The following is a 70,298-nucleotide window of genomic DNA, read 5'->3' as shown; positions in this document are numbered from 1 at the left end:
ATACTTTATATATTTTGATATTAAATGACACAAAGTTTGATTCTCTACATTTAGAAAAGGAACAATTATTGAGATTTATCTGGACAACATGGAATATGTGGATATCAGAGGATAACAAACCATATTTGTTTAAAATATAGAATAAATCCTATTAACACATGAAATCTAGAAATTTTGTTTCCCTAAAGGTAACAATAATTAGATACAAGCCATTGACTAGTGATTTCAGTACTTTTGTCTTTTCTAAATGTTACAATATTTTTTCTATGCAAAGTAGTTTCTTGATTATATTTGTTTCGTTTGTCGCTGATTTTACTACGAATCTTGCAATTTTAAGATTTACTGTCTGTTTCATGAATGTTTCAGGGAAAACCTTAGATCTTTGCCTCTATTTTCTGAGCCCGGCAAGCTACCGAGAGTATCGAGCCTGCACAGCAGAGCCTGGCAAGCTACCTGTGGCATATTGGATATGCCAAAAACAGTAAGTCTCACAATGAGAGACGTTACTGGTGCTGCTCAAACAAATCGATGAGTAAGGAATGACAGTGACAATGACAGTGACAAGCTCTGAAACAAGGTGCATAGCAAACGTAAAATGCTGCATATTTCACCGCACAATCTTTCACTGTAAGTGACATTTTAAACACCAGGCTGTATCCACAGCATCATTGATGTGCTGAGTGACAGATCCTCGGAACCCACACAGACCTGATAATGACAGCCCTCCAAATACCTCTAATTAAAAATTTATTTTATTTTATTTATACCTGGGGCCCAGGAGACAGTACAGTATATAGCTGACAGGGCACCTGCCTGGCACACGGCCAGCAGAATCTCCAGCACCCCATAGTCCTCCTCGTCCTCCAGCCCCTGTTCTACCAGGAGTAAGCCCTCAATACTGCCTGGTTTGACCCCTACACACACACACACACACACACACACACACACACACAATTATATCTAGAAGAAGTCATGTAACTTTCTGCAACCCTTCCTCCAAAACTTAAAAAAAAAAACATGTGCATAAAGGGAAAAGAAACCAAAATAAAAGAACAATATTGACCAATACTTTGATGAAATGGAACATTTACTACATCACCGGAAAGACAAAGAATCATTTCAAATACATAGACTTAGGCTCTTTTTTTCTGTTTTGTTTTGTTTTGTGTTCCCCGACAGTGCTCAGGGCTAACTCCCGGCTCTGTGCACCGAGAGGACTTGGCGGTGCTCTGACACCATGTTCCCTGCTGGAGATGGAAGCCAAGTCGGTGAGGTGCAGGCAAATGCCCGCTATACTCTTGCTTCAGTCCCAGAGGTTCTTCTATACAAAAAGATCCTGAACCCAGAGCCAGTGAGTGCTAAGTATCACCAGGTATGGCAGAAATTAAGAGAGAAAGGGAGAAAGACAGTTAGAGGGGAGGGAGGGAGGGAGGGAGAGAGAGAGAGACAGAGAGAGACAGAGAGAGACAGAGAGAAACAGAGGCAGAGAGACAGAGACAAAGAGGGGAGAGAAAGAGGAGGGGAGGGGAGGGGAGGGAAGGGGAGGGGAGGGGAGGGGAGAGGAGGGGAGGGGAGGGGAGGGGAGGGAAGTTTTTCTAAAAGCAACTTGGGTGAATCATAGAAAATGCCCAGTTGATCCTTTTCCACCAGCCAGTTCTTCAAAAACCCTACATCCCAAGGACTCCTCCTGTCACTGAGTGCAGGGCCCCTCTGAAGAAAACAGTGAGCTGTGTGCCCTGGCTTGCCGGGCAGGGTCAGTTCCATCCAGGGGCTCCCTAACTGATTTGGCTTACAGTCCTGTTAGCAAAGGAGTCAGTCCTGCCCCCGGCCACCACATTTTCCTTTTTAAAGTCAGCAAGCAGAAAGCACCCCACAATTGTGCCCGAGGCTACTGCCAGCACCTTGGCGGCCCCAGCCCCTCCTAGTTGGGATGGCATCACCCTTTTGGGGGACACTGAACCCTTGGAAGAGAAAGGTATTTTCTTTCTCTAGAGTAACTGAATTTTGGTCTTGGCTCCCCAAGCGATGCTCAAGACCAGCAGTTGGTTCCGTGCAAAGGACCTCGGGTGTCCTGCTGGCCCAGCATGGTGATACTGGGGCCTGCAGGGCTGCATCTGATTAGCTGCCTGAAAGCCACCCCATCCTCAGTACAGGCCTGGCACGCACCCTAACCCAGGATGAGCTCCCACCCCCAGTCAGTAGCTTACTGTTTAGGGGAAGAATTTCAGGACATTACCGATAACTATCTCAAACATTCTTCTGGTCTAGTAGAAGTTTTCTTTGCCATAGCAGAAATGCTGTAACCCAGACATTCCTCAGTGAAGATATATTGTCCCCATTAAACAGTCCGATTCACAGAGCAAGTTTATTTAAATGAAAGTTTTATGATGGTCTCAGCTTTGCTCTGCTTATTGTTAGCTACCCAAGCCCAAACTGCCAGCCACTTCAAAAGTGAGAAATAAGGATTTAATGAATAAATGGATGAATTTTCTTTTCCAGGATAATAATATTCTCTGAAACTTTCTCCACAGATTATATTCCACCCCCCACCTGTCTCAACCTCTTCCTGCCACCACCAAAGAGACGTTTCATTGTTCCCTTTCTATCCTGCCCAGCTTGAATCGATTAGACACAGTCCTCAGACCTTGATATCTATGTTGTCATTGCATTAATCACCATCATCATCATCATCATCAAAAGCATTGAAACATTTATATCATTTATAAACAGTAAAAATCCGTACGAAGAACATTCTACTGCAGGGTCTCTGTAAAACCTATAGTATGTTTTCATTAAAAGCAGGTTAAATTTTGCTTACAAATTAGGATCCTTTTAGTTTCAAAACTGGAAAGAAAGGAAATCTAAGAAGTGTTATATTTTTTATTTGTTTGCGGGGTGGGGGGGCACACTCAACAGTGCCCAGGGCCTATTTCTGTCTCTGTAGTCACTCCTCATGGGGCTGTGGTGACCATAGGGGGCGCTGGGGATTGTCTCTGAGTTGGCCTTATGCAAGGAAAACACCTTACCCACTGTAATATCACTCCAGCCCTATTAGAAGGGCTGGTTTTTGTTTGTTTGTTTGTTTTGATTTTTCTTTTGGGGTCATACCTTGCGATACCTAGGGATTACTCCTGGTTCTGCACTCAGGAATTACTACTGGTGGTGCTTGGGGGACTATATGGGATGATGGGAATCAACCCAGGTTGGCCACATGCAAGGCAATCGCCAAACACACTGCACTATTATTGCTCAGGCTCAGAAGTGCTATTTTTAAAAATATTACAAACTATTTTAAAATTCAAATATTTTTGCATGACAGTCACTAATGAAAAGTGAAAACCTGAATTTTTATCAGGAGAACAGATGAGGATGGATAGGAACTTGGTTTACAAGTGATCTGTATTGCCTTGGCTGATCTCCAGGTGTGCTGTTTTGTTTTTTTAATGTTGTCAGATGTTTCTTTTCACCAAGACAGGAGAGAGGATGATTGCTTTTCTGTTCCCACCTCCAACTCCACCTCTAAAATAGTTTAGTGTTGTCATGCCTTATAACACTTTTTGCTAATCCTTCCTTCCTTCCTTCCTTCCTTCCTTCCTTCCTTCCTTCCTTCCTTCCTTCCTTCCTTCTTTCCTTCCTTCTTCCTTCTTTTTGGGGGAGGCATAGAAATAGGACCAGGAAAAGTCAACCCTGAGGCTCTTGTGAGTACATGGTCCATCATTTGTCCAGGGAACCACCAGCAGAGATAGATGTGTTCTATTCCACGTCATCTGAGAGGAGCTGCTTTCCTGCCACCATGTCTTCAAACTTGCTACCGTTAAACTTGGGAAAGCCCCTCTTCTTACAGATATACGTGTTCTGGCGACGAGAAACTTTACCTAGTCCCTGCATAGTTCAAATTACCACATTCACCTTGTTCTGCAGAGTGTCGAGGATGGGCATGGTGATTTGACTGATGCGGGCCCTGGATACTGCACCCTGGAGCTTCCCAGGAGCCTAAAATTGCGAAGAGCATGAGTTCAGATATGAATGTCTTAGGAAATGGTTGTGTCCCACATCCCCAAGGCTGCCCATAAAACCAACATGCTGCAAACATTACTAAAATTCTACCTGCAAAGATTCTGTCCTGGAAAAAGAGCAGAGTAGGCTCAACTGGCTGCAGATATTACTACTTACAAAGGAAATAAGTGAAGCCAAAGTTTTATTGAGCAATATAAAGTATTTTATTTAGCATTATTCTAAAGATTATCATGTATAAAATGAATAATATAATTTATATATGTATCTATTTGGCTTCTGGTAGAACATATTTTCTACTGTGTTCAGTTAATTCCATTGCATTCATCATAAATCAGTCATGGATTCATGGTAAGACTGATTTTTAGGTTTTCTTTACATTTTTGTGAGCTGTACCAAAAGAGACAGGTGTTATTAGATAAATTTCATAACATAAAGTCAGTCTTGGGTTTAAGTTCTTCACCAATTATCAGAATGAATCACAATATTTAGGGAATTGATAGAATAGAAAAAAATCTACTTTTATCTTCAATTGATTTTTAACAATGGTGCTCAGACAATTAAACAGGGAAAGAATATTCTTTTCAATTTATAGTGCTGACATAACCAGATATTCACATCAAAAAAAAAAAAAGAGGGCCTGAGAAGATACTATTTAAGGTGCTTGAACCAGCATAACTGATCCTGGTTCAATTCCAGCCACCATATTTGATTCCCCAAATACTGTGAGGAGTCACTCCTGAGAACAGGAGCAGCCCAAGTACCACTGGATATTATTCCCAAATAAAAATAGCACTGCACTGTAGCACTGTCATCCTGTTGTCCATCGATTTGCTCGAGCAGGCACCAGTAATGTCTCCGTTGTGAGACTTGTTGTTACTGCTTTTTGGCGTATCAAATATGCCACGGGTAGCTTGCCAGGCTCTGCCGTGCGAGCAGGATACTCTCAGTAACTTGCCCGGCTCTTCGAGAGGGACGGAGGAATCAAACCCAGATTGGCCGCATGTAAGAGTGTGATGTGATCGATGCCTTCTCGTTTCGGTCAGACCAATGCTGTTGTACTTGATCTTCTGCAATTGCACCATCAGGTGCTCTATGGACACTCCTGATGCGAGCGTACATGCATTGAAAGTACAGACTAATCATTTTAGTTCTTCTTCGTTTTGGCAGACTAGTTTGTCCCTGAGATTTTATCAGCCTCTCCTTGCTCATCCTTCTTAACGCTGCTGTATGGGGGCTCTTTCAGTGTCAGGGGAATGAGGCCCATTGTTGTTACTGTTTTTGGCATATCGAATATGACTCAGGGAGCTTGCCAGGCTCTGCCGTGCAGGTGGGATACTCTTGGTATTGGTAGCTTGCTGGGCTCTCTGAGAGGGAGGGAAGCTTTTAGGATGGCCTCTAATTGCCCTTACAGGAGTCCCCATGGTTTTATGAGGTTCAAGTATGGTGCGGTAATTATGGAAAATGTGTATTAAGTGTCTTATGATGGAAAGCGGCCTGGAGGTGGTGGTGACTGGGTAGTGGAGGTAGTGGAGGTTGGCAAATGAGGTAGTTATCCACTAGCCAGCCACTGCCACACTCCAGGCCGCTTTCCGGACACTCAGGCTGAACATCACACATGAGTGAAGCCCCACAGAACCATATAACGCAGAATTTTGTGACCTTGGTGTCCAGGTTCAACAGGACCCGGAAATAGATATTCTCTGCCTGCTTCCCCTAATCTCTGGTGCCCCAGCGATTATACCTACCCGACCCCACTGTACCAGGACCAGATAAAACAAATATACAAAAATTAAAAAGGTGGATCTCATCTTTACACTGTGCATATTAACAAATTCAAAATAAAAAATAAAATAAATTACAAACTAATAGTCAATGGCCTAACTATACACTTCTTAAAAGAAAAAAAAAGAGTAAATCTTTGTGATCTGAGATTTTAAGGATTAACTCAGCTATGATGTGCTGAGATTAAAGAGAAAAATAAGGGCCAGGGAAATAGTTCAAGGGTTAAAATCCTTGCTTGAACCCCTAAGAGTGAGCCCTGAACACAGAGCTAGAAGTAGTCTGGCATAATACCTGGTGTGTTCCCCCATCAAAAAAAAATTGGACAAAATTGTATTCAATTTTGTCAATATTATTAGTTATTGTGCTTTTTTTTTGAGCCATACCTGGCAGTTCTCACTGATTAGTCCTGGCTCTGCGCTCAGGGATCATGCCTGGCAATGTGGGGTGACCATATGTGGTAGCGGAGATTGAATTAGAGTTAACTATGTTCAAGGCAAATGCCTTCATCACTGTACTATTTCTCTGCGTCCCATAAGCTGTTATGTTTCAAAGAATACCATTCATAAAATGAAAAGATGGGTCAAAGAATCAGAAAATATGTGTGCAAACCATATATCAGGTAAAAAAAGATGTATCTAGGCTTCATGAGAAACTCTATCAAGTCAAAAATAAACAAAAGTAACCAAGCTTACTGTGACAACTACATTTATTAAAAAAAATCCAGATACATGTTTTTCCAAAGAAGATATATGGTATTCAATACACACTTAAAAAGACACTCAGCGGGGCTGGGCATTTGCCTTCCTTGCAGGATGCTAACCTGGGTTCGATTCCCAGCATCCCATATGATCCCCTGAGCACCGCCAGGAGTAATTCCTGAGTGCAGAGCCAGGAGTAACCCCTGTGCATCTCCGGGTGTGACCCAAAAAGAAAAAAAAAGAAAGAAAAAAAGAAGACGCGCCTAGATACATACCTAGCAGTGCTCATGGAAGCTTTATTCATAATAGCTAAAACAGGAAAACAACTAAAGTGCCCATCAAATGATAGATAAGTGAAATTTGATATATCCGTACAATGGAATAGTAATGATACATGATAAGACGTTTGATTACCCTGAAAACATGATGAGAGCTGAGGATGTGGCCTTAGTGGTAGAGCACGTCCCTTGCACATGTGAAGATCTGGGTTTAATCCCTGGCACCATGTGGCCACAGAATGCTGCTAAGTGAGGCCCACAAGCATGGCCACCAAAGCATACATTATGAAGAGTGAAAAGAATCAGTAATTAAAACCACTTTTTGTATGAAATCATTTGCATGAATAAGCATATGTATATCCAGAATAGGCAAATCTATAGAGACAGAAACTAGGTAAGAAGTTGTTTTAGGATTGGTGGTAAATGGAGAGGTAATGCAAATTACGCTTTTGGTTGGGGAGAGGTGTTCTCAGACAGATTGTAATGAGCGTTGCACAGCTGTTAGTAAACTAAGACCCACTGCGTTGCATATTTTAAAAGGCGAACATAACAAATTTATGCAAACAGAGTCTCAATACAGCTATTATTAAAAAAAAAAAACACAACCCTGAGTTTGAGCATGTAATTTGTTAGGTAGGGTATTTGTACTACAGTGAACCAGACTGTTCCTCTTTGGAGCTGTGTCAAGATTGGAGTATTTAGTTTTCATGCAGAGGAAGAATGAGAACCCTGCAGTTTGTGTCTGGATTTAAATCCTGAGATGACCTTTTATTAAGTCAAGGGAACTTAGAAAAATTATTTATTCCATGGCTCAGATTCCTCATTCATAAAATGGGAGTAATAATGCTACTATGTCAAAAAGTTTTTACAAAGACAAAATAAGTTAAATATTTGCATAGTATCTGGTGCAAAATAAGTCACAGAACATACTATATAAGGATCTATTATTATTTTAACATCTACAGAATTCAAACATAACCCTCTGGTGCTCATTGAATTCCAATTCTTTCTACATCCAACTTTGTAAGAGTAAGCATGAAAATAGTAGCCATCTTTTGAATAAAGAAAAATAGATTTCTTGGGGCTGGAGTGATAGCACAGCAGGTAGGGAGTTTGCCTTGCTGGCGGCCAACCCGGGTTCGATTCCCAGCACCCCATATGGTCCCCTGAGCACCACCAGGAGTAATTCCTGAGTGCAGAGCCAGGAGTAACCCCTGTGCATCACTGGTGTGACCCCAAAAAGCAAAAAAAAAAGAAAAAGAAAAATAGATTTCTTAAGGACAGAGTTGGACAGATAATATCAAAACAATTAGAGAAAAATAATAAAACATTTGCATTTGACTCCTCATATTGATACATTTCATTTATAATGTGAGTAAGTGAGATGTTAGCAAATATATTCTAGGAATTGTAATTAGAATCACCTTTTAAGACTTGTAATTAGGAAATTCTCTTACTGCTAACTCAATTGTTGAATTAAAAGAACTGGAAGCATTTTGTAGCAATTCTGACCTAAAATTCATTATAGTGATTCAGTTCTATACCATAGGAAACTGAAAGGACAGAAAGAGTATTTGCCAGAGATAGGAAGTGTAAAATAGCTGAGGGCCACCTTAAGAGTCATGAACCTTAATTACAAAGGATCGTGAGAATAAATTGACCAAGGGTGATGGATGTTTTAGGGTTAGAAAGGTTAGTAGTAATTCAAGATTAATTAGTTCACATGGGGAACATTAGTTGATTAGTGATGTAAGAGTATTCAGCCTTGGCCAAAGAAAAGTTCTGTTGGCGGTAGGAAGGTTCATGTTATAGGTTCATTATATTGACTGGCATATTTTTAAGAATCTGGAAAACTTGAGCCTGAAAAATTTCAATGACCATTTCTGATATTCTAAAGAATATTTGTTTTTCTAATAGAGGAAAATATGTTCTACTTTTAAAAAAATCGGTAGCTTTTGTCTTTGATGTTAGTATCAAGTTTTCAGATCAGACTTGTCATCTTATTATTTATGTATCTTTGAAAAAAATTGACTTATTTTCTAGGCTAAACATGCCATATGTGACATACATGTAACACATCTCAGAGGACAAACAACAAGATAGGTGACTGCCTTTTATTTGTTGTCCAGTGGGATTACTAATCCGTAGGGAATGACTTTAAGGTAATTTTCTAATTGGACCTTAATAAGTACAATTATTTGTTCAATTGTTTATATTCTTGTCTGAAAACCCTGTTGAAAAAACCGATGTGTCACTTCACTTCTCTGTCCCCATCAGAGGAGAAAGGGAGGAGTAAGCCAAGACTTTTAAAGATAAAAGGCAACAATATAGCAAAACAAAGTCTTGGTCTAATATAAGATTGTGGAATTCTAATTATATTTATAATTTATAGTCTAATGGCATAAGATTATATAGTCTTCTAATATAAGATTATAGAAGCAATCTGTAATAATCTAAAGGCAGATTTGAAAGAAATTCGAGATTGATCATCTGTTTCATCAGACACTAGACATAGGGAGAGTTACAGGGTGGGGTCTCCTTGGAAGTTTCACACACCTTTCCTTTGGGATTCCCCCCAATTATTTTTCACTGGTGTTCATGATTTTTTAGAGATTGTGGAAACTTCTAACCATTATGTTTACTTATCACATATTTTATGTAGTCATTTGTTGCTTCTGAATATGAGAGATATATACTTCCTACAGCAGAGAATGGTATAAATAGAAGTAACATTAAGCTGAGAAGCATGTTCATACTGATGAAATGACTTTGTTTCTGGATTTTCTCCACAAACTAAGAATGACTGACGGTAAGGTTAGAGAGGGGGAGAAACAGGTTGATGGGATAGACTGCTGAAATTCATTCCATTACTCAGACACTAAGATTTTTTCCGGAACTTGGTTATTGGTCTTCCATTGCAAAGGTGGGTAGAGTCATACTATCTTCTTATAGGAAATAATGTCTATTGATGTTAGAGTCAAAGAAAAGTTGGCTTGTTTTAGTGTCACTGGGGCTGTTAAAATAAACTTGAACAATGAATAGAGGATCCACTCACTCCTTTCTGCCACTTCTTTCCCAGGTTCAGTGTCACTTGCCTATTAGATGGCTATTTTGGGGCAGGCACACCCAGCGGCACTCAGGACTTACTCCTGGCTCTGTGCTCAGGTATCACTCCTTTAAGTGCTCAGGGGTCCACATGGGATGCTGGGAATTGAACCTGGGTCTGCCACATGTAAGGCAAACACCCTACCTGCTGTACCATCACTCTGGTCCCCCAAAACTCAATAAGCCCATTTATTGAGTTTTGTTTCTATTACTTCAGAAGAAAAGACAGCAAATGAAGAAATCTTTATAGCATGAAAAGGGTTTACTAATGCAAGCCAGATTTTAATATCTAGATTAAAATAGTATTTCATACTGTACCTCACGGTGATTCACTAATAAAATTAAAAAAAATAAAATAGTGTTTCTTAAGGCATTGTCTCTGCAGTGGAGTACCACCTCACCTAGAAACTTCAAAACACAAATTCTCAGGTCCTTGGCCCGAGTTGCTATAACAGAAATCCAGCAATGCGTATTTTCCAAAGCCCTACAGCAGATTCAACCAAACACCACAGAGACAATTCTGTTCCTAATGTTGATGCAGCTAACAAGTGGGCAGCATTTCCTGGACACTAGATAGGCACCATCTTCTGAAAGTGTGCCTTGGGCAGTCACCAGGGCCACAGAAGAGCTTGAATTGAAGCCCTGGCAAGTCTCACTATTCAGGGCACCGGGACTCACAAACTTCACGTAGCAGGCAGAGCTAGTTCCTGACAGCAGGATAGGGCTTTAGCCGGAGGCCCCAACTCACAGAGAATCCAGGGAGATTCCAAAATTTCAAAAATTTCCAGTTTTCAGCAACTTCTCCCCACGAAGAGACATGAGTTTTGGTGTTGCTAAAATAACAAGGGTTCAGGTTCCACTCTGTCTGTCCAGTATCAAATGGTGGGAAAGTTATTTCATTCTTCTGAGCCTCAGTTATCGCATCTTTGGAATGAATATTTCCTGGAACTCACCATGAGGTTCATGTGTGTGTCCTGTAGCAGGTAGTCAATAAAAACTGGTTCCATTGCAATATGTTGCTCTAGGACAGACTGGGCTGGCAAAAGTCATGCTGACTGGCAATCTGGGCTGCTCTCGTTAATTATTTCACAGACAAGCTCTGCTTAGGAGTAAAATCACATTTTCTCATAGAACAGAAGTTCAAGTCTTACATATACAAATGCGGGGTAAGTGGAAAATATATTTAAATAGATGAAAAATAATGTTAACATTTACATTATTGAGAAATAAGATGTGGCACATTTGGGGCTATCAATCAAATATAAGACCATTTTGTGATGATCTCTTTTTGACACCATCACAGGAACCAGGGTGAGGAAGTTAAATAAAAGGCCAATGATCACACTGTTGGCATGATGGCTTCTAACAAGCTGTTGGGCCATGACTGACTTCCTGTGCACTTTTCAAGGTGCAGTTGAGCTCAGAATTGACCCACAGTTCAAAAGAGACTCTGGGGTTCCAGGAAGGGCATAGAGGACTGTTTTGCAGCTCTGAGAGAGTCAGGTACAAGATGTGGATACCCTGAATTGCCCTCACCCACTGGGTCAGGTCCACTGTCTGTGCCTTATGGAGCTTTTGAGGTCCTGGTACCCGGTCCCCATTTTTTTCCAGCAGATTGTCTGCACATTAATAATTTACCTTTGCTACCTTGAAGACTTTCTCAAATATAAAGTCCACTGCAAACAATCATATCCAAACATCTTTGATTTACATCCTTATTTTCAAAATGTGATTTCTAAATTATCAGTATTACTATCTCCATCAAAATGCTATTTAAGAACATTAATTCTACCGTTCCTTGTCTGTGGCCTGCAGGTCTCAAAGTGTAAGAGATTTTTTTCAACAACCTGGAGGCAATTTCTAAAGCAATTGACTGTTTTTCAGATTGCTCAGCTGCAGTTTTGGCCAAAGATCAGAATTCTGTCAGTAAAATAAAATCAAGTAAAATAGAACATTAGAAAAACAAATTACTTACAACTCATTTCTCCTAGGAAATAAGGTTCTCTCAAATTTCTCTTATTGTGGACCTGGTTTACAGATACTCATTTTTAGCAGGTTCAGCTTACCTGTTCATGAAAACTATATGCCATATCTAAGTTGTTAGATAATAATCATGATCATATAGACTATTTTCCAAACTTAGATATCACTCTTTAATGTGAATCATTCTTCTCTTTTGAAAATACATTTTAGCATTTAAAATATTGTGCTCCAGATTCAATTAATCAACATTCAAATGCCTATTTTAAGAGGAATAAATCGACTCTTCTAAAAAGATCACACATGCTATTTTGTGAGGCAAAGTACACGAAGATGAAGTAATGGATATTTAAAAACTAATAAATGTACACTAAGAATTTGCAAAAATAACAATTTTTAGGGAAAATTGGAAAAATGAACAGAACCAGACAGAGCACTTTAAGATTTCTGGGGCTCTATATAACTTTGCTTTTTGACAAAAGCAATTTTGGATTAAAATTGTAAGGGAACGAGTAAGTCAAAGAGGATAATTGACTTCTGTGTACAACCCCAAAAGACCACTTTTGGTTTTTTATCATTGGAATACATTAAAATAGGATCTCTCCTGCACTCATTTGTGGAGTGTAGGGTAGCATCACATGAGGCTGACACCCAAGGGCAATAGATACAAGGGCTGGGGGATTGCCCCATAGCTGGAAGACTGCTTCATGAGCGGAGGGGAGAAGGCAGATGGAATAGAGAAAGGATCACTAAGAAAATGATGGCTGGAGGAACAGTGTTGGGATAGGAGATGCATGCCGAAAGTAGATAATGTACCAAACATGATGACCTCTCAGTGTCTATGTTGCAAGCTATATATGCCCAAAAGTAGAGAGAGAGTATGAAGAATATTGTCTGCCATAGAGGCAGGGGGAGGGTGGGAAAGGCAGGGTATACTAGGGATATTGGTGGTGGGGAATGTGCACTGGTGGAGGGATGGGTGTTTGATCATAGTGAGATTGTAGCCCAAGCATGAAAGCTTCTAACTATCTCACGATGATTCAATAAAATTTAAAAAAAATTTTAAAAAAATAGGGTCTCTCAGGCCTGAGAGATCGTACAGCAGATAGGGCTGTCTTATAGGCGGCTCACCTAGGTTTAATCCCTGGCACCTCACAGATTCATTGAAGCCAGGCAGGAATGATACTGGAGATATAAGTGAGCACGGAGCCTGAAGTAAGCCCTGAGCACAGGATTAAGCCCCACATACCTCAAGATATGGCCCCAAATTAACAGAATAAGAAAACAATGGTCTCATTTCTCTTATGCTATATCATATACCATGAACATTAACAATCTACTTTTCACTTCTAATGTATTGAAAATCTCAGCTATGGGGCTGGAGCAATAGCATAGCGTAGGGCGTTTGCCTTGCACGCGGCCGACTAGGGTTCGATTCCCAGCATCCCATATGGTCCCCTGAGCACCATCAGGTGTAATTCCTGAGTGCATGAGCCAGGAGTAAGCCCTGTGCATCGCTGGGTATGACCCAAAAACAAAACAAACAAACAAAAAAATCTCAGATACATATTTATACATAACAGCCCAAAATGTTCTGATGGTTTTCAGTTGCCCTTCTCCAGTTTTACATGTGAAATCATTTTAAATCTATTTCAACTTTACAACTTGGTGTTCTGTTTTCTGAAATAGTACCTAAAATTCGTAGACAGGCACAGTTTATGCATTAACTTCATGATCTACCATCAGGTTGCTCTTTGCCCATTCTTCTGAAAAGTTTACAACAGTCAGAAGTTGCAACAACAATGTAGGGTGATTTTAGCGATAAAAATTTCATATACCCAAGTTAGCACTGAGGTGGTTCTAAGGGCTGTCATGTCAAAGCTGGAGAACAAGACCTGCATCCCAAGTGAGAGAATCTTTTTTCTGCTGCTTAGTGACTGTGAGAAATGGCTCAGTTAAAAGAGAAATATATTTTAGTGTTGCAGAGCAAAGGTGACTTCCTGTTTTGTTCTAAGGTTTGTTTTCTTCTCTTCTGGAAGAAGGCAGTGTGTCCAGGCATTCTGCAATTCTTTTGCTCCTGATTTCCGTTGAAAGGGTAGGTTGCTGGGCCCTCCAGGTCATTCCGTTTACAATGTGCCCTCAAAGGGAGGGGTGGAGAGTGGGGAGGAGGAAAAGAGGCCGCTCATTAGCGGATGGCGAAGACCAGGAGGCGATCTGTTTCCTATTTTCTCTCTAGATTGTTCCTTTGGATGGAAAGGGGTTTATTGTCATCATCATCATTATCATCCTTTTTATTACCTGACATGGTGTTATTTCCCTACACATTTCTCTCAAGTAAGTTATTTTATCTTAATGAGTAACAACAGGGGGAAAAATTCAAGTACTTCCAGTTAGTTTTAACTTAAGTTTTAAAAGCAAAATTCAACAGCTCTCAATTCTGCAGGGGAAAAAGGAAAGAAAAAAAGGAAAGAAAGAAAGAGAAAGAAGGGAGTAATATGTTTCTAGCTTCTGGTGTCGTGGTAGTAATTATGCAAAACATATATGCATATATATATATTTTATTTTTTCCCCCGCCCCATATATTTTATTTTTTAACGTGCTCTTTTTTTTTTTCTTCACGAAAGGCACACCCAACCGTTCTTTAAAATGCAACTTCAGTTCTCTGAAAACTATGGGTGGATGGAGGCTCCACCGATGCTCCCGATGGTCCGAGTTTTCTGCAACTGGGACAAGAGACATAGATTGCGCAAATCTTTCCCTCGTTAGGTCGGACTTTCTGCAGAGCTGGAGCTTGTGGAGGTGAAGCGGGAACTTGTGTAAGAAAGTACTCAGGGATCAAGACTCGGGTAGGCTCCCGGGGACCGGGCTCTGCGGCGGCGGACAGGGTGGGCGCCCCAAGGAGGTGCTGGGGGCGCTCCGCCGGTGCAGCGCAGAGCGTGGGGGCGGGGAGAGGCGCGTCCAGAATCAGCGCCGGCTCGAGTTACCGCATCCTCGCTGCCTCCCGGGGCGTCTCTGGCCCCGTCGAGGCTCCGCCCGCGTCTCTGGCCGTGGTGGCGGCTGCGGCGGGGCGGCGCAGCTCACGCCCAGCATCTCTTCTCTCCGCTCGCCTTGCTACACTTGCCAACGCTCATTGCCCACTCGTTACCCCTCCTCCCTGCCCGCCTCCTGCCCGGGACTTCGGGAGACTTTCCAGCAGCTTTTAGGACCTTTTTTTGCAACCCGAGGGACGGGACACCCCAGAGCTGCAACCGCGTCCGCTGGATCCAGCTTCGATTCGTGTTTTCCCTCTCGCTTCCTCCGGTTTCCCCCTTCTCGGACCTTCTGCGAAAGTCCCGGGGGTGCTCCGGGAATAAACCGACGCCGCGTCGCGAGGAGGAGACGTCGGGAAAGAGCGGCGGGAGCCGCCGGGGCGGTGGCCGAGCTCCAGCAGGCTCCAGGGACCCGGTGGGGAGAAGCGGACTCGAGGACGCTGTGAGGTCTCCCCGGAGAAGGTCCCCGACCCCCGGGTGCACGTCCAGGGGGAGGAGGAGAGGGCAGAGACGGCGTCGCGGGCCCCGCCGCCCCCAGCGGGTGCAGCCGGGAGCATGGAGCGCGCTCGCCTCGGAACCCCCGCGGGTCCCGCGGCGTTTATGCAGCGTAGCCGCCCCTGGGGGCCACCGTGGCTGCCGGCCGGGCCGCTGATGCTGGCCGCGCTGTGCCTGCTCTGCGCGCCGGCCGCCCGCGCCGCCGCCTGCGAGCCGGTGCGCATCCCGCTGTGCAGGTCCCTGCCCTGGAACATGACCAAGATGCCCAACCACCTGCACCACAGCACGCAGGCCAACGCCATCCTGGCCATGGAGCAGTTCGAGGGCCTGCTGGGCACCCACTGCAGCCCCGACCTGCTCTTCTTCCTCTGCGCCATGTACGCGCCCATCTGCACCATCGACTTCCAGCACGAGCCCATCAAGCCCTGCAAGTCGGTGTGCGAGCGCGCGCGGCAGGGCTGCGAGCCCGTCCTCGTCAAGTACCGCCACGCGTGGCCCGAGAGCCTGGCGTGCGAGGAGCTGCCGGTGTACGACCGCGGCGTGTGCATCTCTCCCGAAGCCATTGTCACCGCCGACGGAGCGGGTAAGTCCCGCCCGGCCCGGCTTCTGCGCGGCCCTCCCGCCCCTCACGTCCTGGCGGCCGGGGGTGCCCTCCCCTCTCGGGTTCTTCCCCGCCCCTGCCTTGTCTTCCTTAGCTGCCTTGATCGCTCCTCTCTAAAGCAATGATCTTTTTTCACCTCGCCTCGTCTGGCGGCCACGGTGCTGCGGTCTGCAGCAGTAGGTGTGATATGCTTTTCTGCAACACATGACAGATGGATCACACCTCTGTCAGCATTGCACCTTCACTTCTGCACTTTCTCTCTTCATTTGTTGGAGCTTTCTTGCACGCGCAGGCATCATTTGCTCTCCCCTTAGCTTCTTGTCAAGTCTGCGTGGAAAAAGTAGGAAACGGAGGCCCCAGTTTTATGCCACCGGCTCAGAATGCCAAGATAATTTCAGTAACCTTACTCGGATCCGCAGATGTTAGTGGTGTGTGTTTGCTCAAAATCCAATTTGAGCAATTACCTTCACCTTAAATTTTCCCCGCCTTTCAGTGAGATAAATTGTTCTTCCTGTCCAGACTGAAACAGCTGTGAAACATTGCTATGCACTGCTAATTAGCTTCTGTGACTCGCTCCAGCCCCAGCCACAGAGCTGGCAGAATGAAATTGCTGGGTTCTTTTCACGTTCCCACATGACTTCAAGTCATTTTGCAAATGACATATGGACAAAGGGAGCTATATTTAAGGCATGGCATCATCATCCACTCATGTAATGTTACTTTAAATTTCATCCCTTATCCCACTCTCCTATACGGTATGATTTATCTTCCATAACCTTTCTTTGTTGTGTGTCTCAATCACACATTCATTTCAGTCTTTTCCTACCATAAAACTTTATTGCAGGAGTCAATGGCAAGTTGTTGCCTTATTGGTTTTGGGGTTAATTATTGCAGTCGTTACTCTGAAAGCCAGCTAAACTTAGTTCATTATGGTCTATTTAATTCTAAGTCAATATCATTCCCACCAATGAACCCCAAACTTGAATTTCACCCTTCATATGTACTAACAAGAAAACCTAGTCTTTTTCTCATGGCCCACTCTCATTCTTCCTCAGGTCAACTCTGTACTTAGATGTATGGATTTAATTACCTTCATCTCTATTCATTTCTTGGGCATGAACTTTTTTCTTCCCGTGCCTCTCAGTTTGCTCAGCAGAATTGAGGTTCTGAGTGCATTTCTAATATGGTTCTTGGTTGCCAGGGAGCTGATTTGGAAAAATGACTTTCTGTGTCCATGGACTTCTCACCATAGTGAGGAGGGGTTAAGTACAAATAGCTGCAGTTTCAAAAACAGACAGGAAGATTTCAAGAATTTTTTAAAATTATCACCTTAATTCATTTATCATTCTTGGATTATGTCTTGTCTAATTGACTTTAATGAAAATCAAGGACTAGTTGTAAAAGGTAGTAAGCAGTAAATAGATTGCTCTTTGGGACTGGGGAGGGGGGGAGGGATGTTGGGTTTACTGGTGGTGGAGAATGGGCACTGGTGAACGGATGGGTTATCAAACTTTGTAAGGGAGAAACATGAGCACAAAAATGTATAAATCTGTAACTGTACCCTCACGTTGACTCACTAATTAAAAATAAACTATTAATTAAAAAAAAAAGATTGCTCTTTGGGCTGTACGAGCACTCAGGAGCCTTGGACATGAGACAGGCTCTTCTGACTCAGAGGAGCTCATTCAGCTGCTACCCTCCTTTGCCAGGTACTTAGAATCCATTAAAATGTTGCCACTAACAGGTCAAGGGCTAGGAATGAGTTGCCCATAGTCCTTTCAGCAAAGCATTCCTCTCTTTCTAAGAGAAGACTTTCTCTAAAACCTCTCTGGGATGGGCCTCAAATGAGTGGGGTTTGGCAAGGTGAAGGACTCTCAAAGCCACAGTCAATGTGGATGGGAGGCAGTTTCCCTAAGTGTCCCAGAGTTACCTATAATTGTGGACCAACTGTAGAAAAATTGCCTCATTGATGCAACTTAAATAGGATCTGCATGGAATCAATTTGTCAGTCTTGGGGACCTGACTTCTGAACTGTTCAAAATACCATATCGGCCTTGCTGAAGGCATTTTGCTAGAAAAATAAGTTGGGCAAAGTTTCCATTGAAAACCACTTTAAGAGATCGACTCCCTTCTCCATTCTACCAGAACCTTCAGTGTGAATCAGAGTGTGGGAGCAGGAGTGGAATGAAGGGAGAATGAGCCTAGCAGATGGAAGTGGGTGATTCGAGCCTGAAAGGTTCCCTGCCCTCCGGGCCAGCTTGCTGAAAATTACTTTCTCTATGGTGGGTCAAACTGTTAGGCGCCTGGAATGGCTAGTTTAATTTGTGATGAGATGTGATAGTTCATGAAGCAGCGTTCTCAGTCCTCTTCCTGTAGGTAGAAAAGAGTCTTCTCTCTGTGACAAGACTATCTACTCGATTCTAAAAATGAAGTCTCTAAATAAAATACAACCACTTTCACATTCCTTCATGGCCAAGTGTATTTTCAAATCCTACTATTTACAGAGATCTACACCCTCATAGTATAATTCCACAAACTCCACATAACTCCACAATCGTAGAGCATTTTACAAAGTCTGTTTTGATTGTTTTTTCTTTGGGAGCCACACCAGCGGTGCTAAGGGATTACTCCTGGAGCTGCACTCAGGAATCACTCCTGGCAGTGCTCAGTGGACCATATGGGGGCTGGGGATCAAACCCCAGTTGACCATGTGCAAGTCAAACACCCTGCCCGCTGTACTATCGCTCCAGCCCCAAAGCAATCTTTGGAGTATTGATTCAGAATACTAGAGGCAAACATCAGCTTACTTACTCAGCTAGTTCAGACATTTAACTAAGACTTTAATGTGTATGGTAAGTAAACAGCATGGATTTGGTGTTGTAAACACCAGTTATTGAATCTTGACTGGGAGTCATGTTAACTGTTATTTATAGGGAAATTATCTACCTTTCCGATCAGAGTTTTCTGATCTGCAGCATTGGGACAATACAGTAACCTTAATCCCATGGGCATGGTGCAAATGAAGTGAAACAGCATAGATAGTTCCTGGGTTATAGTTAGCCCTACTGCTACTGCTATTTTACTATCACCATTGTTATATCCGATAGCTATTTTCTTTGTTTTTTTTTTTAAATGGTAATTGGTCACTGTGGCCACAGCTTAGAACTCTCATCACTTCAGCACCGGGAGATAAGTTTTACTCCAAGGGCTAACTAGGAAAGCAGATGCTATTTCTTCTAAATATATCAAGCTAATCTTTCATTTTATGCAAAATGACCTGGACACCAGGTTCAAGAACAAATCACTTTGAGAGCAACAGGAGGAAAGTCTGATGGCTGTCTGTTAGTTATAAACAGTTCATCTTAGAAATGGAGAAGTGAATACTTTCAGAAAATGTACGCTATGATATTTAACAGCTGTTTATACAGCACTCATGGCTGGCCCTGCCAAGGGCTTTATAATCATTCCTCAGTCAGCGCTGGTTTCGCGGTCGTGTTCACTTGTCGCTCCAGCTTTGGCTCAGTGCATTTCTCCAGGCCCCTTCTCGCCTGGCAGAGCTGTCCTAACTTTCACATGCACGAATTGCTATTTAATCATTTCTCCACTCTCTGAGGAACAGGCAGTCTTTTCTTCAGCCCTGCTCTACAAATATTTGAGGGGCCAGCTACCAAGAAGGAAGAATTATTTAGTATGATATGAAAAGGGAAATGGAAAGGAGAAATGGAAATTTTAGATTATGACTACAGAGAAAATATAATTCTAAGAATTCTTCATCATGTGAAACATTAGAGATTCCCTGGAAGGGTAAGAGAAAAAAAGTTTTACACTGTATGTATTCAATTTTATTTATATCTAACCCAATTATCAGTGGTAATGAAATGTTTGCAGTCCGCCAATATTTTTCTTTGAAAATTTTATTTGAGACCCATGATTTAAAATACGATGCTGGGGGCTGGAGTGATAGCACAGCAGGTAGGGCGTTTGCCTTGCACGCGGCCAACCCGGGTTCGAATCCCAGCATCCCATATGGTCCCCTGAGCACCGCCAGGGGTGATTCCTGAGTGCATGAGCCAGGAGTGACCCCTGTGCATCGCCGGGTGTGACCCAAAAAGCAAAAAAAAAAAAAATACGATGCTGTTTCACAGTGGTAGAGTATCATGCTTTCCCCAGAGTACCCAGTTCCCTCTACCACTGTCCTAGTTTCTGCCCCCACAACATTATCTTTCCCCACTTTTCTCCCCTGTGGTAGCTTCCTATCAAAAACCAGATCTGTTTCTGTTAACTTGGACATTTGTTATTCACCTACTATGCTTCTTTATATCCCACATATGAGAGAGATCATTCTGTGTCATTCCTCTCCTGATTGACTTCACTCAGCATGATACCCTACAGATTCATCCATGTACAAGCAATTTTTTGATTTGGTTTTGTTTTTGAGCCACTCTCAGCAGTGCTCAGGTTTTACTCTTGGCTCTGCACTCAGTGACCAAACCTGATGGACTTGGGGACTGTATTTGGTGTAAGGGACAGAATGCTGATTGGCCATGTGCAAGGCAAGTGCCATATCCACTGTATTATCACTTCAGCCCAAGGTTTTTCGTAAATGGAACATAGGAGACTTCATGTAATTTCTATTTTTATGACAACTTATTGGCACGTGTCATTACCATTTTCTGGGATTATAGTACCATAATGAGTAAAGATAACTTCTAATTATTACAATGTGAATTAATTTCAACTGTCTTTAGTAGTCCCTAGATGGTAAACTTATTTTCTTCCCAGTTAACAGATTATGAGAATGTTTTTGTTTTAAAATTGAGGTATGATTGACATGTAGCATTTTGTCAGTTTCAGATATACAGCATACTAATTTGATATTTATATTGTGAAAGGTTCACAATAAGTATAATCACGTCTGTCACCATACAGATATAAGACATTTTATTTTTTTGAATTATTATGGTCCTTTTATTATGTTTTTAGAGCATATCAAGCTATTCATGATTGGGTTGCAGTCATAGAACATTTCAGCAGCCATCCCTCCACCAGTATAATTTTCCAGCACCAATATCCCCAATTTCCTTCCCACTCTTCCAAGTTGCCCCCACCCCAGCATTCCTCTATGGAAATCACCTCTCTTCTCTTCTATCTCTCTCTCTGTCTCTCTCTTTCTCACTCTCATTTTAGGCTAATGGTTTGCAAACAGATGCTGAAAAGTTATCATGAATATCCCTTTACCTAATTTCAACACTTGGTTCTTGTCCAGAGTGATAATGTCCCTGTTGTCATACTGGATCTTCCTCTGTCTTAATTGCCTCCACCTCACACACTTATGGTAATTTACAGCCATTGACTGGTTCTTCTGGCCCCTGTTTTCCTTGGCCTTGGATAATAGTCTCACACTATTTTTTTAAATCCCACAGATGAATGCAGTCATTCTATATCTGTCCCTATCCTTCTGACTTATCTCACTCAGTATGATACTCCCATGTCCATTCATTTATAGGCAAATTTCATTACTTCATTTTTCCTAACAGCTTTGTAGTATTCCGTTGTGTAGATATACCATAGTTTCTTTATATGTTCATCTGTTCTTCGGTATTCAGGTTGTTTACAGATTCTGGCTACTGTGAATAGGGCTGCAATGAAGAGTGCAGATGGTGTTTCTGCTGTGTGTTTTTGGGCCCCCAGGGTATATTTCCAGAAGTGGTATTGCTGGGAGCTCAACTTCTAGTTTTTTTGAAGAATGTCCATATTGTTTACCAAAAAGGCTGACCAGTAGGCATTCCCACCAACAATGAAAGAGAGTCCCTTTCTCCCCGCATCCGCGCCAGCACTGGTTGTTCTTACTTATTTTAATGTGTACTGTCTCTGTGGTATGAGATGATACTGTATTGTTGTTTTTTTTTTTTTTTTGCTTTTTGGGTCACACCCGGCGATGCACAGGGGTTACTCCTGGCTCTGCACTCAGGAATTACCCCTGGCGGTGCTCAGGGGACCATATGGGATGCTGGGAATCGAACCTGGGTTGGCCACGTGCAAGGCAAATGCCCTACCCGCTGTGCTATCACTCCAGCCCCTGCATTGTTGTTTTGATTTGCATCTCCCTGATAATTAGTGATGTAGAGAACTTTTTCATATGCCTTTTGGTCATTTGAATTTCTTCCTTGAGGAAGTTTCTGTTCATTTATTCTCCCCATGTTTTTTTATTGTAAAGTTCTACCAGTGTCTTGTATATCTTAGATATTAACCCTTTATCAGGTGGGTACTGGGTGAGTAGATTTTCCAATTCCATGGGCTGTCTTTATATCTTGATCACTGTTTCTTTTGAGATGCAGAAGCTTCTAAGTTTAACAGTTATATTTGTTAATCTTTGCTTCAACTTACTTGTTCAGTGGTGTTTCATCTTTGAAGATGGCTTTAGCATCAGTGTCATGGAGTTTTTTGCCTACATTTTCTTCCATGTACTTTATGGATTCAGGTTTGATGTTGAGGTCTTTATTTTATTTATTTATTTTTCCTGAAAATTAAAAAAAGTTTTTATTGAATAATAGTGATAAACACATTTACAAAGTTTTTCATGATTGGATTTCAGTCATATAATGTTTTCAAAACCCATCCCTTCATAATGTTGAGGCCTTTAATCTTTTTTGATCTGACTTTTGTGCATAGCATTTGATAGAACACTTTTTTTACACGTAGCTGATATGACATTTTCTTATGATAAGATCTACTCTCAACAACTTGCAAATATCCTATATAGCATGTCAGTAATTGTAGTCACAGTGTTGCCCGTAATAACCCCATGACTTATTGTTTACATGGAATTTTGTATCACTGACTTCAATCCATTTTACCCATCAGCTCTAGCAACTACCACAGTCTGTACTCTACATCTATGAAAAGGCATATTTTGTTTATTTAAAAAATTTTCTTATTTTGTTTTATTTCTTATGATTCCAAGTGAGATGATCAGTAATTGTTTTCTCTGTGACTTATTTCACTTGGCATAAGTGCTCATAAGTTCCATTCATGTCAAGATATGAACCCAGTTCTCATACATGCAAGGCTCTACTGTTGAGTTCTAAGTAGTCGTGGTCTTTATATGTCCTTCTTATGATCAAGTAATCAATTTTGTATGTCACAATGTGGAATGGGCATGGGGGTGCAAATATTTCCATTCCCACAAATATCCTTCAGGTCTCCAGTTTCTTTTCATCCTCCCTGGCACTTGGTATTTTCATCTTTTGAATTTTATTGTTTCCAACAGATGTTAGGTGATGTCTCATGATGGTTTTGTGTTGCATTTCTCATATTGATTTCCTTTTACTATATCTGTTGTTCATCTCTGTTACTTCTGAAAGTACTTTCTGACCGATTTCCTTAGGCAGTGATCATTTAAATGTGTGTCAGTAGTGTGATGTATCAGTTTTATGGAGAGAGAGGTATGTTTAGTTATTTTAACCAAGAGACAGCTGTTCGGTATATGCCTAAGATGTGTAGAGTCTTCTTAAATAAAAATGTGTTCATAGTTTATTATTTCATGAAACTAAAAAAATTCATTAAAAGTTAAAAAAAATTGCAACATTGATGAGGATTCAAGAGAAGTGATCAGGAAAGGTGATCAAGAAAGCTGATAATACCTTTCAGAAGAAAGAATAGATCTTATCCATGCTTGACCTCCAGATGAAAACTTGGCAGCCACACATCATTAATTAGAATACATGTGTTTGAACCAAGTCAAACTTGGGACAACTAGTTTGTATGGAGTAATTCTTTTTTTTTTATTTTGCTTTTTGGGTCACACCCGGCAATGCACAGGGGTTACTCCTGGCTCTACACTCAGGAATCACTCCTGGCGGTGCTCAGGGGACCATATGGGATGCTGGGAATCGAACCCGGGTCGGCCGCGTGGAAGGCAAACGCCCTACCCACAATGCTATCACTCCAGCCCCTGTATGGAGTAATTCTTGAAATTTTAATAATATGTTCTGAAATTTGCTTTATCTCCTTTCAGATTTTCCTATGGATTCTAGTAATGGGAACTGCAGAGGAGCAAGTGGTGGTGAGTATGTCACTCTCTTCTTGATTTTTGGTGTTTTTTTTTTTTTTGGTTTTTGGGTCACACCTGGCGATGCACAGGGGTTACTCCTGGCTCTGCACTCAGGAATTACTCCTGGCGGTGCTCAGGGGACCATATGGGATTCTAGGATTTGAACCTGGGTCGGCCGCGTGCAAGGCAAACGCCCTACCCGCTATGCTATCACTCCAGCCCCCTTGATTTTTGTTTTTTTGCTTTTTGGGTCACACCCAGCAATGCACAGGTGTTACTCCTGGCTCTGCACTCAGAAATTGTTTCTGGCGGTGCTCAGAGAACCACATGGGATGCTGGGAATTAAACTTGGGTCAGCCACATGCAAAGCAAATGCCCTGCCCACTGTAATATTGCTCTAGCCCCTCTCTTCTTGATCTTTATGTGTGATTGAATCATTCTGATGCAACTTAGATAGTCAAGTCTTATTGCATCCTTTTGGGCCCTACATTTTATTTCTTACTTTTGGGTTTTGGGACCACAACTGATAGTATCAGGGGCTACTACTGGCTCTGTGTTTAGGTGTGACACTTGGAAGTGCTGAGGGATTAAGATGGGGGTGCTCATTAGGCAAGTGTTTTAACCTCTGTACTATCTCTCCAGCCCAAGGGCCCTACCATCACATGGCACTGTAGTATTTCATTTGTAGAACCCCACGAATAGCAGTTTGTAAAGCATGGTGCCCAAAATAAAAATTTAAAAAATAATATACTTTCATAAACTGAGTGATAGCAAAGTGTGTAGGGTGTTTACCTTGTATGTGACCGACCCGGGTTCAATTCTTCCATCCCTCTCGGAGCCCGGCAAGCTACCAAGAGTATCCCGCCTACACGGCAGAGCCTGGCAAGCTACCTGTGGCGTATTCGATATGCCAAGAACAGTAACAACAAATCTCACAATGGAGATGTTCCTGGTGCCCACTCGAGCAAATCGATGAACAATGGGGTGACAGTGCTACAGTACACTGCTTATAAACTGAGATGAGTTTCTTTCACTAAGCATAATGCCTTTTAAATGTGTCTTACGTTGTTGTGTGTACAAATGCCCAGTAATTTTAATTATTAAATGTTTTGTTACTTATATGACAACATTATTTATCTATCAATGCCTTGAGATTTTTTGGGTTACTCTCAGTTTTTTTTTTTTTTTTTTTTGCTTTTTGGGTCACACCCGGCAATGCACAGGGGTTACTCCTGGCTCTGCACTCAGGAATTACCCCTGGCGGTGCTTAGGGGACCATATGGGATGCTGGGAATCGAACCCGGGTCGACCGCGTGCAAGGCAGACGCCCTACCCGCTGTGCTATTGCTCCAGCCCCACTCTCAGTTTTTGTCAATCACAAGCAGAGCTACTGTGAACATTTGTACATAGGCTTTTGTGTAAATGTAAGTTTTCATTTCTTAAGGGCAAATATATAGTCATAGGATTACTGGAGCATATGATAAGGATATGTTTGATTTTATTGAAAAACTGACAAACCTTATGCAGTTTTTCACTAGTATAGTGAATAGTATAAAATAGTATAAATTCAGTTTCTTCACATCTTCAAAGGTACTCAGTATTGTCAGTTTCTTGGATATTGGGGAGTGGAGGTAGGGAAAGGGTCCTTCAAGTAGTGCTAAGTGGCCCCAGAAACACTTCTGGGAAGAGTTAGAGGGTGAAATGATTACTTGCAGATAAGATCACTGTGTTTATGAGTAGGAAGAGCTTCATATGAGATGAGATTTGTGTGAGGTGGAATCAATTATCTAATGGGGAGGGGCACATGTTTTATTGAAGATATGACAATGGGTTATGAAAATTCAGGGGATTTTGTCACCTGAAGCATAGTAAAACAAGACACTAGTGAGTCAACATTCTTGAGAAACAAGTCAATCTGAGATTCATGTGTTCAAATGATGGTGATTTGGGGACATGGTTATAAGGGTTGTTGACAGTGACAAAGACAGGAAGGGCGAACCTCTTCAAAGGAGGGTGGTGGTGGGAAATGAATGTTTCTGAGGATGACTTTGAGTGGTCTGATCTTGGCACATGTTCCTCTCCACTGTTCTGGACCTAATTCTGAATGTGTAGTGCTTGTTGCAGCATCAGAGTTGCTCCTGAGGGTTAGTGCTTTCCTTGCTTGTGGAAGGAGAGCCCAAGGCTCTGCGTCTAACTTTGATTTGAGTTTTATTCTTTCCTGTCCAGATAGCTTTTATACAGGGGTGCTAAAAGGCAGAGTTTGACAAAGGTCTTGGCCACCTAGTGAAATATTCTAATCATTTTATTATCTGTTTAATGTAGTTGAGATTGTTTTCACAGTGTCATAAATTAGGGGAGAGGAAATTATCGGTTTCCAGTAATGGTGCTATATCAAAAATGTTTCCTACTATCACATTTAGTGAAAACAAACCAAAAGTGTCATTTGAATGATAGTAAAATTGGTGAGTCAGAACGTCTGGTTGGGCACTTGAATGTGCTATCAATTTGTCTAGACTTAAGATTAGAATAATACAGTACTTCAGTGTGTCAAAGAGAGAGGACATTGGCTACGCTATAAATAATATACAAAAATAGTTCTATGTGTAAAAACTCCCTAGAATGATTGCAATGTCCTTGGATTCAGTGTTTACTGTTCCTTTTTTTTTTTATAAGTGCTTTCCTGTTCCATGGTAGAATGGGAGAGGGAAAAATGTACAAACAGTCAAAAGCCAAGTTCACTCTGCATGTGAAAAAGCACATTGATATATTCACGTGTATTGAAAGGAAAATACAATTTGTTCACACTCCAGATTTCACTTTTGAGCAATGTAAAGTAGAGATTGATTATGAGACAGGAAATGAAGAAGACATAAAAACATCAGTACCTACATAACTTTTTTTCATAAGTATCTAGCTTTTTCTCACTGGACCTTGGAGAAAGAAATTCTTTTGCATGGATAATTTGTTTTTTGCTGTAAAACTTGACTCTCTTTTTATCTTTCTTTTCGGCGGGGGGATAAAAAATGACAGAGAAACATTGGGACATAGCTATTGTAAGCTACTATTATAATAAAGAATAGTTTCTCATTTCCTTAACATGGACTATGAAGATCAGTTATTTCATTCTTTTTTTTTTAGGTAATTCTTTTTTTTTTTCTTTTTGGATCACACCCAGCGATGCACAGGGGTTACTCCTGGCTCTGCACTCAGGAATTACTCCTGGCTGTGCTCAGGGGACCATATGGGATGCTGGGAATCGAACCTGGGTCGACCACGTGCAAGGCAAATGCCCTACTCGCTGTGCTATTGCTCCAGCCCTTATTTCAGTTTTTTCCACTGAGTCACTCATTCTATTAAATCAACGAAAACTAAGGCAGGTATTCAAAAGGTATAGTGTAAAGATGTGTTTTTTTTATGGAAAAAAATCTGAAGAGGAATTCTCCCAGTTTTTTTTACTTTGTGATGGTTAAAAAAAATTGAAAAATTAGAAATTTCCCCAGAGAGGAGAGAGAGTTGGCAAAATCTGCCACCAATTAACTGTATCAGCGTGACAAAATTATCCAACATCTCTGAGTCTGTTTCCTAATATAAAATCAGATCACATTGACCTCTGAGTTTCCTTCGGATAATATTTTCTAATTAGGGAAACATTAGTAGTATTCCCTGGTGGAAGTTGGACATTCTCCCAGACCTCTCACTAACATCTCCTGGCCCCTTTTCAAAGGTGTTTCAGACAAACTCCTCAGCAGCTGCTAAGTAACTGGAGATTCCTGATTGCCTGTCTCTGTTGGGACTGCTGCAGCCACCCCTCTTTATGGGATGGCCTGTGCCCAAGTTTGGATGCAATAAAATCTCTTTCCACTTCCAAATGCCCGCCCTCCCTCCTTTCCTCCCTCCCTCCCTCCCTCCTTTTTCCCCTCCCTCCCTCCCTCCCTCCCTTCCTTTTTTCCTCCTTCACTTTCTCCTAACTTACACTCAGGAATTTAAGCATCACTTCTGGTAGTGCTCAGGGTCCATGTCTCGGGATGCCTAATAGGGATTGAATTCAGGTTGGCTCTGTTTAAGGCAAGCACATTACCTGCTGGACTATCTCTCTAGCCCCTGGAGGGCATATTGTTAACACAACTCTTGATATCTCACAAGAAAAAAGGGACAAATTGCATTCGCTTTGTTTTGGGGATTGTGAATGACCTTATATTCAGAAACTTCGTGAAAGGCAGTTTATTAAAAAATTTCCAAAGACATAAATTCTGAAGGAATAAACTAAATTTCCTTTTCTTATTAATTTAGTGTTAGTCTTCTCAATCTGGAGCAATTCCTTTTTATAGAGTACAAATTATTATGAATTGAGATCTTTATTGCAATATTTGAGGTTTGTTTTTCCAGCTAAAGTGAGCAAATGTTATTTTTAATTTTGAAAGTCTTTATTATATTACTTAGGCTCACCAATCAACTTTATTTTCCACAAACTGCTTTAATCCAATTTGATATTCTTTATTTTGTATGTATATTTAGGAAATATTATTTTAAACATAATGAAAAGCTGCTAAGTCCAATTTCACTCCAATTTATGAAAAAGCCGAAGGAATATCATATGAGTTTTTTTCATAATTTATTGAGATATTTACAGTAAATGAGTTTTGTTAACAATTTGTTGAAGTATTTACATAAAATATCATCCTTCTTTTCCAATGTAGTCATATATTAGAGTTGTTTCATTTCAGTAGTTTTTGCATTTGTATCTTGTAGCTAAACTAAAATTAGCAAATTAAATTTAACTTTTTTTGATTGGGCAGACATCCATGCAGTCTTTTTATTTTTAAAAATAATTTACTTATATTTAGGGTCACATGTTTATAACAATGTTAGTTTTGGTGTATATGGTTACCTCACCTTGAAACCACCAAAATGTTCAAGATCATTGACCAGCACCCTAAAGTAATCTTAAATATATACCAAATTGAATTTTTGGGGTGGGGTAAAAGATGGGATTTGGGCCACACGCCCATTTGACATATGAGGGATTGAACCAGGCCTGGCCACATACAAGGCAGTTGGCCTTACACCTGTATTATTTATCAACTAGCTTTACATTGAATTTTGGTAAATGTATATGTCCATTGAATTACACATCAGATCAAGATAACATTTCCATTAAACCTCTGAAAATGATCTTTTCTTTAGTCACCTATCCATTACTTTGAGCCAGGCATAAGTCTGACTTTTTTTAGAGTATTTTATTTATTATTATTATTATTATTATTATTATTATTGGTTTTTGCCTTTTTGGGTCACACCCAGTGTTGCACAGGGATTACTCCTGGCTCTGCACTCAGGAATTACTCCTGGCGGTGCTCGGGGGACTATATGGGATGTTGGGAATAGAACCTGGGTTGGCTGCGTGCAAAGCAAACGCCCTACCTGCTGTGCTATCGCTCCAGCCTCAAGTCTGACATTTTACTACCATAGATTAATGGTTTGTCCTTCAGGTTTATATGATGAAAATCATATCGTACATATTCTTTTGTGACTTACTGCCTTTACATACTATTTCATCTCTGGTACCACATATGGTCTGGTGGGCCCCACCAGGAGTGATCTTTGAGGCAGGGCCAGAAGTAAGTCTTGAACACTGTGTGCCCCTGCCAATAAAAGAATAAAAAATAATTTTGAAGTATTTCAGTAAATATTTTATTTATTTTTGCTTTGGGGACACACTTCACAGTGCTTAGAGCCTACTCCCAGATCCATGCATGAGGGTCACTCTTGGCAGTGCTCAGAGGACCATGTGGTGTTGGTGATACACCTTCAACGTGCAAGGCCATGCCTGGCCTTCAGTGTGCAAGGCCTGCACTCTGCCCTTCGAGCCATCACCCTGACCCTGAGAAAAAGTTTTAGAAAGAAATTAAAAGTGTGAAGTGCATACACACACACAAACACACATATACATATGTAATACTACTCAGTGGGTTAATTTTCTTTTTATAGAAGTCCCTAAGTATTTCTTGGAGGGCTGGTTTAGTGGCAATGAATTCCTTGAACTGTTTGAAAAGCCTCTTTCAAATGTAAGTATTAACCTAGTCAGGGTAGTCTTGGTTGGAGTTCCCTTTCCATTCAACACTTTATATATATATATATCAAGGCACTACTTTCTGGCCTTTAGTTCCTATAAAGAGATCCATTGAAAGTGTTATGAGATCTATACCAAATTCTGTTTGTGAATTTCTATTTAAGTCCTTAGCAAGAGACAAGTGATGTGGACAGAATTAGGTTAGAAATAGATTTTTAACTTGCTTATGGACACAAAACTAGGAAGGAATGAAACTGAGTGTCTGTCTTTGTTTTGTCACATTCTTTTTTTTTTTTTTTTTTTGGTTTTTGGGTCACACCCGGCGATGCACAGGGGTTACTCCTGGCTCTTCACTCAGGAATTACCCCTGGCGGTGCTCAGGGGACCATATGGGATGCTGGGATTAGAACCGGGGTCGGCCGCGTGCAAGGCAAACGCCCTACCCGCTGTGCTATCGCTCCAGCCCCTGTTTTGTCACATTCTTTAGCACTATAATATCTATTAGAATGGCTACAAAAATGGTCATTTTGGCTTGCGAAGCAAGATTCTTCACATCTTGTATATATCTGATAGTCTTTAAATTCTGGGCATGTTAATTTTGCAAATTCATACTTGTTCCTGTAAGCATATATGAACTGGGATAATAGTACTTAATTTTGTGAACAGTGAAGCCAATTGTTGATCCTAAGAAAGTGATGGGCAGAAACTAGTGAGAAGATGAGAGAAAGGGCCCTGGAAGTGTCTGGGGATAGCACATGACTGCCTATGGAATGGATGCTGGCATGCTATAGTAAGGGTCCTGATTTTGAACTTTGAGGCCAATAGATTACTAATATTAAAATATTCCCCACATTCCAAGGACTCATTGTCACTTCTTAGGTTATTTTGTCATGATCAGCCCTTTAACTTTCATATTTTTCCCTTAGATAAGAACACCTTAGTTTTTTTTCCTCACAGCAAATGCAAGAAAATCAATATGATTCTCTCTCTCTCTCTCTCTCTCTCTCTCTCTCTCTCTCTCTGTGTCTGTGTATGTGTTTTGTTCAAAACTCAGTAAATATCAGATTTCCTGTTGCCACTATGGAAAACAAAATTTAAAGATCTGAGACCGTTTAGAAGTCAGGCGAGGAAGATTGCTAGTTGAATCATTGGTAAATTAAAGTAGAAATGATGATAATGCTACTGGTCCAATAGAAAGTTCATAAACAATTGGTGGTAAAGAGAAAGACAATGAGCCCAGAGTAATAGTGCAGTGGCTTAGACCTCTTGCCTTGCAAACTTGTAGTTATGAGTTCAATCCCACTGCACCCTGCATGTGCCAGACATGATCCTAGCACCTTTGCTGATTATGATCCCCAGATTCACAAAAGACTTCTGACTCCACCACAGCTCAGGGTGTATGAGTGTCACAAAGGAGCTTGACTCACAGGCAGCACTGCAGCTGATCGCTTCTGCACCACGGCCTGAATGTGTGGGTCTCCCAGCAGGCAGATTTGTGACCCCCTGGGCATTTTCACAGCATCATTTACAATGAAGTGGGGAAGGAGTCAAATAGAAAAGAAAACAGTTCAAGTTTAGGGGCTTAGCCTCCCAAAATGTGCTAAATAATGCATGCATTTAATCTCTCTGAATCTTTGCATTACCCAGTTCCTGAATTTCTAGAGAAATAGATGTTCATGTGAATAAACTGTCAAAGAAGGATAATCCTTCAGATCTATCAATATTTTGGGGAAGTCTCTCAGAAATTAATATGCTTGGGCTAAATAAACATAAATTTAAAGGCAGTTCTTTTAAATTTGACCCCTGTGAGAATAAAATTTCTTCTCTTAATTACTCTTGTTATTTTATTGAGCTATGAGTTGTTTCAACTACATAGCTTGAGGTAGGAATTAGAGCATAGAAAGGGTCTCCCAAGTTATAGGGCATTGCCTCTGTTATATCCAGGTTAACAAGAGAAATAAAGTGCACTGAGGAATAAAAAAATTGGTGGGAAGTGTGCACTTGGTGATATTCAGAACTTACTTCTGGCTCTGTGCTCAGGTGTCACTCCTGGAAAGACTCTGGTGACCAAACCCAGACTCCATGTGGGCTGAAATGATAGTTATAGCAGGTAGGGCACTTGCCTTGCATACCGGGCTGGATTCCTGGCACCCCATATGGTCCCCCTGGCACTGCCAGGAGTAATTCCTGAATGCAGAATCAGGAGTAGCCCCTGAACATTACGGGGTGTGACCCAAAAAGCAAAATAAGAACAACAACAAACAAATTTTTTTAAATTTAATTTTTATTTATTGAATCACCATGAGATACAGTTACAAAGTTTCATGATTGAATTTCAGCCAATCATGAATACAGTGATCAAACACCCTTACAAACAAACAGACTGACTACATGCAAGGCAAGGACCTAACTCACTGCGCTATTACTCTGGTTCCATGGAACAAAATATTATTGCTTAATTTATTAGCATTTGATAGTCTACCTAATTGAAATATTACCTCTCTCTCTGTCTCTCCATGTCTCTGTCTGTCTGTCTGTCTGTCTGTCTGTCTGTCTCTCCCTCACACACACACTCACACATATTCCTGACTCTGTGCTCAGGGATCAGGTATCACTCCTGGTGGGACTCAAGGGACTATATGTGGTACCAGGGATCAAACCCAGATCAGCTGTGTGCAAAGCAGACGCCCTACCCACTGCACTATCTCTGCTGATCCAATTGAAATATTCTTTTCTGGGAAAGGCACACTCAGCTGCACTCAGAGATCACTCCTGGTGGGGCTCGGGGGACCATTCAGGGTGCTGGGTTGTGATCATGTTTTTGCTGCATGGAAGATAAACACCCTACCCCCATTGTAATATTGTTATGGCACCACAATTGAAATATTTTTAAGTTACTTTTTAATTTTGGAAAGTTTTAAAAAAAATTTTGCCTGGGAAATTTTGTGGAATCCCCTTGATTCTTCCTTAAGTCAAGTTACATGGTAACCACTACATACTTTGTAGTCTATGATATTTTGCCAAACATGTTTTAGAGTTTTTGCTGAATTGCAAATTGTAGATACAATAGCAGGTGGGGAATTTGCCTTGCATGTGGTCAACCCAGGTTCGATCCCCAGTACCCCATATGGTCCCCCAATCCTACCAGCAGTGATTCCTGAGCTCAAATCCAGGTATAGAGAACCGTTGGTGTGACCCCAAAACCAAACCACCACCACAACAAAACAACTAGATACAGTTGCATCTAGATGAAAATAATTTAGAAATGAAAAACAGTTTATTTCTACAGAAATATTCTCATCTTAAGAATATCTCTCATTTAAAAATATTTACATTGTTGAGGGGAGGGGACTTAGGACTCACTCCTGGAAAGGCTCAGGGGACCATATGACGGACCAGGAGGATTGAATCCAGGTGGGCCACATGCAAGGCAAGTGTCTCTAGGGAAATAGATGTTTGTGTGAACAAACTGTCAAAGAAGGATAATCCTTCAGATCTATTAATATTTTCTCAGTAAAGGATCAATAGATCTGAAGAATTATCCTGAAAGATTATCCTGAAGGAATAATCAGGATTATTCCATCAGAAATTAATATGTTTGGGCTAAATGAATATAAAGTCAAAGGCAGTACTTTGAAATTTATAAAACCATGTTTTGGTACAAAATAGGAAAGTGATGGAGCAGAATTAGATAGCTTTCCAGCTTTTGTATTTTTAAGTCTGAGAAGGATCTCCAAGAGTGTTTGGGGGCTGGTGACCCGCCCACCAGCACTTGGCCAGTGGTTAAGATCTGGGCCCAGGCCCAGTAGCTCAGTGATGCCGGAGCCACCCACACAAAAGTGCCTTTTGGTAGTCGCTGACCTATTTCTACAAACACTAAAGGCATCTCTTTTAGGATTCAGGGGTCATGTGTTCCTGAAGATAGGTAGTGAAGTGTTAGTTTGGGGGAGTTTGTTGGAGTGAAATACATGAGCATATAAGCACTGAATAATAGACTTTGTAGATACAATAAACTTGAATGTAGTTCTAGGGAAAAACAGGTCAGAAACACAGAATTGCTGAGATCTTTCTTATTTAAATTTGGATGTCTCAGAAAAAAAATGTGATTAAACAAAGAACATGTAACTGTGGAAGTTTTCTCATGGTTGCGTATTGTATTTTTCAGAACGCTGCAAGTGTAAACCCATCAGAGCTACACAGAAGACCTATTTCCGAAACAATTACAACTATGGTAAGGACAATTTCATGACTGACCTATAAATTGCTGTATTTAGAAGTGTGTGTGTGTGTGTGTGTGTGTGTGTGTGTGTGTGTGTGTGAGAGAGAGAGAGAGAGAGAGAGAGAGAGAGAGAGAGAGAGAGAGAGAGAAATGAGTAGAGATGTTTGACTTAAAAAACAAAAACCAGCCTTTTTTTTTTTTTTTTGGCTATACCTGGCAATGCTCAGGGTTACTCCTGGCTCTGCACTCAGGAGTCATTCCTGGCAAGGCTTATAATAGGACCATCTGGGGTGTGGGGGATTGAACTGGGGCTGGCCATGTGAAAAGCAAGTGCCCTTCCCACTGTTGCTCCAGCACCCCAAAATAGCTTTTAAGAGCATCTTCTTCCTGAGACAAACAATATTTCATATGGGCAAAATTCTTAACAAGTGCTTGATTATCAGGCATGTTGCTGACTTGCTGACTTTCAGGTGTATTGTTTGCCTTTCCTCATGCAAGGCAAATGTCCCACCTGCTGTACTATCACTCTAGCCTCCAAATAACTACACAGCAAAGCATTTAGAACTATGTAAAAAAATACACAGAAAAGTGTGTCAGATCAGATTGGAAGATCATCAACTATATTTTAAGTTCAATTGGCTGAACTAGGAGCACTTAATGCAAAAAAAATGGCTAAACGAGTCTTCATTGTTTCTTTACTTGGTCTTTCTCATGGAAAGCAGTGGCAGAGTTGGAAAGTAATGGCCAAAATAATTCATATTCAGTTAAAGAAAATGCATTGTTATGTAGTTTGGCTTAGAAATGCGTTACTCTGATAACTTCTTAATTGAAGAGCTACCAGGCCAAATGTAGCTGACAGACAACTGATGGAAGCAGCAGCTTGTGTGTCTGCCAGGTACTATGTGAGACGGCCTCCAGACGCTCATATAGTTTCCAATCTACTCTTGGAGCTATAATATTAGCCTGATTTCATCAATAATTATTGAACCGAAGTTATCTTGTCTTTAATTATTCAGGGCACTGGCAGTCTAAAGTCAAACTATCAATTGCTATTACATTTAGTGTTTTTATGTACTGTTACATAATAGTGTTTTCCAGCTGCTAAAAATTAAGGCTAAATTAATGCTTATTGTGTTCAACAATCATTTTGTTATTTTGAAAGCATCAATGCGATTAATAAAATTTAAACTGCTGTCTTGACAGAAGATTATTGTTGACTTGGTAAATAAACATGGCAATTAGTAAGTTTTTATATTTGTTTGTTTGGTTTTGGGGCCTCATGTAGTCATCCTCAGGGCTTATTTCTGGCTCTGCACTCAGGGATCACTCCTGGCAGTGCTTGGCGATCATATGTGGTGCCTGGAATACAATCCAGGACAGTTATGTACAAGGCAAGCACCTTACCCACTGTTTCTCCTTCCTTAAATTGATATTTAAGATGAATTTAAATATTAGTTATATTTAATAAGAGTTATTAGCAGACTTTTAGTTTACTTAATTTAAATTAGTTTGATTTCTAACTTAAGAGGAACTAAAATCCTGATAACTTGAAAAAACAGATCTTAAAAAAGAATATTTATTATTACAATGATAATTACGTTGTGTTTGCCTGTTTGATTTCAGAATAATACCTACATAACATGTTTGGTTCTACTTTTTCACTTTTGGATATTAAAAGAGAAATGAGCAAGTCCCTGCAAGAGTAATCTTTGATATCTTGAAAATACTTGCTTTTATATAAAAGATACAAAGTAAAATTTTCAGTTTAATCCCTTTAGAATAAAAATAGCTAGATTCCTAAGTTCATATTCAGTAGACTAAATTTTTATTTTTCTCTTACTACTTGAGCTTCACAGAACATGAACATACTTTCCAAGTTTGAAAGTTTAAGATTATTGAAATTCGGTGTCTGCTTACTTATCTGTGCCAGACTGATATGAAAATATAAGAAGGAAGAAGTGGGTTTAATTTTTAGGAGATTCACATTTTAGATAGAAAAATACTATGTGGGCATTTAAGCACCCTTAGTCCAGAAAGAAGAGTAATTAAATTCTCTCTCAGGGAAATTTAATTGTGTTTGTATTTTCTTACTATAAATTAATTTTATTTCACTTCTATAGTTCTACAATGGTTTGTGCTGTTAATTTGTATGGTGGGGGAACCAAACCCAACAGTGTATAGAGCTTATTCCTGGTGCAGGGCTCACTCCTGGAGGGCTAATGAACCATATTGGGATCAAACTTGGATTGGCTGTGTTCAAGAAAAATGCACTACCCATAGTACCATTTCTCTGGTCTTGTGTTGCTATTTTTGGTTATAAATTAAAAATCTTGGAAAGAGTAGTTATTATACATTGTAGAATGAAAAGGCATTACAATCTGGAAAAAACCAGAGTGCCCAAAAACAGATGACTCATTAAAGAAACTCTGGTATATCTACACAATGGAATACTATGTAGCTGTCAGAAAACATGAAGTCATGAAATTTGCATATAAGTGGATCAACATGGAAAGTATCATGTTGAGTGAAATGAGTCAGACAGAAAGAAACAGACATAGAAAGATTGCATTCATATGTGGAATATAAAGTAGCTGAGAGGTACAAGCTTGCAATGATGCAATTTCTGGCAGATATTTCTCTGGACTTTTTTACTAAAATACAGAAATGCAAACCTGTGCAGCCACTAGTGCGACTGCTCGACCTCATATCTCTTCATTCTCAACAATGGAAAACAAATTATTAAATGCTTCCTTTTCAGCAGGTCTGACTTTAGGGGGGAGAAACTCCAAACAGTAATAGTGAGTTTTTTGCTGAAATATTGAATGTAATCAAAGTAAAGTGAAAGTAAAGTGAAATTTATCAGTTACACAGGCAGGGGGGTCTGGGGAGGTGGGGGAGGGGGGAGGGAGGTATACTGTGATTCTTGGTGGTGGAATATGTGCACTGGTGAAGGAATGAGTGTTCGAGCATTGTATAACTGAGACTTAAACCTAAAGCTTTGTAACTTTCCACATGGCGATTCAATAAAAGAATAAATAAAAGAAGAATGAATAGGCATTAGACAGGGGTTGCTGTGTAAATATATCATAATATGGGATATATATCACAATGAACAGAGTGGATATAATTATTTCCTTCATAACCACACAAACACCAGGTATCCCAAAGTTTAAGAATTTTCTGTGGGAGAGAGGCAAAAAAGTACAATCGAAACAACATCTGCACATGTATGTTCATCGCAGCACTGTTTACAATAGCCAGAATCTGGAAAAAACCCGAATGCCCCAGAACGGATGACTGGTTGAGGAAACTTTGGTACATCTATACAATGGAATACTATGCAGCTGTTAGAAAAAAGGAGGTCAAGAATTTTGTAGTCAAGTGGATGGGCATGAAAAGTTTCATGCTGAGTGAAATGAGTCAGAAAGAGAGAGACAGACATAGAAAGATTGCACTCATCTATGGTATATAGAATAACAGAGTGGGAGACTAACACTCAAGAACTGTAGAAATAAGTACCAGGAGGTTGACTCCATGGCTTCGAGGCTGGCCTCACGTTCCGGGGAAAGGTCAACTCAGAGAAGCGATCACCAACTACATTGTAGTCGAAGGCCATGTGGGGGAAGGGAGTTGCGGGCTGAATGAGGGCTAGAGACTGAGCACAGCGGCCACTCAACACCTTTATTGCAAACCACAACAGCTAATTAGAGAGAGAAAACAGAAGGGAATGCCTTGCCACAGTGGCAGGGTGGGGTGGGGGGGAGATGGGATTGGGGAGGGTGGGAGGGACACTGGGTTTACGGGTGGTGGAGAATGGGCACTGGTGAAGGGATGGGTTCCAAACTTTGTATGAGGGAAGTATAAGCACAAAAGTGTATAAATCTGTAACTGTACCCTCACGGTGATTCTCTAATTAAAAATAAATAAATTAAAAAAAAAATAAATAAAAAAATTAAAAAAAAAAAAGAATTTTCTGTGGGAGGGGCTGGAGTTATAGCACAGCGGGTAGGGTGTTTGCCTTGCACACGGCCGACCCGGGTTTGACTTCCAGCATCCCATATGTTCCCCTGAGCACCGCCAGGGCTAATTCCTAAGTGCAGAGCCAGGAGTGACCCCTGTACATTGCTGAGTGTGACCCAAAAAAGCAAAAAAAAATTTTTTTCTGTGGGGATTTGTAGCTTATTTTTTTAAATGAAAGCAGGCACTTGATTAAATACAAAGAAATGCCCAAAATAAAATGCACCTTTAATTTAATAACAGATTGATTTTTTTACATTTTTAACACATATGATGTTAATTGAGAAAACAGTGGGAGAGACTATTAATTTAGTCAAAAAGTCTGCTTCATTTATATTAATTCTGTTAAGAGCTCTTGAACTTTAACAAAATTGCTTAAATAATAAAGTAAGTCTTGTAGAGAGGTATTTATTTTGGAGTGGGTACATGTGTTAAAAATGTCTACCAAAAATAGTTGACACGTTGGGTAAATAAATCATTAGTTTGAGAACATTTGCACAGTTCACTCATCTCTAATAACTGATGGATTCTATGAAGCACTCTCCTGTAAACCAGGATAAAATAAAAACTGGCAGGGGCTGTGAATTTGTCATGAGATTGTCTCAAATAGCATTTAAATAGGGGTTGTCTTACACAAAATAAAGAAAACTTTTGCTTACAAATCTCACCAGGCAAGTAATTTAGGACATTTTCTTGTGTTTTCTATATGTTCTTAAACTTATCTTTATGTAGAGTAAAATTAATATAGTTAAATTCCTGATGATAGAAATTGAAATAGCACATCTACTTATATACACATCCAGAATGAAGTTTTGGAAAAAATTTTACCTCAACCTTTGATTTTCTATATGAATTTCTCACAATGAAATATAAAAGCCACATAAAAATATTAAGTATTTAAAAATTGTACAAAAATATAAAAACATAGAGCCATAATGCCCCAAAGAGGGAGAGAAGGGAAGAGGGAGGGATCGAAGGAAGGGGTGGAAAGGAAACAGGGGACATCGATTGTGGGAAATGTACATTGGTGAAGGGACAGATGTTGGAACATTATATGACTGAAATCCAATCATGAACAACATTGTAACTGTGTATCTCATTGTGATTCAATTAAAAAATAAATAAAAGTTAAAAAATTAGGTATAATTAAATACAGGCACACATGTATGTACATTGGTGTATGTATACATGCAAACAAATTGAAAAGGAGATCAAGGCTGCACATTAAGAGGACAGGTGTGTTTTCTAGTGTATCATTTACGACTGTCTAAGGCAGGAATATCTATTTGGCTTTTCCTTTCTCTTCTTTAAGCATTGAGTTAAGAATAGAAACTGGGCACCTCTTGTGTATCCTAACAGTGTATCTGCTTTATTGTCTTTTATCCAGTCATTCGTGCTAAAGTTAAAGAGGTAAAGAGCAAGTGCCATGATGTGACTGCAGTAGTGGAGGTGAAAGAGGTACTAAAGGCTTCTTTGGTCAACATTCCAAGGGACACTGTAAACCTTTACACCAGCTCTGGCTGCCTGTGCCCACCACTTAATGTTAATGAGGAATATGTCATCATGGGCTATGAAGATGAGGAACGTTCCAGGTATGCTCCATAAAGACTTGGAATACTTTCTATGTCTAGGCAACCCTTGCTGTACTTGTCTAGAGATCTTACTCTTGGGTTCTTGCTTTAGCACTTATTTAGCTTCTAGAAGATCATGAATAGGTGCTGGTTGTGCCCCCTCAGTTCCATATATACATAGATATGTGTAGGTGTATGTGTGTGATTCCCAGTGGTGTGGAATACATGGTTTCAAATCCTTAAGAATCACTCTTTCAAAACTTCGTTGTCCTCCTGTTCTAAAATAAGCAGTCTGTTTTTACTTGTTTATGATTGCCTGTATTTTTCAGTAACACATTTCAAGTTTTAAAAAAAATGTTTGATTCTTTAAAAATACAGATTACTGTTGGTGGAAGGTTCTATTGCTGAGAAATGGAAGGATCGCCTAGGTAAAAAAGTTAAGGTAAGTCTATGATTTATGTTCTAAGTATCCCTGGAAAGGGGCTGGAGAGATAGCACAGTGAGGAAGGCATTTGCTTTGCATGCAGCTGACCCAGGTTTAATCCCCAGCATCCCATATGTTCCCCTAACCCCTACCAGGAGTGAGTTCTGAGTGCAGAGTAAATCCTGAATATTGCCAAGTATGACCTAAAAAACAAACAAAAACAACCAACCAAGTGAACAAACAAAACCCCAAAATATACTTGGAAAATAAAGCAGAAAATAAACTCTTTGCCATAGGAATAAAATGGCTGCCTGAGACATATCATTTAAATTTCATGAAACTACATGAAAACTATCAAAATATGAGATACACACAGAGAGAAATATATGTATATCTGTATGCATATTTGTGTATTTAAAAATCCAGATGGACTTTTCTTTAATTTTTTTGAAGAATGAGTTCTCTGTGTCGAGGTTCTAATAATAGGCTCCTGACTTGTAAAAGAGGCCTCGTGTATTTTCTCCAGAACTGATAGGGCGACTGTATATTTCATTAATATATTTGATTCATTAATATAGTTCACATATTTTTCTTCTAATTTACTGTTCTACCATACTTAGCGTATTGCTTCCATTCTTGTATTCATCTGGTGATGGCCAGGGGACTGTACCACTGCCTGGCACACATCTACATTCCAGGGAGAAATAAAGAGGAGGCGAAAGGGACTTTCTGAGTGCACCATCTAGCAGGACTTCCTTGGACTGAGCCCCATGTAATTCCTAGATCCAAGAGAGACTGAGAAATGTTTTTTCTCTGGACATACTGCTTCCTTGAACCCATTATAGTTATGAGTGAAAGATGGAACAGAATAAAACTTGGGTGAGAAAATGCCAATGTTAAAAAAAGAAAATGCCAGTGTTGTTCATTATATGGAAATCAGTGCCTGTGTACAAGGCAGAGCTATTTTCATCTGTATTCATCTGTAAAAGATATGACCCAATTAGACACAAGGATAGTAGTTCTATTTTAAGACAACGACTTTTGATTATGGAAGTGATACATTTTCTGGAAATTGCATAGTAGATTTATTATGTAAGGTTCCATTTTTTCCTTACTATACTAAGCAAATCTGCTTAGTATAGAAAAAAAATAAAATAAATAAATATTGAAGAATATGCATAGACTATCAAATAATAAAAAGGTGTGTGTATGTGTGTATACATACTAGGTGGGTTGGTGATAGAGCAGATATTGTACAGATACAATACATTCTTTGCCTTCCCTAAATTTGAAAGTTTGAGAAACATTCACAGAGTAAGTTAAACAGCCCTGGGCAGTTTATCTTATGCATCTTGTATTTAACACAGCTGGTAGAGTGTTTGCCTTGCACTTGGCCAGCCTGGGTTCGATTCCTCTGTTCCTCTTGGAGAGCCCAGCAAACTACCAGAGTATCCTTCCTGCACAGCAGAGCCTGGCAAGTTACCCCGCAGTGTATTCGATATGCCAAAAACAACAAGTCTCACAATGGAGACGTACCCACTCGAGCAAATTGATGAAAACGGGATGACAGTGCTATAGTGCTATAGATACATTTGAGTTTAAGTGACCTACAAAAATGTAGAGGGCATTATTTTTCATGATTAAGATTCTTCTCCACAGACACCTGTATCCCACAGTGTGTTTGTCAAAAGTGAGATGTATCTTAAGCTCAAACTTGAGGTAGTTTTTCATTTGTGTCTCACTGAAATTAATTTGGTTCTTAGCAAAGAAAAAGCAGCTTTTAGTATGGTGAACTCCTTACTGTCCTTTCAATTTGTCTTTCTGCTGCTAATGCAGAAGAGAGGTTCGTCCTACCTAAATTCCCGTAGCATTTGGAAGAGCATCCTTGTTGCAAAGTCTGTAGCAACTTCTGTTTTGTTTTAACAAGACACTATCTCATAAAGACCTACATTGCTTGTTTGTACCATTTCTTAGTAGGAAAAACATCTTCCATTGCTTTCTACAGACTAATGTTTTTTTAAAGTTGTTAAAACACATATTCTTAATCTAGCTTTAAATATGCTAAAGGGAAGAATTTAACTCAAAAAGGTTTCTATTCATATTCTGATAAGTCCAGCTAAGACTTGTTTTTTTTTCTTTTTTGGGTCACACTTGGTGATGCACAGGGGTTACTCCTGGCTCTGCACTCAGGAATTACTCCTGGGGGTGCTCGGGAAGCCATATGGGATGCTCGGGAATCGAACCCTGGTTGGCCGTGTGCAGGGAAAATGGCCTACCTGCTGCGCTATCGCTTCAGCCCCATCCAGCTAACACTTTGAATGGAAAATAACTTGGTTATAATTATTAGATCTTTTAGTTTTTCAATCTTTCTGAAAGAATAATAAACATTTTATTAAGGATTTTTTAAAGTTACCTTTCTCAACTGATATTTTAGCTCTCAGCTGATAGATCAATAATTGTTTTGTCATGTAAATGAGTGCTTACCTAGGTCACTGCTTTAGGGTTGTGTGTGTGTGTATGACACCAATGGTACTCAGAGTTTATTCCTGGCTCTGTGCTCAGGCTGGAATCATTTCTGGCAGTGCTCAGGGGAACACATGGGGTGCTAGGGATCAAATGTGTATTGGCCACAAGCAAGTCAATAAGTTTACCTGTTGTACTATCATTCTTGACCCTAGATCACTTTTATTATAATTGTTCAGGTCAAGATTTTCAGGGAGTTGAGAATTACTTTATTTAATATGAAAAACAGCAAGATAGTGGACTAAACTAATATGTTAAATATATTAAAATAAAGAATTGTTGAGGCTAGAGTGGTAGCACAGTGGGTAGGGTGTTTGCCTTGCATGGGGTCAAACCCAAATTCAATCCCGAGAATCCTATCTGGACCCCTGAACACCACCAGGAGTAATTTTTTCTTTTTTTAAAAAATATTTAAATTTTATTTTCATAAAGTTGTTGACAATAATTGCTTACATTCAATGTTTCAACACCAATCCCATCACCATTAACACCTCCCCACCACCATTATTTTGAATTTTTCCACCACCACCCAAGCCTGCCCCATAGGCAGATGCTAAATAATTTATTTTATATTGCTTGTTATGAATAGTATGAGAAGTCCTGAAGTTCTAAAATTTTAAAATATTTGGGGTCCAAAGGCATCTCTGCAGCATGCTGCTCTCTTCTGAGATTCATTTGTGACTCTCTGAATCACGGGCATTGATGCACTTAAATAGCGCCCAGAGGCAGTTCTTGGGCAGATTGCCAGGAAACCAGAAGGGTGGTGAGATGGGGGAAGGTCTCCCACCCCTAACTCCATGAAGCCTGGAGTTTTCAGTCACTTGTCCCGCATACCTGAGTTTTTCAGTGGGTTCATTCTCATGTGTGGGGACTTGGGACAAGCCTGTGAGGGTTAGCCGTGAGTGTGGCAGTGATTGCCAGGAGTAATTTCTGAATGCAGAGCTCAAGCATCACTGATGTGGCCCAAAATAAAAAAAAAGAAAAAAAAGCCCCAAAACTCTTTTAATTAAAAAATAGTTTATGTATTAAGCACCTTATACATTTTGTCTGTTAATTATCAGGACACTTTTATGAGCAGGTTTTGTTAATAACTCCAATTAATAAATGATAAAAATGATATCTACTTTATGAAATTTGTTTGGTAAGTAGTATATTTAGAATTTAAACAAGCTTGGACAAGTTTCATGCTACTTAAAAGGTAGTGGCTCCTTGCTCCAGGCCTCTCCCCACCCGTTTGGGCCTAGCCTCGCATGAGTGAAGTCCCTTGGGACCCAGGTAATGCAGAACATTGTGACCTTGGACTCTGGGCTTAATGATTGGACCTGGAAACGGAGATCCTCTGCCTGTTTCCCCCAGTCTCTGGTGACCTAGGGGTCACACCTGTAAGCCACCTCCTGTTGATGCCAGACAATCTCGTCATTGGCCACCCTCCAGATCACACGGCTGCTTCTCCCAGAAGGGAGCATAAAATGAGACCCCATAGTCATGCTACCAGACTCCACGCCAGGCTGTTTTCACTTGGGGCACCCAAGAAGGGGTCAGGTAAGAGCCCTCCTCGCCCCAAGGAGCCCAGCCCTAGCAGCTGACCTCCACAACCCAACCGCCACCATGCTCCAGGCCGCTTTCCACACACTCGGCTAAGCCTCACGTATGAGTGAACATATTCCTGAACCACGTGGCCGCTTTTGCAGCTGCACAACACACCATAAAAGACTCCCTACCTATTCTCCATAATTATCACACCATATTTGATGGGGTTCAGACAGTAGGCAACAAATCAGAGGGAAATAGATATATATGTATATATATACATGTATATATACATATTTTTAGATATATATACCAAAGCTCACATCACCCAAACTTTAACAACATGTTAGTGATATCCTATAGAATGTCTTAATCACTCCTGCCAAAATAGAATAATCTTCACACTGTTTCCTATATGAACACCTTTTTTGTAAGCATGTTCAGCAGTTCTTCATAACAGACAATACAAAATATGTTCTTTCAGTTGTGTTTTGGGACAGGGATTTGGATTTGGGATGGAAACATCCCAAATTTGGTGGTAGGAAGGTGTAATGGTGATGGAATGAGTGTTTGAGTATTAAATGTAATCAAATATTGTGAACTAACTTATAAAATTAAAAAAATTTAAAATAACTAATTTATGCATTAAAGAGGTATTTGTATGGTTAGTAGATATTGCTTAATAATTCAGCACATGCATTAATTTTAAAAAGGTTAAAAGTCATGTTGGAATGAACATTTTATTGTTAGGTTATATAAACTTGGTAAGTTTATGCCGAAAAGTTATGATTTTCTTCTATATGTGATTTAATATTTAACTAAACATTCAATAAGTAATGAAATATTTCTTAAGAAAAAAATGATAGTGGCTCCAAAGCCTGCATCACTGACATTGCCTGAGAGTTCATGTTGTGATGGTTGGATAAAAAGATCTTGGGCTCTACCCTAGACCTATGAATGAGAATACGAATTATATTAAAAAGTCCAAGTTATTTTTATGTTTACTGAAGTTTGAGAAGTACAATTAGTTGTAGTGAATATCTTATTCTCTATCTTTAATACCCATAATATAAATCCTTATAATTTACTATATGACATGTAAACATTACTGATAGTGTTACTATGAAATATATTAAACTTTATTATAGTTATTAGGAATTAGACATGCAATTAAAATTTTAAAAAATTATAGTCTAGTCACCCTGATTACAATATTGTTAATGTTTATGGTTTGTTTGGGGGCCATACCTGGTAGTGCGCAGGGCCTATTTTTAACTCTGTGCTCAGGGATCATTCTTGGTGGGACTTGAGGGATAATATTGGGTGCTGGGGATCAAACCCCAGGTTGACTGCACACAAGGCAAGTGTCTTGTCCTCTGTACTATCTCTCCAGCCTCTGTTGATGGTTTTTAAGTACATAGTTGTTGCATCTTGCCATCACCGAGTATCCATGATTCTCCACCACTGTCTTTAAGTTATTCCTAGTCTACCAGCTTTCTCTCCTTTGTTCCACCTCCTTACTGCCTGTAATCCCAGTTTTGTAATCCAAGGTGAAGCTTTGTCAGTGTTCTATACTGTCTGTTCCCTTGTTTCATTTCCCTATATATGACAGATGAATGAGATCATTTGGTGCTTATTTTTTCTCTCTCTGACTTACTTTGCTTAACACAGAACCTACTCTTTAGTTCCAAACTGCAAGATTTCATTTTTATTATATAGTTATTTTTTGTGTGTTTTTTTTGTTTTTTTGTTTTGTCTCTTTCTTTGTTTTATTTTGGGTCACACCCAGTGATACACAGGGGTTACTCCTGGCTCATGCACTCAGGAATCACTCCTGGCAGTGCTCAGGGGACCATATGGGATGCTGGGAATCGAACCCGGGTTAGCCACATGCAAGGCAAATGCCCTACTCACTGTGCTATTGCTCCAGCCCCTGGTTTTTGTTTGTTTGAGGGCCATGTCTGGCAGTGCTCAGGGCCATAGATACCACAGCATCTTTATTCATTCATCTGGAGATTTGAAGTTGTTCCTATATCCTGATTATTGTATTAAGTGCTACACTGAATAGAGACACGCATAAATCTTTTCAAATTTGTGTTTTGTGGCAGATGCCAAGAAGGATAGCTGCTAGGTAATATGGAAGCTCTATAATTTTTTTTGAGAAATCACCGTACTATTTTTTATAGAGGCTGAATCTGACATCATTGCTACAGACAGTGATAAGGTTTTCTTTTTTACCACACCCCATCAGCACTGTTGTTTTCCCATATTTTTGGTGTGGACGATAGCACAGCAGGCAGGGCATTTGCCTTGCACGTGGCCGATCTGGGTTCGATTCCTCTGTCCCTCTCTGACAGTCCAGCAAGTGACCGAGGGAGAGTATCCTGCCCATACGGCAGAGCTTGGCAAGCTACCCGTGGCTTATTTGATATGCCGAAAACAGTAACAAGTCTCACAATGGAGACATTACTGGTGCCTGCTCGAGCAAATCGATGAACAACAGGACGACAGTGTTACAGTGCTATTTTTGGTATATGACCATATGAGGTGCCGGGATTGAACCTGGATCAGAGGTGTGCTGGCCAATTACCTTACTCACTGTACCATCTCTTTAACTCCTAGGATAATATTTTTTAGCTGGTTCTATCTTCCCCATTTTCCATTTTTTCACTGCTCAATTCACATGGACTTTTAAGGGTGGTAATTTATTGTGGCTTGAGTTGGATATCATATTGTATTATAAGAGAAAAAGTCGAAAAATAGCACTTTCTTCAAAATCACTATGTTAATCATTTGTGATGTGCCTTGTATCTGTCACTTCAGGCAGTGCTCACATACGTGACCAAGTATTTTATTACCAGCTACCAGAGTGAACACTTTCACACTAAGATTTGATAAGAAAAAATTGCTAATAGTGATAAGTGACCAATTTTATGCTTTATATAAAATTAGAGAATTGTGTTCATGTCACACCAACTTCATAGTCACTGTCACTGTCACTGTCATCCCATTGCTCATCGATTTGCTTGAGCGGGCACCAGTAACGTCTCCATCGTGAGATTTGTTACTGCTTTTGGCATATCGAATACGCCACAGGTAGCTTGCCAGGCTCTGCTGTGCGGGCAAGATACTCTCGGTAGCTTGCTGGGCTCTCTGAGAGGGGTGGAGGAACTTCGTAGTAACCCTGGTTATGTATGAATTCTGTACTTTTGGAAAAGAGGTAAATGCCTTTGAGGTCTGCTTTTGCTGTCTTAGCCAGTGGTTGGTACAACAGAAATAGTGACGCTGATAATATGTACACATGTCTATTTTCTGTTCTAAATTTCACAGCGTTGGGATATGAAGCTCCGTCATCTTGGACTGAGTAAAAGTGATTCCAGCCACAGTGATTCCACTCAGAGTCAGAAGTCTGCAAGAAACTCTCACCCCAGGCAAGCACGCAACTAAATCCTGAACTGCAGAGAGAACATCTGTGGGATTTCTATTAAGACTTGTATTGCTCGACTAGCAAAGGAAAATTGCACGATTGCACGTCATATTCTACTTTTTTTTTAAACCACAAAGAACCATGTGGTAACTGATATAACGTCTATTTTCTTTCATTTTCTGCTTTTCCTCCCCCTCTCCACACTCCACTTTTTTGTGGTCTCGGTGCAGAACCTTAGGTATATCTATTTCATGTATCATGGGAAATTATTCTTTTCAACAATAATAAATTAAATACATTGGTATCTAGGCCTCTGTGATGGAGAATAAATGTGAAGTTACAGTTCTGCACCCAGATTGGAATGCAATTTTGGAGCAGAGAGATTTCTGGCATACAAAGAAAGCTTGATACACTGTAAAATATACTCTGCTGATCTAATTACAGCCTAATTTTCACATGCCTTTTGGGCATTCTCACGCTTGCAAACCCTAAATGTTTATAAAGGTAAAATGGCAGTTTGAAATCAAATGCCACACAGGCAAAGCAATCAAGCATTAGGAAGCATTTAGGAAGAAACTATACACAAGATGAGTTATTTGCAAGATTGGCAGGAAGCAAAATAAGTAGGAGCTGGAGAAAGAAAATTTTGCCTGATTGAGAAGAACAACTAAAAGCAGTAGCTGTTGGAGCATAAACAGTAGCATTTTTCTTTTGGCACTGCATTTGATTTGTTTATGAATATGCTAATCAGCAGTAGAGGATCACATTATAACTAGACATCTGCTGTTATCAGCATAGCTCGTAGAATTTGCTTCCTTTTAAAGAAACTCATGGGTGTTATAAGAAATAGGGCTGGAGAGATAGTACAGCAGGTAGGGTACTTGCTTTGCATGTGGTCCACCTGGGTCCAATCCCTGGCATCCCATACAGTCTCCCAAGTCCACTAGGAGTGATCACCAAACACAGAGCCAGGAATCAGTCCTGAGCACTGGGTGTGGCCCCAAACAAAACAATCTAACTTGCTACGTTGATCAGGGGGGAAAGTACATATGCATTTGCATCAGAATTTTTAAGAAAAAATCATGCAGCTCTATAAGGTGCTTTAGTGCACTGACCTGCACTTTAGCATTTGAATTTGTGCTGTTTAATGCTCAACAAAATGCCTAGTAAAGGAATTATGGCTGTCAGGAGAGATGTTATTCTGATGCTTGAACCAAATGCATATTCTCATTATCCAAGCTGCAGGAGGATCTCCAGAGACCAGGAGGACAAACAATTCTTTCACTTCCTTCCTCCAGCAGTGTTCTTTAGAGCCTGTGCTAATCATCTGCAAGTCTTATTTCCTTCCATTTTCATGTTTGATATTAGTGGAACCAAATTTCCAAGCTATGAAATGCTGAAAATAAAATCCTGATGAAGCAAATGGCGCTGTGTTTTCTTCCAGAAAGTCACAAAACCATGTAAGAATGAAGTCCACTGGGTGACTGGTGGAGGGATGCTGACACTTGTGGTGGGTACTGGTGGAGGGTTTGGAGTTGGAATATTGAATGCTCAAAATTCTGTTAAGCTTCATTTTTTTAAGTTGGTTTATTCTTGAAATAAGGTTTCTTAGAATGGGAACTGGTAGGGGTAGAGGGCAGAAGGGGATTAATAATTCATTAAAATTTTCTTTGTAAAGAGAAAACTGTTTCTTCTGATGAGCCCCAAGACCCTAGAAGTTAGTTATTACCTTTTCCAACTACCTTTCCCAGTCTTTTAAGCTCCCATATGCTGCCTTCTGATAACTTCACTGTCTACCATTTGGGCTCTATTCACAGGTGGTTAGAAGCCCTTTCTAGATGCTGCTTTTGTGACTTAAAAAGGTAAATTTAGGTGTCATGAGGTAGTATGTGTCACAACAAAAGAACTGAAACTTAGGATCCTGCCTCCTGACACCTACATCTTAGAACTTCAAGGTCCTAAGGCTGGAAGGTTGGACTTTCTCATCTCGTTCTCATTCCTTCTAAAGGTCACTCCAGGAAGAGGATAAAGTTTCATCGAGTCTTCCAAAACAAAAGAGGAATTTTAAGTGAAAAATCCTGCTGTATAGTACAGGGAAAAGTCATAGATGTTTCTAGCCCTGTCATTTTCTTTGGGTTCTCTGTGTTTTCAATAATTTTGTGTAGAACTTAAGGCTATATATGCTCAGAACATATGCCATTATGATGCAAAGAAAAGAGACCAGAGTCTTAAGTTCAACAGTGTTTTTTTGGGGGGTGGCCACTTTCCATGTTAATGCTTGATTTTGTTTATTTATACATTCTGTCAGTTATTCAGAGTTTCTAAAAGGGTGTGTTTCTAACATGAAATACATTTAATGATGGAGTTTGGTAGTTGCAAAACCCCCATTAATAAATGATGGGCAGGCTTCTTTTGAGAACTGACATGACTTTAGTGTCAATGTTGACTATCTAATAAGTGGACTAGAGATACAGTTCAGTGAGCTGAGTGCATGAGGGAGGCTGGGGTTCATTCCTAGTACCACATGGTTTCCTGAGCACATAGGTAAGAACAGCCCCTGAGCACTGCTGGGTGTAACTCAAAAACCAATAAAGACAGAAACCCTCTCTGTTCTTTAAATGCCTTAATATAAATATATCTCATTAGTGCTCTCTATAGGCTTTTCCGACAGGAACTAACTTTCAAAGACACTAAACTTTGAGAATGACAAAATCTAAAATTTCTTTGGGAAATTATGTTTACCTTCAGGATTTTAATTTCCTGGATAAACAATAACATATGTTAGCTGTTCGTTGAATAAACTAGCAAAAATGAAAATAACAGCAAACTTAGATTTTCTTCACGAACACATTTGACTTTGTCACATACAGAGTGTAATCTGATTCGGGGCCATATGTTTCTCTGAGCATATGGGGGTGGGGTGGGACAATTCTATGTCTTTCCACATCTGTTACGTATTAAGAAGGCACATACAAAAATTACAATCACTGTGAGTAAATAGCACCACATATTGCTTTTGGCAAGGAATTATTTGCTATTATTTTTTAACAGAAACATGGCAGAAACATAAGTATTTGATGATTGGTGTTTATTTAGACTGAATTTTAATATTTGAATAATGTGAGCATTAATGAAATCAGTTGAAGTAAAGCAGAAGTTACTGCAATTGCTGATAAAAAGATAAATATGCTGTGACATTGTGAAAAAGTGCAGGATCAAGCAGATAGAAGCTACTCACAGTTTTCCTTAAATCACAGTCTACTATCTGTATGGCCAAAAATCTACATAATAGAATTTACATTATATATGATGATTTATATACATGCATCTTCAACTCCAACCCCAAATACTGTCACTTCCTCTCTTCATTTACCCTAGCCCAAAGCATAAAGGGTGAGTTGTACTTCATAAGAGGTCATGTAACTGAATGTGGCATTTATGAAACAGTTGTTTTTAAAATGTACAGTTTAGTGCCTAAGGGATAGCACACCATGCCTTGCACACAGCCTACCCAAGTTCAATTTGCAGCACCACATACAGTCCCCTGGAGTAAACCCTGAGTGCTGAGCCAGGGTTTAATAAACACAAACTTTCTAAAGAAATTTTAGGTCTTGTCATTCTCAAAATTTGGTGTCTTTGAAAGCTAATTCCTGTTGAAAAAGCCTGTAGAAGCCCTATTGAGATATATTTGTATTAAAGCATTTCAAGGTAGACCTGAGCACAGCGGGGTGTAGCCTCAAAACTAAAAATAAAAAAAAGTATGATTTATCTGTGAGTGATTTGTGTACCTGTTTTAAAAACTCTGTGTCAAAAGTCTCGTGAAAATTTCTTGGGCTAAAAGGAATTGTAAGTGACTTGTATACCTGGGTTTTGGGGGGAGTGTTTTAGGGGGAAAGAGGGTCATACCTGGTGGAGCTCAAGGGTTACTCCTGACTTTACCACCAGGAATTACTCCTGGCGGTGCATGGGGGATCATCATGGGATGGACCCCAGGTCAGCCTCATGCAAAGTAAGCGCCCTACTAACTGTGCTATTGCTCTGGCCCCTGTATCCCTGTTTTAATAAACCATATACTTGCGGTCTCATGAAAAGTTCTTGAAAAAAGTATAAGAATCCTTGCCCTAGACTATGAAAAAAATTTCAGTGGCATAATTTTTATATAGGATGTGCAAGCAAATGAACCTTTTTTGTTGTTGTTTTGGGGTCACACCAGGCTGTGCATGGGGACTACTCCCAGTGGGATTCTGGGTATACATATGGGGTAGTTGCTTCTGGCAACACTAGGAATTGAAACTGGGTGTCCTGCATGCAAAGCATGTAATTGATAGGGATTCTTTTGATATTAATAATTTATAATTTTGTCACTGTGTTGTTGGGACCATATCCTGTGGTGTCATAGATTAAACCCGGGGCCTCCACATATAAAGTCTGTTCTTTACCACTTGCTGGACACCTGGTGATGCTCAGGGATTACTCCTGGCTCTGTACTCAGAAATTTTCCTGGAGATGCTCAGGGGACCATGTGGGATACCGAGGATCAAACCCAGATAGGGCAAGGAAAATGCCCTACCTACTGCACTATTGCTCCTGCTACCTTTTTGTTTGAAACTGGAACTCTGATTTCTCCTAGATCATTCTCTCCCACCACCAGATGCCTGATCTTGAAAGAAAACTATTTTCCAGGACCAAATTCCCTGATTTTCTTTCATTAAATATTTTTATTATGATAGATATACAACTTGTTGAAAGACAAATGACACTGCTTCCTTTTGGCTAAAATGTGGAGATCATTTGTTTCTTCTTTTAATGATAGGTGTTAAGAAGTCAGGGAATTCAGCGAAGGAAAGCATATGCTTTAGAAACCTTGTCCCGTCTAAAAACGAAAGAAGTTGTAGACTATTGGGAGGCTGATTCTTATTGAGAAATGAAAGGGGAAAAGAACTGTCCGCTAACCACAAAATGGAATGGTGCTGCTTACGTAATGGTGCTGTGGCCACCCTTCCAGCGGCCTCCACCCATCCACACACACCAACAAGGAGATGAGATTGAGGTCGCAATTGCAGGGTTCTGTGTTAGGGAAGTCTGGGGCTTCAGCAAGGGTGGTCAGGGTGATGTGTGAAGCTTGGGTTAACCCTGAGAGGAGCAATTGCCTGTGAGAACTGAACACAATCTTTCTTTTTCATGCAGGACAGTAAATCAAGTTTACTTAAATACCTTTATTTCTATGTTATTTTTAATGACTCTGAAAGGAAGCAGAGTTTCCCGGAGATAGTAGGCTTCGAAAAATGGCATGGAAAAACAATTTGGGGTGGATAGTTTTGACTCAACTGAATAAAAGAACAGATAATGAGCAAAATCCAACTGAAAACTTTTCATACGATTTCAAACTGAAATGTATCGGTACAGAATTGTTACACTCACAAGGACTGGATTGTCCTGTGGCCCCCCCCCCATATCTTCCTTTTCTTTTTGGAGTAGGGGGGGCACATGTGGCGATACTCAGAGGCTATTCCTGTGCCCTAAAGAATTATTCCTGGTGGTGTTCATGGGATCATATGGGATGCCAGAGATCGAATCTGGGTTGGCTGCATGCAAGGCAAATTCCCTAACTGCTGTATCATTTCTCCAGCCCCATATCTTCCCTTATTTGCCATTCTGCTTCTTGTATTGCTTGGTTGGTTAAATCCCACACATACCTGCAATAAGTATATTCAAAAACTAAAAAGCATGAAGGAAATAGAAGAAACTGTCTTGTTTTCTAAATTCATTGGTCAACATCCATGTAACATATCTGGATTTCCCTCAGATCAAGAGTCTTACTCCCACAATTCTCTGCCATTCAATTCCTCCAGCTTAGAACTTCAGCTGCTTTTATTCCTCTTTATTCAAGTGCCATCACTCAAAATGGCTCCTGTCACATTGGATATGGTGGAGATGCATTGAACTTCGCACACCAAAATCATAAGCAACACTGTTGTGCATCATGTTACGGCAATAATGAATTTTTTAAATGGCCACTTAAAAAAACAGCCATTTTTAAAGTGCCACATGGGCACTTGTATTTGACTTTTTGCTCTGCAGACTTTTTAGTTCACTATTCAGTTATGGCGTCAGGCTGAGTTAACAGAGGTGGTGTATTTTGAGCAGCTTCTGAACTACAATGCAGGTGCATAAAATAAGTTACTCTTTTTCACTCTTGAGTCAGCTTTGTGAGGTATACAGTTCTCAAATAAGACTCTTGAGTGCTTACACAACCAAGAAGAGAAAAAAAAAGCCTTCCAAGAGAGCGTACTCCTTGCTTTGTTTGATCTTCTCTATCTTTAGAATGACAGAATTTTAAAAAGTTTGTTTGGCCTGGAGCAATAGCACAGCAGGTAAGGCATTTGCCTTGCACTCAGCCAACCCAGATTCGATTCCCAGCATCCCATATGGTTCCCTGAGTACCACCAGGAGCAATTCCTGAGTGCAGAGCCAGGTGTGACCCAAAGAGCAAAAAAAAAAAAAAATCTATTAACTGATCCTCAGGTTGATGAGAAATCTTTCTTTCAAAAGATGGAAATTCTTTTTCTCTTTATGAGAAAAGTGTACTTGTAAAAGTGTGCTTTGTGAGGTAGGTGTACTCAGAATTGAAGGAGACTACTGAATTGTATTTTGATTCAAAAGTGGTAAGATTCTGGGGACCAGAGAGTACACTGGGTAGGGTGCTTGCTTCACACTTGGCTTGCTTGGATTTGACCCCTGGCACCCTCTATGATTCCCTGAGCCTGCAAGCAATGATCCCTGAGAATAGAATAAAGAATAAGCCCTCTGCATTTCTGGGTGTGGCCCCAAAACAAAACTAACAAGATGACAATATTCTAGAGAATCTGTATAGGATTCAATTCTACAATTCTACATATTTTAATCATATATATACATATATATACATATATATAATATATAATTAGAGCTGTTACCTACTGGATTCCATGGGATGTCAAAAGAATGCCTGGCCGCCCACCTATAATATGGTCAGACTTCTTTTTCAAGACCCTGAACAAACGGTTTGAGGCTCTTCGTGTTCCTGGAGCGAGCAGACACCATTGGGCTACACTAGCATGCAACAGGGATAAATGGAGACATTACTGGCACCCGCTCAAGCAAATTGATGAGCAATGGGATGACAAGTGATGCAAGTGATATATTTGAGGTCACACCTGGTGTTGTTTAGGGCTTAGTACTGGCTCTGTGCTCAGGGATCACTCCTGATGGGCTGGGGGGACCGATTGGGGTGCCAAGGAATAAACTCAGGGTGGCCTCATGGAAGGCAAACGCCCTACCTGCATACTATTTCTCCAGTCCCCATACAGATTTATACAATTTTATAACACCGATACAGATTTCATTCCAAATTTGAAGTTTTTTAGAAGTCCAAATATATCTTTACTCTTTAATATAAGGTAGTAAATCTATAGAGAACAGATACATTTATGTAGTTATCACTGTACAGATGTCAATTTACACATTAGTTCATCTCTTTTCCTACTTCCCTTCTGTGTTTGTTATTATGGTGGCCAGGGATTGTGTATTTGGTTGTGGTGGTTGCAAGGGGTCAGCCTGGTGCTGGGAATGTGGCAGTGGAAATCAGAGATGGCAGTATGGCAGGGATTGCTCTTGAAATGTGGAGTGATGCTGGGGTTCAAATTTATGTTCTCATGCCTGCATAGTAGATGGTTTGCCACTGACTTACATTCTCAGAAACTTCCAAGGTTGTTTTTTGTTTTGTTTTGTTTTGTTTGCTACATACCGCAGTGCTCAGGGGCTTCTCTCAGGTCAGTGTTTGAGAATTGCTCCAGTGGTGCCAGGGGGTGAGGTGGCGCAGGACTTAAATGCAGGCTGCCAGCATGCAAAGCACATGCTCCAGCTCTTTGAGCTTTCTCTCCCCAGGTCTAATCTTCCAAGTTTTAAGTGTAATTGTTTGGTTTTTTTTTCATGTCAACTCAGGGTCTCACACATTCAGAGCTTGCAGTTCACTGCTAATCCACCTTCCCTGCCCTGAAACTGGGGTTTTCATTTTACTATTACCCACTGCAATCGATCATTTCCTGTGAAAAGCAAAGCAGGTGCATAGACAACATTAAAGCTATGGGCAAAAAATTTAGGCCTCCAAAGAGGTTGTTGTGGTTCTTCGTTTAGCTGAGCAAGGAGACGCCACTAGCAATGATATGTGACCTCGGCCTGAGCTGAGTTTTGTTAGAGGAGCTCCTTGGTGTTTTTCATTTCCTAGGGAGTTCCAGCAGTACTAAAATTATACCATGACAAAGTGTTTATGTTTCAAAGTGCAGGCTCTGTATTCCTGGCTGCACACTGAGAGTTCTCAAAACAGAGGCAGCTTTTACTGAGACTTGGGAAATAAAGATAACTCTGAAGGGCTTGTGCTAGTACATATTGGGAAAATAGAATACAACCAGAGAATTAGCTGAAAAGGAGAACAACCTAATTCAGAGGTTGGCAAATGTTTTTGCAAAGGATCACATAGTAAATATTTGAGGCTTTGTGGGCAAAACACTGTGTTTAAAACTCTGTTTTAAAGGCTGAAAAAGCAGATAATGACCATACATGTATAAATATGGTGATGCTCCAATAAGACTTTATTTACAAAAACAGAAAGTTAGGCTCATTTGATTATTGGGCCGGAGTTTGTGTGCCTTTTTGATTCAAATCAAATGCCTAATAACTGGTTTAAATGTTTTGGCCATATGTGTTGTACTTAATGAAAATGGCAGTTTGGGTAGCAGAGAGGTAATTATTAAGAAAGGCTAGGCTACTACTCAAATAGAATATTGCCTAAAATTTTATGATTAGAGATGAAATCTTTTGGGTTTAATGTTGTTCTCTTCAAGAATCTATTTAAAATGTAAATGCTTAAAAAACTTAAAGAGTCCCCCCACTTCCTTCCTCCTTTGCTTCTTCATAGAAGGTAAGTAACTTGGGAGAAACTTCATGAGAATACCAGATGCCTAGAGCATCTGGTATTAAAGGGGATTAAAGGGGATTAGAGGGATTAAAGGGGAAAAGACAGTAAAAGACGATATTCAATGTCCCTTCTCAAAGAAATTAAAACCCATACGAAAAAATGACCCATTTTACTATTCAATGATAATGTAAATACATACATACACATATAATCACACACACATATATAATTCCTACAAAGACACTTAGACATATTCTTTAGAAATTAGGTTCTACATGAATGAAAACCCCATATATCTAGCTAGTACCACTTCTTTCCTTGCACATCTGGCCAACAAATAACTATTTTGTTGCATAACTCTGAACTAGGAATTGCAGATAAATAATGGAATAAGACAATCCAGCAGGGAAAATGTATATATGTTTGAAGATATTAGAAGCTACGAAAGAAGCAATAATTGGGACTTGAGTGATAGTACTAAGGGTAGGGCATCTGCCTTGCCCATGGCTGACTCAATTCAATTTCTAGAACTCCACAGGGTTCCCTAAGCACTGCCAGGAGTGATCCCTCAGCACAGAGCCAGGAGGAAGCCCTGAGTTCTGTTGTGTGTGACCTCCAAACCAAACCAAACCAAAATGCCAAAAACAGCAATAAGAAGTCTCACAATGGAGATGTTACTGGTGTTCGCTCGAGCAAATCAATGAGCAACAGGATGACAGTGATATAGTGATACAGTGAATGCTTTTGAAATGTCGCTTAAATGTTTAAGGTCTTATTTTTTCCCCCTCCTTGATTCTAGTTTGATGCGCTGACATGTGCTAGTTAAATTTCTCTTATTTTAAAAACTGGATATCAGTAATTTAAGCTATAAATATGGTTGATAGTCATCAATTTTTAGACTCTTATTTATCCTTTGTTTTCCCCTTTACATTTCCATTTTAGCTGCTAAAATTGAGAAAAGATATGAGGAAGTGTTGCTCATGCCCCAGAAACCCACTTGCGTGTTGAACCCATTCACCATAAGCTTGATTTACAACTGCCTGCCTTGCTTGATGAATCCCACATGCCTTATAATTTAAACATCCTAATGTGCCTCTCACTGGAGTGCCTTTTTATTTGGATGTAAATTGATTCTGAAACTGCTCCCAGTCCAAAGTTTGTGCTTAATACACTGTAGCTTAGAGTTGAATTTGGTCACACTAATGTACAATCTGCAAGCTATAGGAATGAGCTTCAGTTGCCACCAAAATTAACCTAGCTTGGGTAATTTAACCACAAAATATACAGTCCAGCTCACTATTTAACATATCATAAAATAGCATGGATCCTGGGCCATTTGACAAATGGAATACAATTATATCTGGATTTATGCAGCTTTTTCCTTTCTTTGAGGGATTTTGGGGAATTTTCAACGAAAGGCAGACAACAGTTAGCACTCTTAGGTCAGAAAAAAATACCAAATATAAACCATGTGATATAGTGGCTTACCTACCACACATTGCATTAAAAATAGTATACATTGCATTAAAAAGAATATACATTGCATTAAAAACATACTTAATAATTCCCATTTGTAGAGAAGTTTAACATTAAAAATACCTGCTACTAGCAAATTGCACTGAAGGTTTTTGCACATGAAAATGTCAAATGATAGGAAATACTTAGCTACAATCATAAAAGCTAAGCTCCCTGCTCCTTGCTCAAATATTCATTCTTCTTCAACACTTTGCACTTAGTCAAATTTAAAGTATTTCAGACTTAGATTGAATATTACTTTGATAAATTTTAGGAATATTAAGTCCTACTTTCTGTATCCTTTGAACTCAAGAAGGAGCACATTATCTCTGGATATACAAGGGTAGAAGTGTTCAGTGTCTCTTGGAAAGGAATTCTGGGTCTTTAGCCTAATCTCAGAGGCACAGCCCTGTGGAGTGGAAATTTCTTACAGTGATGAGGTCAGGCCAACTGACTAAAGCATCAAGCAAGGGATACACAAACATAAACAGAGCTCAGAGAGAACACTGGCACTCCAGGCCGGGGGACATCACCAGGGCCATAATGATGTGGAAGCAGAGTTCTTTCTCCAAAAACAGTGGATGGCAATTAAACCTGGGTAACCTGACTCAATTCTCTGAGACAGCTACTTTTTTTTTTTGTTTCATTACGCTGTGGTCTTATAATTTCCTCTTACTGGGAAGATGTCTCAAAGGGCTAGAACATGTGCATTGCATGAAGAGCCTCAGGAATAGTCCCTGGCACTGCATAATCCCCCAAACACTAAACTGAGCTGGGAGGTGACCTCAAGCATTGCCAGACATGGCCTCCAAACAAGCAAACCAATGAAATTTCTGAGAATTTAAATAGATAAAGTGATCATATTGATTGCTTTATACCAGGAATCACGTCATGAAGTATCTTTCTACTATATGATAAAGGGGAGTAGGAAAAAAACTTTGCCTTAATATTGTGCAAACTTAAATGATAGAATTTTTTGTTAATCTAGCATTGCTAAATTTAGGAGACTTTGTCATTCACACATTTCAGGACAAGTCTTTAGAGTGCTACTCTGCCAAATTCAATGTTTTGTTTTGTTATTTGGATTTTTAGATTACACCTGGTGATGTACAGAGGTTACTCCTGGTTTTGCACTCAGGATTCCCTCCTCGCAGTGCTCAGGGGATCACATGGGGTGCTGGGCATCCAACCCAGGTCATCTGAGTGCAAAGCAAATGCCCCACCTGCTGAACTATCATTTCATCCTCCAGACTCAATGTTTAGCAAAGGGATTATTGTATGATACTTACCTTGCTGGAATGTACAGTTAAATGATGGAGACAGGTGAGACAAATGACAGCTTGTGAGAAATAATAAGTAGCACGAACAGGATACAATAATGGAGATTATTAGATGTGGAGATTGAGGGGATAAGACATGATTTAACAAGGGTACTCACAGACTTCGAATTTCAGTACAGTTAATGAATTTAAACTTCTGGGTCCTTCATTTGTTGGGTGTAGTTACCCAATTTTGTAAAATTCTCAAATTTAAGATTAAGATTTTTTTCTATAAAAAATGCTTACTCCAATTTATTTAAACTTCAGAGTTCACAAAGTCTGTGTTCAATCTCGATAGAGAGAAGTTCTTAAGGAACAGACATTTGATTGATTCCAGTGGGATAAGGAGTATGCAGGGCTAGAGAGACAGTACAATAGGGAAGGCACTTGCCTTGCACATGACTGACCTGGACTTGATTCCTTGTGCTGCATATAGTCCTTTAAGCCCTGCTAGGAATGACTCTTGAGCACAGAGCCAGGAGTAAGTGTGAGCACAGGTGGGTGTAGCCCCCAAACCAAAAGGAAAAAAGAAAGGGACATTGCTTGATGTGGAATGATATTCCAGGTGGGCTGAAAGATCACTGTCACTGTCACTGTCATCCCGTTGCTCATCGATTTGCTCCAGCAGGCACCAGTAATGTCTTTATTGTGAGACTTGTTGTTACTGTTTTTGGCATATCGAATACGCCACAGCTACCTTGCCAGGCTCTGCCGTGTGGGTGAGATACTCTCTGTAGCTTGCCCGGGTTCGATTCCTCTGCCCCTCTTGGAGAGCCTGGGCTGAAGGATCAGTTAAGAAAAACCTGGAAAAGGTCTAGCTAATTGGAAACATGTGGAAAAAGCAGAATGCAGAGCAAGTAAATTTGGGAGGTCAATTTGGATACAGTAGCAGAAGCAAACATGTAGATCAGAATCAGGGACTTGGATTAGTGTCAGTGAGATGAGACAGCAGTGGAGTATTCTATGCAAAATAACAATGCTATTTGTGTTTTTGAAAGATGATTCATTCAGGTCTATAAGATTTCTCTGCGAATTTCATGATTTCATCTCTTCTAGTATTCCACTGTGTAGATGAACCAGAGTGTTTTCAACCAGTCATCTGTTGAAGAAACAACAGTCATCTGTCCTCGGGCACTCGGATTTTTTCCAGATTCTGGCTATTGTAAGCTGTGCTGCAGTAAACATATAAGTACAGATATCATTTCTACTGTATTTTTTTTATCTCTGAGATATATTCACAGGAGTGGTATTGCTGTGAATTCCATATCATATGGAAGCTCAATTTATAGTTTTTGGAGGAGTGTCCATATTGTTTTCCACAAAGACTGGACCAATAGACATTCTCACCAACAATGAATGAGAGTCCCTTTCTCCCTGGATCTGCGCCAGCGCTAGTTGACCTTGTTCTTATTAATGTGTGCCAGTTTCTGTGGTGTAAGATGATACTTTATTGTTGTTTTGATTTGCATCTTTCTGATGATTAGTGATGTAGAGCAGTTTTTCATGTGCCTTTTGGCCATTTGAATTTCTTTTCTGTGGAAGTTTCTGTTAATTCCTTCTCATCAATACCATGTTTTGATGGTATTAGAAGTTTTTTTTCTTGTAAAGTTCTACCAGTGTCTTGTATATCCTGCATATTAAGCCCCTATCTGATGGATATTGGGTAAATATTTTTCCCCTTCCGTGGGCTCTTTCTGTATTTTGGTGACTGCTTCTTTTGAGGTGCAGAAGCTTCTTAGTTTAATGTAGTCCCATTTGTTTATATTTTTTTCCACTTGCTTGGTCAGTGGTATATCATCCTTAAAGATGCCTTTAGCTTCAATGTCATGGAGGGATTATGCCTTAAATGTAACATTTTAAAACTATTTAAGGTTGCTGATTCTTATCTTTCAACTGTTTCTTCTTTTCATAATAGGATATAACCTCTAAACTGAGCTAAACAGAATTGCTCAATTACAAAATATTACACACCAGTACAGTATTTCCATGAAAAAGACATTGAGAAGTGTCAGGAGATGTGGTGCTTGCCAGGCATGCAGCCTTTATACGTTTAGTTCTCAGCACCACCTGAGCACCACTGGGTGCAGCCTGGGAGACCTCCAACTATCCACGAGTGTGGCCCTGTGGCTGCCCAACACCACGAGAGTGGCCTGGTTATCACTGGCACTGTAGGACCCAAGGAATATCATATTCTGGTGTTGTTGTGCTGATCTGATGGTGTGGCTGGCAAGGAATTGTCAGTGGGATTCCCAGACCACCTGAGTACTGCTTGGGAGAGCATCCCTTGACATTGAATTGGCTCCAATAGTAGCTTAACGTGCCTTCCTTGCATTGGTGTGGTAGACCATTCAATCCCTGGAGTCTCCTCATCCCTCCAGCCTGATCTAGGTAGCTCTGTTGTTTGTGATTTTCTCCAGGTACTAAAGACACATGGGTGTGAGCACAACAACAAAGCAGATGCTACCCTCTGCCTACCACTGCATCCAAAAAACTATGTTAGCACCTTGATCCTTGTGAGAACATGTTTGAGCACTACAGCAGCCCCCAGGGAGCACTGCAACCAAAAAGTGGTGAGCACAACTGAAGTGCAACCCCAACAACAATTCCAGTGTGCACTTGGTGTCCGTGCAATCACTGCAACATCATCAACAACTACAAAAGAAAGGGAAGGGGACGTAATGAGGAATAAAATAAATAAAAGAATGTTGGCATTTCAATATAAGTATTGCCTACAATCAAAGGGTTTAGAGTAATATCATGAAAGTTATATTGAAATATCTAGAAAGGCATTTGTTAATATTGTCATAGATATGATTTCTTTTGTATGCATTTGCCAATGCTGACATCTCTTTAAAGTTCTATAAAAGTAGGACTAGGGAGGTAGATGCAATTTTGCAACCTTTAATTCTGTCTGTATATGTAGAAATGAATCAGATACAGGATATCTGCATACTGTCTTAATACGTCAGACTTTGACTGTGTGATCAGAGTTAGTTTACGTTTTCTAGTGATCTGGGAGAAGCATATGTCTGCCGCACATCATTACAATCAATGAAAAGATTGGGCTCATGAAGCATGTGTGAAATGTGGGCAATATAGTATTTGCTTGTGGATGAAGACACTGACTTCAGGAGATTTCATTTAGGAGATGGTCCTAGAATTATGTTCATGTTTTTGCCAATAAGCAAAGCAAAGGATTAATCTGACTTTTTAATCTTCTAAGTGTAACTGTACTGTAGCACTGTCGTCCCATTGTTCATCTATTTGCTTGAGCGGGCACCAGTAATGTCTCCATTGTGAGACTTGTTACTGTTTTTGGCATATCGAATACGCCATGGGTAGCTTGCCAGTCTCTGCCGTGCGGGTGAGATACTCTTGATAGCTTGCCAGGCTCTCCAAGAGGGATGGAAAAATCGAACCTGGGTCGGCCGTGTGCAAGGCAAACGGCCTACCTGCTTGTGCTATCGCTCCAGTCCAATATCCAAATGTCAATTATAATATTCTGGTGCTTTAAAATTCTGACAAATTTATATTTCTATGTTGTATCTGATCTGTATTATTAGAGAATTTCAGAGTCATTAAATATTTACTCTATTCTGAAATAGCAGAACAATTTGTTATGCTGATCTTCCAACATTTTCTGTTAGAAACATAGATTAATAGACATATTCAATAGCTGCAAATGTAACAAAAATGCCATTCTTAACTCTTAATTAATTAGGGTTTAAGTAACACATAGTTATTGAAATAACATTGGATTCTGGGAAGAGATGGTTGATTTGAAAAGTGAATTTCCTAAGGAATGACATCTGCAGCTATGAAACATAAAGTATACCAGAGTCATATCAGATTCTGCTTCACATGAAATTAGCCATAAACAATTTTGTGTGAATTCATTTCCATTTTATTTCAGAAATGACTTCTTGCTGTTTTTTTTTGGGGGGGAGGAGTGTTTTGGGTCTTACCCAGCAGTGCTCAGGGCTTACTCCTGGCTCTGTGCTCAGGGATTATGACTGAGGTTGCTGGGGGGGCCGTATGCCATGCCAGGGACACTGCTTCCCTGATTTTTTGAAAAAGAGTCATATAGAATTTTTCCTATCTTTAGTGGACTTCTGCTTTCCACTGCTCTTGCACACAAATTCCTCAAGTACTTATCCTAAAGTGCAGCAATATTTGAGAGTCTAATCTGGGGATGCCAGAAGAGAAAGGTAGCAGAAAATGGTGTGTACCAGTAAGACCTTAGGGTTGGAAAGAAAACATTTAGAGTTTGCTCGACAATAAAGTGTTAAACCTTAAAAAAATGGTTCAAAATCATGATAAAATAAAAACATTTTAGAGAATAGTAGGAAAGGAGGTAATTTTGATGGGAAGATCATGGTGAAATGAGGGGACTCTAATTGTTTTGTAGAATTTGGGGTATGTATGCTCTCAGGGCAGGAAGCAAGGCAGCCTCCTGGTGATTTCCTTGTGAGGCCTCTGCCTCTATCCCACATTTTCTGTAGCCATTCTATCACAGTGACATCTAAAGTGGAACCTGAGCCATGGGAACTATAGTAATACTCCCTGGGAAGTTGGCTCCTCCAGGCATGAATTTTGAACAAGGACCCATGAGACCCTGACAGTTGTCTGTTTCAATCTTGCAGTCAAACCCTAGAGGGGCAGCGTTTGGTACCAGTGCCTTCCAAAGGGGGCCCCCAACTGGTGCAAACATGATTCAGGGAGTGAAGGGTCAGGTAGCACGAGAATCTCCCTGCAAAATTTCCCCTTGTGCTTCCAGAGCCAGGTACCACCTGGAAGTTTCCCCCATGTACCCCCGGAGTCTCCTCTGTTTTGCTACAACGGAATTTTCATTGAGTTGTATCCCTCTGTGCTTGGGACCTACCACAGGCAACCAAACACATCAGTGTACTCGTAGCTGCCCAAAAATATCATCGCTGACTGCATTGTCCACAAAATGTCGTTACAGGATACTTATTTTGGCTAAGAAGGGGTCACTTTTTATTCAAAGGAAACCTGAATGGTTATGAGTCACTGATGAAAATGGAATGAAAATAGCTCATTTGTGACTTTCCACAAAATAATTTTTAATTTGGAAACGCTGGCAAGACTTTGTGGTGTTCCTTAGTATTTAAACAAACAAGACAAATACATCATTATTAATTATGCCCGTTTTGTATTTTAGAAATTTGTGTTGTGTTTGTATTTGGGTTAACCCTGCCCTGTAGAGCCTGCAGCTGCTTTGGCATGCTAATTGAATTGTCACCAACAAATACTGGGTAGGAGGCACTTTAAGCTGCTATTTAAGCCACAAAACCCTTGCTTAAAGGCCTGTTGTTTCTCCCAACTATGCATGAAAAGCAATTAAGAAAAGTCTCTGTAACTGTAGTCTGCTAAATCAAGGATAAACTGTATGTTGGAACTAACAAAAGATCCACAAAACACTTGCAAATCTCAAGGCCAAACTGTGTGAAATGGTGCTTATAAGACTGTGTGGCCCAATTAATGGAAAAACACAAAATTAGAAGTTAAATTGCCCTGTTGCCTTTTGCCCTATAAATTGTATCTTGCCTTAAGCATAAGAACCCCAGCTGAAGGCTTATTTTATCAGGGCAGAAACACAATGAACAAGATATGAACCAATCTAATAAATTACCCAATCCAGGGCCAACCGTAATGCTATGAATATGCAGCTAATGAATGCATACCTTTTTGTTGCTTCTAATCATTATAGTGAAATGTTATTAAATTCCCATACACGATGGTACAAAAGACTTGTACCAACATAAGTTCTATTTGATACCTGTGGAAATTAAGGTGACTTTTAAAAAATGAAATAAAATCAAGATTTTATTTGCTGGCAAGTAGATGAGACATATAGTAAAATAAATCTAAGCAACCAGTTTAAAATGATATGCATTTATTCTTTTATTACAATTTTGACATATTTTGTCATTTATAATTATTTATAAAGTTAATCTTCAAATATTTTGTCTTTATATATTTCTGAAATAATCTCTGGGATAAAATACCTGAGACTTCTTATACCCCTAGAGCCATTCCCTGTTAGTACAGTGTGTTTAAGAATATCATCCATAGCTCTCTGCTGAGATGTAACCTCGTCGGCCACATGTGTGTGGCCTCTCCGCTGCTGAACAAGGATGATTCCAGAGGCCATCTAAACTACTTTTGGTACCAGCAGCCTCTTGCAGAAATGTCTCTAGACTAGGAACTAAGCCACAGCTCCATGCAGCCCCAGGAGGGGAAAGGTTTTTCTCTCTCCCCTTTTCCCAGCCGGGGTGGGGCACGGCATGGCAACTGCCATCTTATGAGGACCACTAATGGGAGGTACGAGCTTGCAATGATGCAATTTCTAGCAGAAATTTCCCTGGACTTAGTTAGAAAAATACTAAAATACAGAAATCCAAAACCTCGTATCTCTTCATTTTCAGCAATGGAAAAGAAATTATCAAATGCTTCCTTTTTAGTAGGCCTGATTCTGGGGGGAAACTCCAAACAATCATAGTGAGGTTCTTTTTGAAATATTGAATGTAACCAAAGTAAAGAGAAAGTAAAGTGAAACTTATCAGCTACACAGGCGGGGGTAGGGGTGGGGACATGGGGGGGTGGGAGGTATACTTTTTTTTTTTGGTGGTGGAATATGAGCACTGGTGAAGGGATGGTTGTTTGAGCATTGTATAACTGAGACTTAAGTTTGAAAGCTTTATAACTTTCCACGCCGTGATTCAATTAAAAAAAAAAGAATATCATTCACATTAACCAAGAAAATACTCTGGAAAATGGTCCAAAGAATCTAGAGACATTTTTATTTTTTTATTATTATTTTTTTATAATAAATTTATTTATTTTTAATTAATGAATCACCATGAGGGTACAGTTACGGATTTATACACATTTGTGCTTATGCTTCCCTCATACAAAGTTCGGGAACCCATCCCTTCACCAGTGCCCATACTCCACCACCAGTAAACCCAGTATCCCTCCCATCCTCCCCAATCCCATCTCCCCCGACCCCACCCTGTCACTGTGGCAGGACATTCCCTCTGTTCTCTCCCTCTAATTAGCTGTTGTGGTTCGCAATAAAGGTGTTGAGTGGCCACTGTGCTCAGTCTCTAGCCCTCATTCAGCCCACAACTCCATTCTCCCGCATGGCCTTGGACTACATTATAGTTGGTGATCCCTTCTCTGAGTTGCCCTTTCCCCAGAATGTGAGGCCAGCCTCCAAGCCATGGAGTCAACCTCCTGGTACTTGTTTCTACAATTCTTGGGTGTTAGTCTCCCACTCTGTTATTCTATATACCATAGATGAGTGCAATCTTTCTATGTCTGTCTCTCTCTTTCTGACTCATTTCACTCAGCATGAAACTTTTCATGCCGATCCACTTAACTACAAAATTCATGACCTCCTTTTTTCTAACAGCTGCATAGTATTCCATTGTATAGATGTACCAAAGTTTCCTCAACCAGTCATCCGTTCTAGGGCATTCGGGTTTTTTCCAGATTCTGGCTATTGTAAACAGTGCTGCGATGAACATACATGTGCAGATGTTGTTTCGATTATACTTTTTTGCCTCTTTGGGATATATTCCCAGCAGTGGTATTGCTGGGTCAAATGGCAGCTCAATTTCTAATTTTTCGAGAATCGTCCATCTTGTTTTCCAGAAGGGCTGAACCAGTCGGCATTCCCACCAGCAGTGTAGAAGGGTCCCTTTCTCCCCACATCCTCTCCAACAGCGGTTGCTTTTGTTCTTTTGGATGTGCTCTAGTCTCTGTGGTGTGAGGTGGTATCTCAAAGTTGTTTTGATCTGCATCTCTCTGATGATTAGTGATGTAGAGCACTTTTTCATGTGCCTTTTGGCCATTCGTATTTCTTCCTTGGTAAAGTTTCTGTTCATTTCTTCGCCCCATCTTTTGATGGGGTTGGATGTTTTCTTCTTGTAGAGTTCAACCAGTGCTTTATATACCATTGATATCAACCCCCTATCTGATGGGTATTGTGTAAATATCCTTTCCCATTCTGTGGATAATCTTTGTATTCTGGTCACTGTATCTTTTGCGGTGCAGAAGCTTTTTAGTTTAATGTAGTCCCATTTGTTGATCTCTGTTTTTACTAGATTGCTTAGTTCCGTGCCACCTTTGAAGATACCTTTATCTTCAATATCGTGGAGGGTTTTGCCAACCTTGTCTTCAATGTACCTTATGGTTTGTGGTCTAATGTTGAGGTCTTTAATCCATTTTGATCTGACTTTTGTGCATGGTGTCAGGTCAAGGTCTAAGCCCATTTTTTTGCATGTGGTTGTCCAGTTGTGCCAGCACCATTTGTTAAAGAGGCTTTCCTTGCTCCACTTCACATCTCTTGCTCCCTTATCAAATATTAGATGATCATACATTTGGGGTTGTGTGTAAGGATATTCCACCCTGTTCCATTGGTCTACGGCTCTGCCTTTGTTCCAGTACCATGCTGTTTTAATTGTTACTGCTTTGTAGTAAAGTTTGAGGTTGGGGAGGGTGATGCCTCCCATCGTCTTTTTCCCAAGAATTGTTTTAGCTATCCTTGGACGTTTGTTGTTCCATATGAATTTTAAGATTGCTTGATACATTTCTTTGAAGAATGTCATGGGTATCCTTATAGGGATTGCGTTGAATCTGTATAATGCTTTAGGGAGTATTGCCATTTTGACAACATTGATTCTCCCTATCCACGAGCAGGGTATATGTTTCCATTTCCTCATATCCTCTTTGATTTCATGGAGTAGCGTTTTGTAGTTTTCTTTGTAGAGGTCTTTTACTTCCTTGGTTAAGCTGATTCCGAGGTACTTGATTTTCTGGGGCACAATTGTGAATGGGATTGTTTTTTTCATGTCCCTTTCCTCTGCCTCATTGTTTGCATATATGAAGGCCATGGATTTTTGGGTATTGATTTTGTAGCCTGCAACTTTACTGTATAAATCTATTGTTTCTAAGAGTTTCTTAGTAGAGGCTTTAGGCTTCTCTAGATATAGTATCATATCGTCTGCAAATAGTGAGAGTTTGATTTCTTCCTTTCCTATCTGGATTCCCTTAATCTCTTTTTCTTGTCTAATAGCTATCGCAAGTACTTGAAGAGGAGTGGTGAGAGTGGGCATCCTTGTCTTGTGCCTGATCTCAGAGGAAAGGCCCTTAGTTTTTCCCTGTTGAGGATAATGCTTGCCGTAGGCTTGTGATAGATTGCTTCGACTATCTTGAGGAAAGTTCCTCCAAACCCCATTTTGGCGAGGGTTTTCATCATGAAAGGTTGTTGGATCTTGTCAAATGCTTTCTCTGCATCTATTGATATGATCATATGGTTTTTATCTTCGCTTTTATTGATATGGTGGATTATGTTGATTGATTTCCGAATGTTAAACCATCCTTGCATCTCCGGGATGAATCCCACTTGGTCGTGATGTATGATCTTTTTGATGAGTTGTTGGATCCTATTTGCTAGTATTTTGTTGAGGATCTTCGCATCGGTGTTCGTCAGGGATATTGTTCTGTTATTTTCTTTCTTAGTGTTGTCTTTGTTTGCTTTTGGTATTAGGGCGATGTGTGCTTCATAGAAACTGTTTGGGAGAGTTCCTGTTTTTTCAATTTCCTGGAAAAGTTTGAGGAAAACAGGCAACAGGTCTTCTTTAAATGTTTGGAAGAATTCGCCAGTGAAACCATCTGGGCCTGGGCTTTTGTTTTTGGGGAGGTTTTTTGATCACAGTTTCAATTTCCTTAACATTGATGGGTCTATTCAGGTATTCCAAGTCTTCTTTGTTCAGTCTTGGGAGATAGTAGGAATCGAGGAATCCATCCATTTCTTTTTGGTTCTCCTGTTTTGTGGCATATAGACTTCCGAAGTAGTCTCTAATGATCTTTTGAATCTCACTGGTTTCTGTTATGATGCCCCCCTTTTCATTTCTGATTCGATTTATTAGGGTTCTTTCTCTAGAGACATTTTTTAAATTGCCAGTCAACATTAAAAGATTTCTAAATGTCTTGTTCTTTAAGCCCGTGTTCTCCCTTGAACACTTATCTCACAAGATGTCTTGATTATTCTTTGCTTACCTGTTTCCACTCTGAAGAAGCCTGTGTTCTCTCTTCTCACACCCAAGTTTCAATAAAAACTACCTTGTTTCACTAAAATTTTTTAAAAAGTCAAAAATACTGAAAGCAAAAGCATGAAGTTATTGAAAGATAATAGTTTAAACTAGAAAATTGTTTTCTGACATTTTAAACTTACACTTAAAAATTGAAAATAAACTGGGTGGGTAGATATCTCATTAGGCTTTGCAGGCAGAAGGCCGAATTGAATCCCCAGCTTGAATCCCACCTCAAGGTCTCCTGAACAACTATGGGTGTGACCTTCAAGCACAAAGCCTTGAATGCAGCAACCTCTTAATGCAGCTGGGTGTGGAGAAGGAAGGAAGGAAGGAAGGAAGGAAGGAAGGAAGGAAGGAAGGAAGGAAGGAAGGAAGGAAGGAAGGAAGGAAGGAAGGAAGGAAGGAAGGAGGGAAGGAAGGAAGGGAGAGAGAGTGAGTGAGTGAGGGAGGGATAGAGGGAGGAAGGAAAGGAGGGAAGGAGAGAAGGAGGGAGGGAGGGAGGGAAGGAGGGAATGAGGGAATGAAGGTAGGAGGGAATGAAGGTAGGAGGGAGGGATAGAGAGAA

The 70,298-nt window shown here is 40.1% G+C and overlaps 1 protein-coding gene across 1 annotated transcript; it reads left to right on the top strand.

Moving 5' to 3' along the window:
• The first annotated feature begins 14,819 nt into the window (after window positions 1-14,819).
• On the top strand, window positions 14,820-49,242 carry FRZB (frizzled related protein). The gene is made up of 6 exons (XM_055120981.1): window positions 14,820-15,967; window positions 24,003-24,050; window positions 34,274-34,339; window positions 39,732-39,936; window positions 40,294-40,357; window positions 47,723-49,242. Exons 1-6 carry the CDS (start codon window positions 15,445-15,447, stop codon window positions 47,837-47,839), a joined length of 1,023 nt encoding a protein of 340 aa, XP_054976956.1. The 5' UTR covers window positions 14,820-15,444; the 3' UTR covers window positions 47,840-49,242.
• Window positions 49,243-70,298: the final 21,056 nt, after the last annotated feature.

The sequence above is a fragment of the Sorex araneus genome, chromosome X (genome assembly GCF_027595985.1).
Source record: "Sorex araneus isolate mSorAra2 chromosome X, mSorAra2.pri, whole genome shotgun sequence".
In the NCBI taxonomy this organism is placed as follows: Eukaryota; Metazoa; Chordata; class Mammalia; order Eulipotyphla; family Soricidae; genus Sorex; species Sorex araneus.
Note: the sequence above shows the minus strand (reverse complement) of the source record. Positions and strands in the feature narration are given on the sequence as shown.

Excerpts from the sequence above, each read along its gene's own strand:
- FRZB (XM_055120981.1), top strand. The coding sequence starts at position 15,445 with ATGGAGCGCGCTCGCCTCGGAACCCCCGCGGGTCCCGCGGCGTTTATG. Across the intron at positions 15,968-24,002 it reads TGTCACCGCCGACGGAGCGG|ATTTTCCTATGGATTCTAGT; the intron begins GTAAGTCCCGCC and ends ATCTCCTTTCAG. Across the intron at positions 40,358-47,722 it reads GCCTAGGTAAAAAAGTTAAG|CGTTGGGATATGAAGCTCCG; the intron begins GTAAGTCTATGA and ends TAAATTTCACAG.